Here is a 72,089-nt window from a genome sequence, read left to right on the forward strand (position 1 = left end):
GTGGCGAGCCCCGTGAGGGGACGCGTATTACTTTACATGTATTCCGCCACGCTTCGGACTCGGTGGCTCGCTGCGCTCGCCACACTTTCTATCATGAACTCCACGCCGACGTGGATAGGGGGGGTTTGAAAAGGTCGGAGGACGCGTACTGCCGCTGCTCGCCACGCTTCGGGTTGCCGTTGATCCTGGGGGTGGTGTTAACAATGGGGGGCCATTTAACATTGTAAGGACCCATCAGGGTGCTTGTACAATAAAAAATCGTATACCATTGCATCGTATGCCATTGTATGTCATACAATGCGATATTTTATTGTACAATATTGCGTTGCATCGTATACCATTGTATACCGTATTAACTGTTATTGTATAAGATGTGATGGGCGCCGTGCTAGGAAACAAGTACCGAGGCTTCTAATAAATTATAAATTACCTGCTTGTTGCCAAGGGGGTTACTGTCCGTTGCCAAGGGTGTTAATGTCCGTTGCCAAGGTGGTTAATGTCCATTGCCAGGGGTTCTTGCTTGTTGCCAAGGGGGGGTTAATGTCCTTTGCCAGGGGTTCTTGCTCGTTGCCAAGGGGTAAATATGCATTGCCAGGGGTTATTGCTTGTTGCCAACCAGTTTATATTTGTTCCCAGGGGTTAATGCTCATTGCCAAGGGGGGTTAATGTCCGTTGCCAGGGTTTCTTGCTCGTTGCCAGGGGGGGGGGGGTTAATGTCCATTGCCAGGGGTTCTTGCTCATTGCCAAGGTGTTAATGTGTGTTGCCAAGGGGTTGCTGGACAGACAGGGGAAGGCAGGGGCTGCTGTAGCTGACAGGCTGGTGGCCGGACACATGGGCTGCCGGCCAGGCACATGGGCTGCCGGTGCGGAAGCTATTGAAGTGATGACTCGGCAGACATGACAGGCCGGCAGACATGACCAGCCGGCCCGACAGAGGGTGGATTGGGCCGGCCCATTGGGATTTCTCCCGGTATCCCGGTGGCCCAATCCACCCCTGGTATGCAGGCAGTCTCTCTGACCTTCAGAGCATATACAGAGTAAAGAGAGTATATACTGAAGGCCATTGGTACATTTCAGTGGCTTGCACTATGTTGTAGCCAGAGCATTCTGAAATCAGAAACATGTAAATGTAATCATGTAACACTCTCGTTGATCTTGACACAAAGTCAAAAGCAGCAACAACAGCAGAATTTGGTCAAAGGGAAGACCTTTTGGGGCTGATTCAGGATCGCTCATTGTGACCCACTTTGGCCCCAGCCCCAATGATCAGAGTTTATGCATATGCATTTCTGCACATGTGCAAACCCCGGCAGAGAACAGCGTGTGTAACTGGCCGGGCTGTTCGCTGTAGGAAGGGAGGGCTGTGGGAGAGCAGGAGGTGGCAGTAGGGGAATGCCCAGTGTTCTTTGGGCGTCCCCCATAAAAACGCATCAACATCAGCATCACATCCCATGGCGTCACTGAGGAGGATGTGTTCTCATGCGAAACCCCTTGCATGGTACCATGGGGATTCGGCAGCAGGGGGGTCAGGCTTTTGGCCGGGAACCGGGAGGCGTTTATGTGCTAATTAGGCAGTGAACGACTGGTGCTTAGTGAGCCAACCTGAATTAGGCTCTTTGTTATATCACTTGTGCAGAAAAATTGCCATTTACAAAATATACAATTAATAATTTCTGAAGTTCTAATCTGCTGTTATAATTAGTACATTCAGACAAAGTACTTAATACAGATACTAATATTGAGTGTGTTGATTATGATAATGGGTCAGCAATTTTCTCCCTGGTCCTTGTTCCCAAGCCTGAAATTCAACCTACATTGCCTCCGTTTCCTCCAGATCCACTGATGAGTGTTGCTTGGTGTTTAATCTCTGCTCTTGCACTGCCTGTCTCCAGTGATTAAGACATTGGTAAATTTGTTAGATGGTAAATGTATTTATGGTGGAGAGGATGTCAGACTCTGTGACATAATGGTTATAGCAATGATAATGTCTTGATTGTTAAGGATGAGAATAAAGAGGATGTGATGAGCTCATTATGGAAGAAATTGAAGCTGCATTGATTGCTTTTTAAAGAACCTATGCTAAAGTAAAATAATAAAAAAAAACAACAAGAATGCATTTCCCAAAGTAAGTAAAAAAAAAAATTAAGAATGAATAGCAAAATCACAAGTTGTTATTATTTTTATTTATAAGGGTTCCGCAGCACCTTGCAAAGTACAGAATCAAGTTAGTTTTATATAAGAACACCGTGACTTACACTGCAAAAGAATTTAGGACAAGGTGATCGTAACACCCAAATAAACAGTAGGGTGGCAGCAATCAAGGGTTAGGTGCGATTGTACAGAGTATGGAGCAGATTATAGTAAAAACAAAGTAAAGGAAGAAGAAGCACACGAGGGAAGAGGGCCCTGCTTGTAAGAATTTACATTCTAATTCAATTGTGAGGATGCCAGAGTTGAGTTAGTTTCAGAAGCATTGGCAGAATTGTCTGCCTGATAATTGTTTTTAAATATAGGTTTTTATTAGTAATCTCCTGAAATTACTTAATGAAACCTAATTTCTATACCTAATACTTGTAGCCTATATTTTCACTTTGTTAAATATAACCAGTAGCAACAAAAGTTATTCACACATAGTGGCCCTCATTCTGCATTCTGGTTGTCTTGGTAAACTGCGAAGCTCGCAGCTTACCGAGTCCCAGAGAGCACGCCCTGCCACCCCACCAAATTGCTGCCCCCCCACTGCCGTATCCGCCCGCAACCATGTGAGGGGACTGCGCCAGCATTAATGGGGGGGGGGGGGCAACACAGCAGTCGCCTTGGGGGGTCTATACATTGTCAATCTGTCACCTGCTCCTCACTGGAGGCTGCTATGGCTCTACATTCTGTTTCACATGTACTGTACAAGCAAACATCGCAGAGTGGCGCCATATTAAACTCTACAGCATCATGTGACACATCACATCCATGATGCTGATGGAATGACTAAGGAGCTGCACTGTATGTGTCACAATGTGGGGTAATAGGATCCGAGGAGTAATTCCCTTTTGGGCCGGAGCGTTCTTCCTCTTCTGATTATAAGGACAGACACCAAGTTTAACTGTAATAATATTTATTAACAAAGCGTACCGGGCCACAGGTGGTCCCAATGCTTTCAATTTTAGGCACACAGGCCAACCACAATGAAATGAACAAATGGACAACACTCAGGATTTGCTTTATTATGCCGGAACGTGTATTACTCCTCACGTTTCCAATCTCTCTCCTTTGCCAGCATCAATACTCCGTCTTACCTGAGTGTCATTCATATATTTCAATAACAATATACATATTTCACTAAATAACCCTATTAACTGCTAATGTTACCTATCCGTGCACGGAAACCTACTGCCCGATTATTGCGCAATAATGTAGGTGTCTGAATTTATTAACTATACAAGCGGTTGCAGTAAATCACTAGTAGTTACTTCACTCTAGTTATACTGTCTCACTACGTACAGAACAAGTTTATATATGTACTATCCATAACATAGACAAACTATATTAAGTAACACAACAGTTTATCAGCCCGACTCGGACTAAACAATACTATACTGCAAAGTCCCTACCAGTCTCTCTAGTTACCGAGAGTTCTGTAAGTTCAGTCCTGAGACTTCTAGTGCAGAAGCACCGTTAGGATACAGTACATAAATTCTTTCCCTGCTGTTCACTTAGAAATGCTAGTATGGTAACTACTCCGTAATTCCGGCTCCCATACTCACTAACTACTAAGGATGAATATGCCGCTGGGGCTTCCCCTGGCACTTAGCCGGGTTTAACCCTCTTCTCCCGGTTAGTCTGGATGCTATGAAATAGTTTTACTTGACTCCACTATATCTGGCAGCTTGTAATATTCAACACCGACCAGTAGAGGGCGTCCCCTGATGTCTTCCCATCGGGTTTAGCCCTGTGTGCTCTGCCTATGAGACTATAGTTCCTATGCTATCGGCCGGGCGGTGATATAGTACAGGTGCAAGTGGTTACTCCCCTAAGGCCTCCCCTGACCGGATTGGTCGGGTTTCGCCCTCCCCTTAATATGGTCACTCTGAGTGACAAGGGTGGGGGTAAACTTGTGCTGATAATAGGTAGGCTGGGCGGGGTGTGATCTTCACTCACCACTTCCCCGTTATCTCCATAGACAATCGCACCGCCCCGTTCCGCCTCCAGATGACGCAGCAAGATGTCCGCCGACAGCGTTTCTGTGCCCCGCTTGCTGCTGCAGCCGGCGACAGGATCAGCCACGCCAGCCGATCGCTCCAACTCTTCAGGACACCGCACAATCTCCGCTCCGGACACCCTCTCCAGTATACAGGTAAGTCTTTTGTCCGTATTGCCGCAGCTATGTGCTTCACTGCCCTACGTGACTCCGCTCACTCCGTCTCCTCCGGAACAACTGCGCCAGCCCTGCCAACTGTCAGACCCGTTAACCCCTGTCTCTCGCGCCTGGCACCCGTTGAGTTCCTCCAGCGCGCCCCGGGCAACTTTATTAGTCCATCCTGTGCCTCACACTGTCCCGCGAGGGGTCTGACAATTTCTGGGTGTACTGCTGCCCCATAATAGTACGCAGGCTATACCAGTCATTATTTCCTACCTTAATGCACGAATTAAAGGCTCTACATATTTATACAGTGAACATATATATACATTGATAATAACATTTATAGTGACCAGGGGAGACTGTCACATTCTTCCCCTCTTAAATAGAGCATGTCCTCATGCTTCGCCTCAGGCGTTACTGGTTAAGGGGATCTATTTTTAGTCCCTGTACCTAACAGGTAAGACTCCCTTATTACTTCTTTCAGAGCGGCGGAGTTCTGGCTCCTCAGTCGGGCCGGGGTTGACAGCTAACAATTCAGCTTTCCTCTGATGGCTCTCGGAGCTTTGAGTCGGAACATCCTCCTCCACTCCGTGCACTGCCGTAGTCAACTCTGCTTCCTTGATCAAGGGAACTCCACTTCGCATCGGCCAAAACAACATCATCAGGTGATCGAACGTAGCCCATGGTCGTTGTGAGGAATCAGACATGGTCGCTGCTGAGTCTCTTGAACTTTCCACGGCGGAGAATTTGGCCCCCACCGGATTTGGACTTCCGTAATATTTTTTTAGTTGGCTGCGATGCACCCTCCAAACTCCTGGCTGACTGAGCCTGGCTATGTCGTATGTATTCACCTCCGGGAAGGGAACATTAATAACTCGGTACGGCTCTCCCTCCCAAAAGGGTTCCAATTTGGTCTGTCGCCGATTCTTTCTTTTCCAGACTAAATCCCCCAATTGTAAGGAGTCCGCTTTAGCATTGACGTTATATTGTTCCGATTGTCGCTGTTGAGCCTGTTTCATACTGTCTTGTACAGCCCGATAAGCGACTTGTAATCTCTCCTGGTGTTCCTGTACCCATGAGCTTTGGCCTATGTGGCCCATCATCATATCCCCGGGAATCTCTACCTGAAGGTCGGCTGGTAATCTTCCCTCCCGTCCGAACATGAGATAGAAGGGAGTAAACCCAGTGGAACTGTGAACAGAGTTATTATACAGGTAAGTAAGTTCTGGTAATATAGCCGGCCATCCATTTCGATCAGCCGACGGAAGTGCTCGGAGCATCCGGATGAGAGTCTGATTGGCTCGTTCGCAGAGTCCATTACATTGGGGATGATAAGTAGTGGTCCTCATCTTCTTACAATTATATAAGCTGCAAAGTTCTTGAAAGAGTCCTGATTCAAAGGCGGAACCCTGATCCGTAAGTATTCGTTCTGGGAACCCGTAGGGCCGAATGAACATTCTCCATAATGTTTCCGCGGCCACTCGTGCAGAGACGTCTTTAACGGCCGAAGCCACCATGAACTTTGAAAAGTGGTCGACTATAGTAAGGGCATATTGATGACCCGAGCTGCTGGATTCTAATTTCACATGGTCCATCGTTATTAATTCTAGGGGTCGCGTGGTTACAATGGAATGTAATGGAGCCCGCTGCTGAGAGGTTGGTGGAGCTTTCATGGCACAGCTACGACACCGCGAGCACCATTCTTCAATATCAGCCGACATGCCTATCCAGTAGAAATGTCTTTTCAAAAAGGCCTGCGTTCTCTGCACCCCAAAGTGTCCCGAATTATTATGATAGGCTTCCAGAAGACCATGTTGATGACCCCTAGGTACCACGATCTGTGTGATCGGGCTGTGAGTCTGCGGACTCGTGCTGCAACGCACTAGCAATCCTTTCTGGATCCTTAGTTTTGGTTTCTGACGGAGCAACTTAATCAGTTCAGATGGGGCTTGTGCCCGCTCCTCCTTGGTAAGTATCTTATTGGCCACTAATAAGTCTTTCAGATTGGCCATAACCGAATTTTCTGACTGAATTTGTCTCCATTTGGTTTCGGGCTCCTGTTCCACTAACTGAGTGGTTTGGCTCACCTTGTCATAAAGCACGGGTCGGCCCTGGACCTGTTCCGCCCGCCTTGTGAACATGGCCTGAAAGGCCGGCATCTCCACCTCTTCCCAATCATCGGCTTCTTCTTCACATTGTTCGTCTAGCGCTGGCCTCCTGGATAAGGCATCAGCGTTAAGATTGGTTTTTCCGCTACGGTACTTGATTTGAAAAGTAAAGTTCGCCAGCCTGGACGCCCACCGTTGCTCGAGAGCACCTAACTGCGCCGTGTCCAAGTGAGCCAACGGATTGTTGTCTGTATAAGCCACAAACGGGTGTCCCAGTAAATAGTACTTGAATCGTTCGGTGATAGCCCACACCAGTGCCAGAAATTCCAGTTTGAACGAGCTATAATTCGAGTCGTTACGTTCTGATTTCCTTAGGCTGCGGCTGGCGTAAGCAATGACCCGTTCGGTCCCTTGTTGTTGTTGAGAAAGCACTGCCCCCAAGCCTTGATAACTCGCATCTGTATACAGTATGAAAGGACAGTCATAATCTGGGTATGCCAGTATAGGGGCCTGAAGGAGGGACTGTTTCAGAATTTCAAAGGATTGTTGTTGACTCTCGGTCCATCCGATGGGTATGTTTTTTTTCATATTGGACTTGGAAATCCCTCTAAGAGTCTCATGCAATGGAGTAGCCAGTTGGGCAAAGTTCTTGATAAAACGTCTGTAATATCCGACAAAGCCTAAAAATTTCCGAATTTCAGTCACATTCGTCGGAGTAGGCCAATCTCGTACCGCCGATGTCTTTTCTGGGTCTGGGAGCACTCCTTCCGCTCCCACGATATGTCCGAGGTATTTTACTTGTGTCTTCAGGAGGTGGCATTTCGAGGGCTTAACTTTAAGCCCATAGGCGGCTAGTCTTTTGAAAACTTCGTTTAAATGTTCTAAATGCCCGTGATAAGTCTGCGAATAGACAATTATGTCATCTAGGTATAGTAGAACAATATGAAAGTTTTTATCGCCTAGACAATGCTCCATGGCACGTTGGAAAGTAGCCGGGGCGTTCGTCAACCCGAAGGGCATCCTCTCCCACTCGTACAAGCCCATCGGCGTAGTGAAAGCGGTCTTCTCCTGGTCCGCCGGATCTACCTGTACCTGCCAGTATCCACTGGTGAGGTCGAGTGTGGAGAAGTAGGTAGCCTGTCGTAACGCGGTGAGTGACTCCTCTATCCTCGGGAGGGGATAAGCATCCCGGTGTGTCACTTGGTTTAAGCGTCTGTAATCCACACAGAACCGGAGTGTGCCGTCTTTTTTTTTCACCAGCACGATGGGAGAAGCCCACGGGCTATAACTCTTCCTCACTACTCCCGCAGCTTCCATTTCCTCTAACATATCTCTGACTGGTTGGTATAAACTCGGCGCCAGTGGCCGGTACCTCTGTTTTATAGGCGGGGCGTCCCCGGTTACAATTCGGTGTTGAATCCGAGAAACTCTTCCGATATCAAGAGCTCCTTGACTGAAGGTCTCGGCATTCTCCCGTACCACCCGAAGGACTCCGGCCTTTAATTCTTCGGGGGTATCGTCCTCACCAATCTTTATATCCGCCCACCACTCCTTCTTATCAGTCCATTCTCCTTCCTTCTGTTCCCTTTGTTCGGTGCCTTCGGCTTCTCCTACTCTGCAGTTGTCATTCATAATAGGGACCCAGACTATAGTAGCTATCACCTGATTCCGATATAACGTAATGGGATATTCATGTGGGTTCATGACTCGGAGGGGAACTCGACCATTTTGGACAGTAACCAACGCACGGGCTATTAAAACATCTTTCCTCACTCGATGCATATAAGACTCGACCACAGCATCGTACGGTTTTCCTTGGATGCCACATTTGGTTTTTCCCCATATAATTATCTCTGAATTCGGGGCCACTTCAATTGGCCGGCGATCCATTACTTTTACTCTACCCACAGGTCCACGGGTATTCATCAATTGCTGTTGTCCTTGAATAACCTTGATGGTCTTGCATAAAGCACTTTGGACCATAGGGGAGTTATTAATCAGTTCGATTTTTAGAGCGGTAATCAGTTCCTCAGGGCAGTATTTTAGAATGTTCATTCCCACAATAACTGCAGGCACCAGGGGGTCATTGACAGTAGTAATCAGGCAACCCTGTCTGGGTATCTTTGCTTGCCCCACTTGCAGGTCCATATCACAATAGCCCACACATACAATGTCTTGTCCATTGCTGGCTAGCAATTTTAACCAAGCTGGAGGAGTTAAAAGAGGTTCTTTGTAGCTCCAGTAACGATTAAACAGGCCCTGTTGAATGGTGGTCACAGGCGACCCAGTGTCTAGTAAAGCAGGTACCTCTTGTCCTTCAATCGTAATGGTTATAACGGGGCAGTTCCCAATATATTGTGGAGCCCATTCTTCTGGCGCCTGACCTTGATTACCTAGTTCCCCCGAGGATCGGTCTCCGGCCTCGGGGGTCGTTGGTTTAACGTCGGCTCACTCCTGCAGAACCTCTCGACGTGCCCACACTGCCCACATCTCCGGCAGATCGGACGCCCCTGTGGGTCGAATCGGTCCGTAGAGCGACGTCCCCGTCCTGACGAACTATCCCGCCAGTCACTCCTTCCCTGTCTATCATGCATCCTTCGCCCACTTCCACCAGGGGGAGAGGAATTTCGTTGAGCCAGTCTCTGTAGATCTCTTTTAATTTGATTCACACTGACGGCCAGATCTTCCACTTGCCCCTTTAAAGTATAGTTGACCTCTGTAGCGGGCGTCTGTACCCCTTGAGCAATAGCTGGCCTTAATTGGATCTCTTCTCCTGGCAACATTCCGTCCATTTCGCTACTACTCTCCTCTGCATAACCGCTACAGTCTGCGAATGTTACTTCCTTGGTTTTGACCTTGCCCAGAACTTTAATAGCTGTTTCTTTAAACTCCTCAAAGGTCTTAGGTCCGTTCTGCAGTTTTAGCATCTTTAACTGTATCTTGATACCTTCATGATACGCTCCCTCCATAAATTGCGTAATTAAGGTGTCATCGTCTTCTGGCCTTCCCTCAACATAACTCTCTCCCTCGATGTCCCGTAAGGCTTCTTGTAGGCCGAGTGCGAAATCCCGGAGCGTCTCTCCGGCCTTCTGTTTTCTACTATAGAATCTACTTTTTCGCTCTGGCAGGGTACTAGTGTCGAATATTGTAGCTAATTTTTGAAAGATTTGATCCGCCGTCTGCTTTTGTCTGGATGGCCACGAGGCTACTTCTCTTGCAGCTGCCCCCTTTAATTGTCCCAACAATATTTCTATCTGTTGTTCACTGCCTGGTTTGTACAACTTGAACATGGATCGAATTCTCTTTCTGAAAGCCTTAAACACGCTTCCATCGCCGTCTTTTTCTTCCCCCGAATACATGGGAAGCCATGGTGCCCCGAAATAATACGGTAGAGTTATCGGGTTCGATCCCGTTTCTGCGGCTTCCGTCTGTGCACTCGAGGACACTCCGTTCCCTGGATTCTCCAGCACTTCATCTTGTTCCTCTGAAGACATAGTTGACGCTTTGTCTTGATCCTGTTCGGATGACGCCAAATGTCACAATGTGGGGTAATAGGATCCGAGGAGTAATTCCCTTTTGGGCCGGAGCGTTCTTCCTCTTCTGATTATAAGGACAGACACCAAGTTTAACTGTAATAATATTTATTAACAAAGCGTACCGGGCCACAGGTGGTCCCAATGCTTTCAATTTTAGGCACACAGGCCAACCACAATGAAATGAACAAATGGACAACACTCAGGATTTGCTTTATTATGCCGGAACGTGTATTACTCCTCACGTTTCCAATCTCTCTCCTTTGCCAGCATCAATACTCCGTCTTACCTGAGTGTCATTCATATATTTCAATAACAATATACATATTTCACTAAATAACCCTATTAACTGCTAATGTTACCTATCCGTGCACGGAAACCTACTGCCCGATTATTGCGCAATAATGTAGGTGTCTGAATTTATTAACTATACAAGCGGTTGCAGTAAATCACTAGTAGTTACTTCACTCTAGTTATACTGTCTCACTACGTACAGAACAAGTTTATATATGTACTATCCATAACATAGACAAACTATATTAAGTAACACAACAGTTTATCAGCCCGACTCGGACTAAACAATACTATACTGCAAAGTCCCTACCAGTCTCTCTAGTTACCGAGAGTTCTGTAAGTTCAGTCCTGAGACTTCTAGTGCAGAAGCACCGTTAGGATACAGTACATAAATTCTTTCCCTGCTGTTCACTTAGAAATGCTAGTATGGTAACTACTCCGTAATTCCGGCTCCCATACTCACTAACTACTAAGGATGAATATGCCGCTGGGGCTTCCCCTGGCACTTAGCCGGGTTTAACCCTCTTCTCCCGGTTAGTCTGGATGCTATGAAATAGTTTTACTTGACTCCACTATATCTGGCAGCTTGTAATATTCAACACCGACCAGTAGAGGGCGTCCCCTGATGTCTTCCCATCGGGTTTAGCCCTGTGTGCTCTGCCTATGAGACTATAGTTCCTATGCTATCGGCCGGGCGGTGATATAGTACAGGTGCAAGTGGTTACTCCCCTAAGGCCTCCCCTGACCGGATTGGTCGGGTTTCGCCCTCCCCTTAATATGGTCACTCTGAGTGACAAGGGTGGGGGTAAACTTGTGCTGATAATAGGTAGGCTGGGCGGGGTGTGATCTTCACTCACCACTTCCCCGTTATCTCCATAGACAATCGCACCGCCCCGTTCCGCCTCCAGATGACGCAGCAAGATGTCCGCCGACAGCGTTTCTGTGCCCCGCTTGCTGCTGCAGCCGGCGACAGGATCAGCCACGCCAGCCGATCGCTCCAACTCTTCAGGACACCGCACAATCTCCGCTCCGGACACCCTCTCCAGTATACAGGTAAGTCTTTTGTCCGTATTGCCGCAGCTATGTGCTTCACTGCCCTACGTGACTCCGCTCACTCCGTCTCCTCCGGAACAACTGCGCCAGCCCTGCCAACTGTCAGACCCGTTAACCCCTGTCTCTCGCGCCTGGCACCCGTTGAGTTCCTCCAGCGCGCCCCGGGCAACTTTATTAGTCCATCCTGTGCCTCACACTGTCCCGCGAGGGGTCTGACAATTTCTGGGTGTACTGCTGCCCCATAATAGTACGCAGGCTATACCAGTCATTATTTCCTACCTTAATGCACGAATTAAAGGCTCTACATATTTATACAGTGAACATATATATACATTGATAATAACATTTATAGTGACCAGGGGAGACTGTCACATATGCATTCAGAAGAACACAGGATTCTGGGAATACTATGGGAGATATTTGGGGGACCACCAAGGGAAGGGGTTTGCACTGTGTATCATACAGTTGTGGCACTGTGACCATATGAGAGGACTAGGTGAGAGGCTATTTTATTGGAGGAGGCACCCACAACTTAGGTACCCAGGTACTCCCACAAGCCTTCATCTGGCCCAGCTGTTCGAGTCATTTGAGGACATGCTAATATCTGTCTTGAGAACATGTGATGTAGACAATTTATCAAGACCTTCCCTTGACCAAATACACAAGCATCCCTAGACTCAACCAATATATTCAGGTCATATAGACCCACAGATCTTAAAAGTTGGTGTAATCTATAACTGAAGCTATTGTCTTCATAAAACCTAAATGTTTAGAAATAAATACTGCTGGATTATAAATTATGGTATACAGGTTTCCTGGAAGTTATGTAAATCATTTGGAGTTTTAAATTCATGTTCATTATTTGGTTACATCTTTAAAGGGAATGTACTACACCATCTATGTTGCATCACTGAAATAAAATAGAATGACAAGAACATGGCAAAATATGGTTGTCAACATTAAGAAAAGATATATCTCACTAGATGGTGTTGTGAGAGAGATGCAGTCTGGCAGTAGTGATGAAGAGATGATATGAGAAATAATGATAAGAGAAACGTGAGTTCAAACCGGTTGGGATAGTAGAGAAAGAATCAGAGGGCATATATATAATAGCTAAAAAGTGCTATGAGAAAATAAAGATAAATATAATACAAATGCTTGAAGGCACACAAGGTGGCAATGAGTGACTGGAGGGGTTATTTAGAGTTGATCGCTATTGTGCAATTTCACAATCCTATTGATTATCGAATGACTGTGTATGCGTATGGTTCTTAGCGTGCATGCACAAGGCAAAATAACAACAGAAATAGTGAAAATATCTCATCGCAAACCCTTTTGCAAGTTGGCGGACAGGAAGTTGCCGTTTGTGGTGGACATCTGAAATTTTCTGGAAGTGGTTGGAAAAAAGCAGGTGTACAGTATAAAGGCGTTTTCAGGGAGGTTGTGTGACATCAGTGCCGGCCTTGATCAGCCTACTGTATATCTGCTGTAGAGTTGTGGAAGGGCCAGACTTTCTCACATTAGCATAGAATGGCACAATCATTCGATGGTTAGTGAATTGCATATGGATGTGCGACAGGATAGTGGATTGCGAAATGCACTTGCACATTTGCACAGGGTGGGTTTCCTTCCTGTCTGCGCAGCGGCTAACTACTTGCAGTCAAATGCAAATTTGCAGATGAGCGATCAAGTCTGAATTAGGCCCTAGAATAGAGATGGTAGCAGATGGGAAATCATTGGAAGAAGTAAGAAACCGTAATAGTAGTAACAACATCTTAAAATATTGTAAGTGTGAATATTTAAAGGAGGTGTCTTCATTTGTGGCTGCCTATACTCAATTCATACATTAAAATATTTTAATAAATTTCACATAAAAAATTATATTATGTAAAATACAGTTTGTCCTTCTGATATAAGTAAATACAGATGAAAACATAGTCATATAGTAGATGGTAGAATTTTATAAAGCACTTGTTAATGACAAGTTCAGAAATAAGCATTTTAGTTCTCAATCTAGTTTTTTCATTGTGGTGTTTACCAAAAATGATTGGACTATACAATTGTTATCAACCACATGGACAATATGGGTGGAATCATCATACATCTTTAGGAGTCATACTAACATTTTGTTAGTTCTACTTTATTTTGACCAAAGTTCTGACCAATGAGGCAGAACCTGACATATCCCGCACTAATCCATGTGTTTGCCCACTTTCTCCTTATTCTTCAAACATGCCCTTGTCTTAGTTCTTGTCTTACTTGTTACTAAAATCAGATGACTCCAACTTTGTCTTAATTGCAGTATCTCTCAATGTCTTCAAGCTTCAAGAGCAGACTGTTTATCTCAGACATGACGCATTCCTTTCCTTCCATTCTGTTCTTGACCAACTTCAGTATGGTTTCTGTTGCCTCCACACCGCCGAAAAAACTCTTCTCTCCACACCAAGGTTACCAGTAAGTAACCTCTTCACTAAAGAATTTAATCTCTTCTCACTTGTCAGCATGTTAAATCTTTCTGTCACTTTTGACAGAGATGATCATCCTCTTCTCCTTCCAACCCTCTATTCCATCTGTCTTTTCTTAGTCAACAATATGACCATGTCAACATTTTCATGTTGTACTTATGATTGTGTAAATGTTCACTGTCTACATCCCCAAAAATTTATACTGATGCTGACCGACCAACCAACATTTGAATGTACATAAACAATGACTCACTACTGAAAATTATTCTAAGGTTTATTTATATTAATTATTTAATTACATACAACAAAATACAAACATCATTATACACTATTTAAGATCAAATATTACAAGAATATGAATTCCTTACTAGTAAAGTTCTGTGTGTCATGGTGTTTTAATCCTAACTAATCAAGATGTAATAGTGAAACGTCACAAGCAATAATGTTTTAAAGGGTCTGCATAGGTCACCTGGAATGTTACATGTTATTTCTTATGATTTTTAATGTATAACTTCAATATTACTGAAAATCTGCATGAGTTCTGAACCTAATATATTTAGCTTTGCCTCTCAAAAAATGTTTAAACACTGGAACACCAGACTTAATATTGTTCTAAAACTTTTATTTAATATAGCTACTTTAACTATTCTTCATTGTCTCAGTCTGATCCAAAAAGGCTGCTTTATTTACACAATTCATTTTTAGCTTTTAACTTTGCCTGCATATTATTAATTATAACCAATTACTAAGGTAACAACTTGTTGCTTAAATGTATGCCTAGGAAACAGTGGACTTAGTGTAATTTATTAATTAATTTATATAACAAACAACATATAAAAACTGTGCTGGGGACAGCCTTAGTATAACATTTAAAAAAAATAATAATACATAGACACACACAAAAAAACAAACATAAAAAAACGATAATTAATTGGTTCGCAACTCAGATGTTATTAAAGTGCCCTATGATAGGTGTTAGTAGTCCAATTCCTTTTACTTTGTTTTTTTTTTTAGTAAAAAGCATGCATATTAGATGTAATTAGCATGTTTTAAAAAATTAAAAAATAAAGATTTATATAACATTACCAGTCTTGACTTGTCTGGCCAGACAAATAAGGTACCTCTCTAGGTCCTGTTTAATGGCATCCCCTGGGTAATGTGATCTAGAGCAAACAGCACGACACTGCTTTTTTGGCTGGGGGAGCAAGCTTTGAATAGCTTCCTTAGTGTGTATCCAGGTACCAGTGAGAGCCTCCGTGTATTACAGATGGATGTTGGAAATAAGCTGATAAATATTAGTATTCCACGATGACGCATTTCCCCACCTCCTTTCCGGTATCAGCGGCTTCCTCAGATACTGACAATGTACCATTGTTAATTTTTTATAATTGTACTTTATTTTTTTAATTTTACTTTTGTGTGTATACAAAAATTCATCAATAAAAATTACTTGATTTAAAAAAAAATGTTCACTGGCCAGTGATTTACATACGGATAATAAGGATAATCTAAGGATTGAGCATTCCTTTTTAACAAAATGCTGCACGGGACTACTCAATTGATTGTAAGGGTAATTTTTTAAGTGCAAGTATAGTGTTATTATTTCATTAATTAATTGATGTTCATTTCTAAACTCAAAAGTAACTTTATTTTTAAAAACAGTATTAGCTAAACAAAAATACATTTTCACCAAGGTTTCACAACTCCTTTTCCAAATTTAAAAAATGTCATTGATATATCTCAGTACACTAACCACTTAACCTCATATGGTTTTCCTTTCCAAATCAGAATCAGCTTTATTGGCCAGGTATACTTGCGTATACTAGGAATTTGGATTGCTGTGCAACAGCCGGTTAGGTACAGGTAAACAGTGACAGTACAGAGATACATAACACGTCCAGGTATATACTAGATGTACCCTCGGGATTATAGAAGCAGAGACAGTACAGTTATCACTTAGGGAACACATACCTACCAACAGCGGCGTAGCTTTGTTTAGGGCGCCCCCCGCCGTTAATGGGGGGGCGCCCCCCTCCCCGCCCATCCATCCGGCCCTCCGGCCGGCCCCCGTGCCCCCTCCCCCCATTGCCGCATGCTTACCTGACGGCATGTCCCGGCTCCCCTCCTGGCTTCAATAAATTCTATGCAGACGGACCACGATAAAATGGCCGCCCCCATACCGCAGACAGTTTCAGAGAACAGTCTGCTTTATGGGGCGGCCATTTTATCGTGGTCCATCTCCAGGAGGGGAGCCGGGAGGCAGGAGGGGAGCCGGGAGGCGCGGACAGGTAAGCATGCGGGGGATGGGGGGCGGGGGGATTACTATAGCACCGCAGCCCCCCCCCCCCGGCACCCCCATATGCACAGCGCCCCCCCGCGACCGCTGGGGGCTGCGGTGCTATAGTTACGCCACTGCCTACCAAGCTGCACATCACCTAGGCAGCCATTAGCGGCGCCACTGGTTGCCACAAACAGCCAGGTAGGTAACAATAAGCAGAGACAGTAAAGTTATCACACAGGGAACATACACCCGCCAATCTGCACAAGGCCTAGGCAACCATCAGTGGCGCCACTGGTCGCCGCAACAGCCAGGTGGGTAACAATAAGCAGAGACAGTACAGTTGTCACACAGGGGACACATACCTACCAAGCTGCACAACGCCTAGGCAGCCATCAGCAGTGACACTGGTTGTTGCAGCAGCCAGGTAGGTAACAATAAGCAGAGACCGTACAGTTATGCACAGAAAAACAGATCATACAAAAAACATAAGGGGGAACATTTGGCTGAGCTGCACAGCTCCCAGGCAGCCATCAGCAGCGCCATCTTGGTTAAAGTTACTTCCAGGACCTGAACAGGCCACTTTTCCTGTGGGGAGAGCGTGTGAGACAGTGAGCGTGAGAGTTAGTCAGACCAGGGACCGGAGCCAGCACTCACTGGGCTGAGGTCCACCATTGCTGCCTCCCAATGCAGGAGCCATACCTCCTTTCTTGGGGCTCCTCCTGTGGGGGCCGCCGCTGGGCTCATCTGGAGCTAGGACTGCATGTGGGGTGGGGGGCTCTCCCAGCCCACCGGTTGTTTAATGCCGGGGCCTGCAGGCCTGGACTCTCCTCCGTTTGATTATTGCGGTGTTCCTTCAGTCCGGGGTCACCAAAAGCTACTGTCGCGGGATGCCGCCGGGTACACAGCTGCGACTCTTGCTGAATGGGATGGGTCCAGGTCAGGGGAGGCCATGGCTGAAGGTCCCGCGCCTGTCTGCTTCAGGCCGGGAGGGCACCGTGTTCAGCGCCGGGGGCACTCTGCATTCACGCTCCCTCCTCCTCCTCCAGGGGGGTCCCTTGGAGGGTCCTCTGCAACAGCACGCTGCCACTCGCCGCTCCCCCTCACCGGGGGCCGAGGATGGGACCCGGGACATTCCTCAACCCCCACCGGAAGTCAAAAATAAGAAGGTGTTCCCATGAGCTCATGCTATATTTTTGTAATGTGGGGTAAACCTATTGCCCATCACTATGCTTAACATGTGGATATCAAAATCTTATTTAAAATAGAAATAAATATTCCAAATTATAAATCACTTAGCCTTTTCACCAGAGTATGGACCTTATTCTGGTTGATTCACAAAGCTGAAAATTTTGCAACTTTGTGAGTCCACCATATGCCACCCATTTGTCCTCCCACCCCCCTCGCATGCCACATTCCCCCCCCCCCCCGCACGCATGCGAATGGATTTTTTGCATAAATATCCATTTGCCGCTTGTGTGCGTTGAGTAAATTGATTTCTACAGTGCTCACAGATGTGACACACCTCTCTGGTGTCTCCCATCTACAAGCGCCTGGTTGGAGAAGCGGGCGTGCAGCTGGCATCTGCTGGCATCAGCTGCCCACCCCCTGCACCCCTGTCACCGGTGCATTAGCATGGGAACACCCAGTGTTTTCATGGGAATGCCCATGAAACGCTGAAGGTTCTCATGGGCGCATCCCTTCACCGCCACCGCCATCCTCACTGTGAGGTGCGACGGGATGGTGGTCAAGCAGTTCGCCACACCTGCTCGCACCAAGCGGCTGCACATGCAAATAAAAGTATATGTGAATGTGCAGTCGGCAAACATGGCTCCCCTGTGCAAAACCAAAATAAGGTCCTATGGACTCATCTCAGGTACTACCTCACACCAGTGACTCTGACTTCATGATGCAGGCACAGATATCCCTTTATGGATGCATACCCATGCTCAACTCCATGAAGATGAAGATCAAGGAGATGCACCAGGCACGGTGGCCAAAAGCTCAGGGCAAAAAGCAGGAAAACCCCCTTCAAGGAACAGTAGAATATAGTTAATTTATCCAAACATCAACTGACCGCTCTATTGAAACTCGAATATTGAGCCGTGGACTTTCATTTGTGCCTACAGTTACTCACAATGGCTTATCGTGGGAGATTAAAAAATATAGATTGAATCATCAACATAAATTAAATGAATATTTTGGGGGTTCTAAAGCTGTTACTAAATTAACATTGAATGTTTCAGACATGAAAAAGTTACAGCCTAGGTGTACAATTGACCCCACATCATATAATAATTCAATTAAACTGTTTTCTAGGATGTAATTAATATGAAATATGATAGACCCAGTAGCGCTATCCCGGTACGGACACCACAGTGATATATTTGAATGAATGTTAATACTTCCCTTCCTTTTTTTTATATATTATTAGATGTGGAGCTTCTTGATTTTCTCAGGCGGTGGTTACTTAGGCTGATGGAATATCTCTCCCGGTGAATGCATATAAAAAAAGACAGGAACAATTGTTGTCTATATGCTTGTTACCTCTTCTTTTTATATTATGTGGTGAGGTTCAAATAGATGCATACCTCACTTACATAGTTAAAAGTAGAATGACACATATAAAGGTATCTTTCTCTAAAAGTGGGTAGCGTACCCGTACTCACGGTGTCACGGTGTGTTCCAATCGTATAAAGGTATCTTTTCAGTCTTGGTGTCCAAAAAAGGTTTATTGGTAAAAAAACACACAATGTAAAATAGTGAAGGGACGAGGCAGATTACTGAGGTGGCTGACACAGTGACAAAGCAGTACCTCAGTCCGGACGAGATACAGCTGTAACAGGGATCAGACACTCTGCAGTTCTTACCTTTGGTCCTCACTTACAGGGTATAAAAATGGGTATCAGGCTCTCAGACCGACATGTTTCGGGACAATATGTCCCTTTTTCAAGGTTGGAGCTTGTACCATAGTGGACTGTATTATATACCCTATCCTAATGGGACTTCCGGTTTCGGACAGTCCTACTTCCGGTGGGCTACGTTTTTGATAGCTAAAATTATGTACATTTAACTTATTGCATTGGCGTCATAATGTTACCTATATAAAATCCCACCTTATGGGATTAGTTCATTGTTTAAAACTTGAATTAAATGTCCGTAAAGTCTCTAATATGTAGCCGGAGGTGCGGCTCTGATGTTATCCGGAAGTCTTTACACGTGTGGAACGCATCGCTTGCGTTCCACGTCTCCGTCGTATAGCCCGGAAGTGCGGCTCTGATATTTTCTGAAAGTCCTCACGCGTGTGGAGCGCATCGCTTGCGTTCCATATTCCGGATGTGTCCCTCCTCGACTGTGGTTAGGCTTTCTTCAACGCCCTATGTTAGACTGGAGGCTGGAGTTGTCATGGGAACCATAGCGTTTATGTTCACTCGTCTTGTTCTTAAACAGACTTGATGGAAGTTCTCAGTTAATTAGTTTTAATCATTTTTATTCACATTTTTCCCAACTTTTGACATATACATATTAATAAAAAAATTACAATTACATTACACATTTAACAAAACATTAAACATCCAATCCTTGGCTGGATAATTACATACTTAACTTTATTTTTACTTTATCTTATTTCCCACTTTAAATACTGATGGCGAGAGATATATATGACCAGAATTAACTAAGTCTGAGCAGTCAAACTAACTATTTAGGAATTAAGGAGATGGCTCAAGTTTCCAAGGGGTGAAGAGATATTAACCAAGAGATACAATATAACAGAGGTAAAATATTCATAATTTCACAGTGCTTTATCTTATGAGTGAACCTATACTCGATATTTCTAATGGTGCCTAAATATCCATTATTTCCTACTAGTGTATAGGGAGGTATATAAAAAGAAAGAGAAAGAAAAAAAAAAAAAAAAAAAAAAAAAAAAAAAAAAAAAATTCCCCTAGTGTCTATCAGATATCTACTAAAACGTGATTACTTTCATAGTGTCTCCTATTTTTCAAATGCAATAGCTCATAATATCTCAAATTTATCATACTCTTTATTGGTGATACTGTGTAAATCTATTTCATATCTAATTTCTAAGTTTAACATTTAGTGAATATCATAATGTTTATGTGCCTAAAAAGCTTTTGTTATTATAGTATTTAGTCTTCTGCCATCCTCCCCATATATCCATAAATTTACTGATGGTGTTTCGCAAGGTACTAATTCGCCTCTCTTGTTCATATGTAAAGTTCACCAGGTTTATCCATATATTAACATTTGGGCTTTCTTTTGCCATCCATTGGCGTGCAATTATTACCTTCCCCAGGGCACAAAGATTTATAGCTAATTGTCTCTGCCCCTGGGTATACCGGGCATTTGACCATATCCCCAATATGTATAAAACAGGCGAATACTCATGTGTTGGAATTCCGCAGCTGTTCAATATATTCATGATTTGCTGCCAGAATTTTTGTATCTCTTCACACTCCCATATCAGGTGAAAAAAATTACAGTTCTGCTGCGAACATTTAGGGCATTTATTACTCCTATTGGGAGAGAATTTACATATTCTTACCGGGGTCATATACACTCTATGTAATATATTAAATTGTATTTGCTGAGTTCTCAACGAGGTTGTAGCTAACGTAGGTGCCCTTAGGGCCCATCTCCAATTCTCATCATCAATGACAACTTTATCCTTGATCCATTTTTGTTTTAATTCTTCCAAGTCTCCCTTTTGAGTAAGTTTCATCAGATATTGATAGCATTTTGATACCTTTCTACTCATACCCATTTTTTTAAGGAAAATTTTAACCCCCGAGTCACAGATGGAAAAATCAGATTCTCTGTCATATAATGACATGGCGCTTCTTAATTGTAGAAATCTAAAGAACATTGATTTCGGAAGGTTAAACTCCTCCCTTATTTTTCCAAATGTTTTAAATTGATTGTTCTCATACAGTTGACCAATAGATGAAACACCATACTGCTTCCATATTTTGGGAGTCTGAAATCGGGAAAGCATATCCAAGGACCTCAAAGAGAAAATATTCATATCCGGATCCATCCCCAAGGGTTCTTCTCTCTGACTAACCCACTTCCATATTTTCCGAGCCTGTACAATTATAGGAATCTGGATATTTCCATTGGCCTCGGCCAATAGCACTTGCATAGGTGTATATCCAGGATATGCTTTCTCAATCAGTCTCCCTAGTTCTATTGGGAAACCATCATCCTTCCTTAACCACATAGACAGATGCCCTAGTTGGGTAGCATAATAGTATAATTTAATATTTGGCACTGCCAATCCTCCTTCCCGCCGTGTTCTAGTCAATACAGACCATTTAACTCTCGGAGTTTTACTTCTCCAAATAAAAGAAGAGAGTATGCCATTTATTCTACAAAAAACTTCGTCAGTTAGATATAATGGGGACTGTTGAAACACGTATAATAATTTGGGCAGTACACACATCTTTATCAGGTTGACTCTTCCAATAAGTGTCAGGGGTAATTTTTGCCAGCTTCTACATTTACTTCTAATTTCCCCAATAATTGGCTCTACATTATCCCTAGCATATTTTCTTGAGTCAGCGGTAACCACTATCCCCAAGTATCTAAAAGATTCAACTAGGGGCGGGAAATGGTCTGGGAGACTCTCCTTTCTCACTTCCTGTCCAACGGCTAATAGATGAGATTTATTAAGGTTTATTGTTAATCCCGAGAAGTTACCATATTCCTGTATAGTTGCTAATACTTTACCCAAATCACGCTGATAGTTAGTAATTCCCACTAATAGATCATCTGCGTATAATGATATAATGTTATGGCCCGTATTCTCCAGCAGAGCTCTAATTCTACAAGCCAAAGGCTCCATTGCCAGCGCAAAAAGGTAGGGGGATAGGGGACACCCTTGTCTGGTTCCTCGAGATAGCTGAAAGGGATCTGATATATAACCATTAACCATTATTCTTGCGGTAGGGGACTGATATAACATAAACACTCTCTCAATGAAGCTGGGCCCAAAACCAAAAGCCATAAGAGTTTGACGCAAATAAGGCCACTCAACCGAGTCGAAGGCCTTATTTGCGTCAAACGATGCAATCATCGCACCGTTGCCCAGAGATAGTTCTGTTTGGATATAAGAGAATAATTTGCGAAGATTTACCGCAGTGGATTTCCCGGACATAAAGCCGGTTTGATCCGGGTGTACAACCTCATGAATCACTTTCCCTAACCTTATAGCCAATATCTTGGCATATACCTTCGCATCTACCGATATCAGCGATATTGGTCTATAGGAATCTACTTTAGTTAGGTCCTTGCCTGCTTTTGGAATCAATGTAACAATGGCTTCTTTCATTGAGTCAGAGAGTCTCCCCTCCATTTCCATACTCTTAAAGGCCCACAACATATGCTTGGCAATATTTTTCCCAAACACTTTAAATATCTCACTCGGAAGACCATCTACCCCTGATGCCTTTCCATTGGCCATGGAGTTAATGGCATACTCAACTTCTTCTATGGTGAACGGGGCTTCTAATATATTCCTTGCATCCTGAGATAACTCTGGCATTAGAGTGGCATTCAAGAAGGATGGAATTTCTCCCTCCTCCTTTCCCAATCTAGATCTATATACATCTGAAAAATGATTCACAAATACCTTGGCAATATCTGGAGCTGTATTTAATATTTCCCCATTCTGCCCATATATTTTGAGTATTATATTTGACTGGGATTCTGCCTTTACTAGATATGACATATATTTTCCGGCCCTGTCACTATTCATATATATTCGATTGTACCCTTTTAATATTCTAAAATTGGCCATAGTCTGGAGGTGCTCTAGCCATTTTTGTTGTTCACTAATCCAATTTATTCTAGTAGTTTCTGAAGCCTCTCTCAAGTATCTTTGTTCCGCCTCAACCATCATAGCCTCCAGTTCATTGGCCTTTTCCTGACATCTCCTTTTTTCTCCAGCTATCTCCTTCATTAGAATACCCCTGAAATACGCTTTAAATGATTCCCAGACGAGCGAACTTTTAGCTGATTCCACGTTATGCCCAAAAAAACCCTCAATCTCTGTCCTAATTCCCTCAGTTCTATCTAATTTAGAGGCCCAGGAGGGATGGAGCCGCCAGTATGAAAATCCTCTCTGAGGTGTAAGATCTAATTTCAAGGTTAAAGGAGAATGATCAGATATCCCCCTAGCTTCATATTCAATTGCCACTACAAATTTAGTAAGTTCGGGAGATATTAAAATTAAATCTATTCTAGAGAAAGACCTGCTAGCAACAGAATAGCACGAGTATTGCTGGGCGTTGGGATGCTTTTCTCGCCAGATGTCTCGCCATCCCAACTGTCTGACGAAATCAGCAAATCCACTTCCCTTATTTATTACTGATCCCGACATACTCATTCTATCCACCATTGCATCCAGCACATTATTGAAGTCTCCCAAACATATTATATATGCATCTCCTTTCCCTATAATAAACTCCACAGCCTTTCTTAACACCTCATATGAAAATGGTGGGGGAATGTATATCGCAATAATACAGCACCTAACAGAGCAGATTGTTCCTTCTATAAATATATATCTACCATAGGCATCCACTTGAATAGAGATACATTCGAATCCAATACCTTTTTTAATAAGTACCGACACACCCCTAGAGGAGGATGAGAACTGGGAATGGTAGGATCGTTCTATCCATGGCCTTTGCAGCGCCTTGCATTTGTCCCCATATAGATGTGTCTCTTGGAGACAGATAATATCAGCCCCGCTTTTTTTACAATAATTCATGACCAGGGATCTCTTAACTTTCTCATTAAGTCCCCGCACGTTCCATGTAACCAATCTCACCATTTCCAGATTCTGCTTCCCCCATCTATCTCACCGCCATCCATTAAAGTGGGACCATACATCATCAGCCAAGGATTGTTACAAAAACTTCTTACAGACAATTTACCATATATACATTTCATATTCCCTTCCCCCTCCCCCCACCCTGTATAACCTATCCCTTTAGGCATACCTACCCCAACCCTACCATCCACCCCACATCCACCATTATTCCCATACATCGGGGTCAAGTTACTTTTAGTCACACCTTTTACTGACGTGCTCAGCTCCCCATATTACATTATACACGTGGTACCATCTACTAATATCCAACAGCCGGCCTGATTTCACAGACCAACTTTATATACTTTTATATTACCCACGCATGAAGAAACTAAAGAATCAACCCCTCCCCCTCCCTTTCCCCCCCGCACATTACCTCACCCCATTTTACCTCTAATATATATTACCTGACAGGAAGTTACTGATCCTATAACTTTAGCGAAGATCTTATACCTTAAGAACTCTCTGGCATTAACTGTTTACCCCCTGGATACACTTTATCAAGCCACCCCGCTGCTTCCTCAGGGGAAAGAAAAAATCTTGTCTGATCATTTACTATTACCCTTAATTTGGCAGGATATTGCATCGAATATCTCAATTTTAGCTCCTGGAGCCTTAATTTGACCTCTCTGAATCTCATTCTTTCCTTTTGTATGACATATGGGAGGTCTGGGAACAATGATACTTTATGTCCATTGTAGCTTAAGTCTTCCTTGTATCTGGCAAGTTTCAGCAAGTTGTCCCGATCACGATAGTGCAATAGCTTCAAAATTAAGGTACGGGGTGGGCTCCCAGGAATTGGTGACTTAGCTGGAATCCGGTGTGCACGCTCTACCGCAAAAAAGGGGGACAAGGCCTCTTTCCCAAACATTTGGCAAAGCCATTCCTCAGTGAATTTTTCAGGATTAGGCCCCTCCACCCGTTCCTCAAGCCCCACCACCCGTATGTTCTTTCTCCTTAACCTCCCTTCCATGTCCACAACCTTATTTTGTAGGTCAACAATTTTCCCTGAGGCGGACTGCACTTGCTTCTGCAGGGGGATTATCATGTCCTCCAAGCTTGATATTCGGTTCTCTACTTCCAGGACACGGTCCCTAATTTTCTGAGCATCCTCTCTCAGAAGAGAAATATCTATCTGAACTTTCTCAATCTGTCCAGATAGCCGGGACTCACAAGAGCTGACAGCATTCAACACCTGCTGCAGAGTTACTTCATTTTGCGGTGATGTACCCCCGCTTTTCACCGGGGTTGTATGCGGTGTATTAGCTGTAGATCCACTCGCGCTTTGGGCTTGAGTACGTGCGTATTTTTCTAGCCGCGTCGCGGCTGAACTTTGGCCAGTTTTCCCCATTGTCAAAAGAGGTGTTTGTACAAACTTATTGTGTGAGGTGGGATATCTAGAAGCTTTAGGCAGAGCAGCTTTGCCTGATCTCTGGGGGTTACCACTCGGCCACTCCGTTTGGGGATACTCCCAGAGTTATTTCAGCGAGTTCTCTCCCGGGCACTTAGATTATACTGTCAGTATACAACTTTTTACCCGTGTTGTGTAGGGTGATAAATAGGGAAAGGTCATGCGGGTACTGTATCCCCAAAATAGTTCAGTCCTTGTGTATATTTTTATATTGCGTTTACCATCAAGCCATTATAGCGCATAGAAGTACCTCCATCAGTCGTGCAGATATTCGCAGCCAGATGGTCACTCCTCTTCTCAATACTCTCCACTCCAACAGGACGCACCGGCCCTGTTTCTGGATCTCAGATCAGATCTCTGTGTCGCTGGATCTAAGCTCCGCACATCATCGCCAGAACGTGGGTAGTGTATCGGATGTACTCGCCGGTACCTGGGTCTCCCCGCCAGCTCCACACTCTCTCTCACCGGCACTTCCGTGCTGCTTCTAGCGCGCTGTATCTGCGCTCGCTCTCCGATGCAGGTAGTAGCGCCGCTTATAGCTGCTGGCTGCCGCTCACCAATGATACTGCCGCTCTGGTAATAGGGCTCGCTGTTTCACCTCCGGGCTTCTGTGCGTTCTCCAACCGAGAACGCCACACATCAGCGGGTAAGGGCTAAACGGCGGGAGAGGGAGAGACGCTGGGGAGCTGAATCTCTCCTACCTCACACACTCACGCACGCCGCCGTGACTCCGCCCCCCCTGTTCTCAGTTAATTAGTAGGGACGTGCCTATGGGTTCCAATAGAATTGATTGGTATATATAAAGAATCCTTAGGGACTTTATTCTTTTTGTTCTCTTTTCCTTTTTATTCCTTTATAAAAACAATAAAACAATCTTAGACATAATATTGTGGTGTTATAAATTTTTGTATACATACTTAAAATAGATAAAAAAAAAAAAAAAAAGGAACTACATAAATGGAGAGGCTGGAGAATGAATATGTTTAAAGTGACTTGTGCTTAATGTTTCAAATGTAAACAAGATTCTTAGAGTATGCAATTAAGGTGAGGCATGGGGGTGAGGGTATTGAAGATTTTATAGGAACCATTTTAACTCGAAATCTTGGTTCAATCCACTTGGATGTAGAGTCTTTAATGTATGAATGAGTTTCATCTCAGATTTCGCTAAATTAGTTTCCACATTTCGATCCTTCCATGTGGCTACTATCTTTTTGATACCTACAAACCGTTTTATATGTTTAGTGGAACATGAGTGTATTTCTTTAAAATGATTTGAAAGATGATGAGCTTGAAAACCCCGTCTGATGTTCCTTAGGTGTTCACCTATACGAATTTTCAAAGCTCTTGTTGTACGTCCTATGTAATAAAGACCACATGAGCACTCTATGGCATATATTACGTTCGAGGTTTGACAGGTAATAAAGTCCTGTATTTTGACTTCCGTCCCATTGATGCACATGGAAGTTGTTTTAGATTCAGTGCCTGTGATCCATTTACATCCTTGGCACAGGCCACAGCGATGGAACCCCCTTGTTCTCATGATTGTCTGTCTCTCCTCAGTGAGAGTGCTTCTAACTAGGATGTCCTTTAAGTTCTTAGATTTCCTGTATATAAAGGTGGGTTTGGGGGGTAGTAATTCTTTCAATATCGGATCCTTCTGTAATATGTGCCAATTTTTTCTGAAGATACCTTCTAGTTCTTTATGGTTTTTATCAAATCTGGATATAAAGGAGAACTGATAATCCTGTTGTTGTTTCTCTTTTATTGTCTCCGGTTTTTTGCCCTCTATGAGTGTGGCCCTTTGTTTCTCGGAGACATCTCTTATGGTGTTATCGAGTGATTCTTCATTATAGCCTTTCTTAAGGAAGTTCTTCTTCATCTTCGTTATTTGTGCGGTGTATTGTGTCTGTTCGCTGCAGTTACGCCTCACTCTTAAAAATTGGCTTTTAGGGATCCCCTTTAGCCATGGTCCATAATGTTGGCTAGTGGTTGGAATATAGGTATTGACATCGGTGGGTTTGTTATAAATTTTACTGTTTATTTCATTGTTGTTAATGTATATGGTCAGGTCAAGAAAGTTTACTGTTTCTGTACTAGTATTGAATGTGAGTTCAATATTTACTTTATTGTTGTTGAGTGTAGAAATGAAACATTGTAATTCTGATTCTTCTCCTTCCCATATAATGATGACGTCATCGATATACCTCTTCCATTGGGTTAGCTCTTTTTTCCACTTATCGCTTGTATAGATGACTTCCTCTTCCCAACATGCCATGAACAAATTCGCATAAGACGGAGCAAATTTGGTACCCATTGCCGTACCTTTAATTTGAATGTAAAACTTTCCGTCAAAATAAAAATAATTATTATGTAGGATAAAAGATATCGCCTCCAGAATGAAGATTTTTCTTTGTTCTGTGTATGTAGATTTTTCTAGAAAATAAGAAACAGCTCTTAGTCCGTCTGTGTGTGCAATGCAGGTATATAGCGATGTGACGTCTCCTGTTCCTAGGATGTTTCTTGGATTCCATGATGTCTCTTTTAAAAGTCGTAGTACATCGCCTGTATCTTTCAAATATGCTAAATTCCTAGTTACTAGGGGTTGTAACAGTGTGTCTATCATTTCGGATAGATTGGATGTCATGGAGTTAGTGCCGGCGATAATTGGTCTTCCCGGGGGTTTTGAGGAATTCTTATGAACTTTAGGAAGTGTATAAATGGTAGGAGTAGTATGTTCTTCCATATTTATAAAATCAAATTCTGTGTTGTTAATGCCATTTGACAAAAGGTGTTTTTTCAATAGTGCTACCATAGCTTCCCTTATTCTGTTAGTTGGATCTGAAGTTAGTTTTTTATAAGTTTCTTTATCTCCCAATTGTCTGTGTATCTCTGAAGTGTAATCCTCTTTATTCAAGATGGCTACTCCCCCTCCTTTGTCACAAGGCTTAATGATAATTGATTTATCTTCCTTTAAACTTTTCATGGCATCACGTTCCTTCCTGGTGAGATTTTGATGAACTTTCTTTTTCTGTTGTTGTTTTGTTCCGATTTTTTCCATTTCATCGATAACAATTTTACTGAATGTGTCGATGAAATTGCCTTTTATATAAGTTGGGTAAAATTTTGATTTCTTTTTCCGCTTTTTATTATTGGTAATATTTGTTTCTGGCTCTTCATTTGTTCCGTCTATGATAGGGTTAATTGCTGTGGTTATGTTTTCTGTATTAATTTTTTCTTTTTCCTTTATTGTAAAAAATTTCTTTAGAGTTATTTTCCGTATGAATTTATGAACATCTATGAATTTTTCGAAGGTTTCCGCTGAGGATGTGGGGGCGTATTTTAAGCCTTTTTTTAGCAACGTTTCTTCTGCTTCTGTCAATTTCCTTTTGCTCAGGTTGAAGATGTTGCTACTTTCTTCCTGTTTTCTTTCTCCTTTCTCATCATTACCTTCTTCAGTTCTTGTTTCTGATTGGGTATTAAGTTCCTTTTTCTTAGTTCTAATATTGCCGCAATATTAGAACTAAGAAAAAGGAACTTAATACCCAATCAGAAACAAAAACTGAAGAAGGTAATGATGAGAAAGGAGAAAGAAAACAGGAAGAAAGTAGCAACATCTTCAACCTGAGCAAAAGGAAATTGACAGAAGCAGAAGAAACGTTGCTAAAAAAAGGCTTAAAATACGCCCCCACATCCTCAGCGGAAACCTTCGAAAAATTCATAGATGTTCATAAATTCATACGGAAAATAACTCTAAAGAAATTTTTTACAATAAAGGAAAAAGAAAAAATTAATACAGAAAACATAACCACAGCAATTAACCCTATCATAGACGGAACAAATGAAGAGCCAGAAACAAATATTACCAATAATAAAAAGCGGAAAAAGAAATCAAAATTTTACCCAACTTATATAAAAGGCAATTTCATCGACACATTCAGTAAAATTGTTATCGATGAAATGGAAAAAATCGGAACAAAACAACAACAGAAAAAGAAAGTTCATCAAAATCTCACCAGGAAGGAACGTGATGCCATGAAAAGTTTAAAGGAAGATAAATCAATTATCATTAAGCCTTGTGACAAAGGAGGGGGAGTAGCCATCTTGAATAAAGAGGATTACACTTCAGAGATACACAGACAATTGGGAGATAAAGAAACTTATAAAAAACTAACTTCAGATCCAACTAACAGAATAAGGGAAGCTATGGTAGCACTATTGAAAAAACACCTTTTGTCAAATGGCATTAACAACACAGAATTTGATTTTATAAATATGGAAGAACATACTACTCCTACCATTTATACACTTCCTAAAGTTCATAAGAATTCCTCAAAACCCCCGGGAAGACCAATTATCGCCGGCACTAACTCCATGACATCCAATCTATCCGAAATGATAGACACACTGTTACAACCCCTAGTAACTAGGAATTTAGCATATTTGAAAGATACAGGCGATGTACTACGACTTTTAAAAGAGACATCATGGAATCCAAGAAACATCCTAGGAACAGGAGACGTCACATCGCTATATACCTGCATTGCACACACAGACGGACTAAGAGCTGTTTCTTATTTTCTAGAAAAATCTACATACACAGAACAAAGAAAAATCTTCATTCTGGAGGCGATATCTTTTATCCTACATAATAATTATTTTTATTTTGACGGAAAGTTTTACATTCAAATTAAAGGTACGGCAATGGGTACCAAATTTGCTCCGTCTTATGCGAATTTGTTCATGGCATGTTGGGAAGAGGAAGTCATCTATACAAGCGATAAGTGGAAAAAAGAGCTAACCCAATGGAAGAGGTATATCGATGACGTCATCATTATATGGGAAGGAGAAGAATCAGAATTACAATGTTTCATTTCTACACTCAACAACAATAAAGTAAATATTGAACTCACATTCAATACTAGTACAGAAACAGTAAACTTTCTTGACCTGACCATATACATTAACAACAATGAAATAAACAGTAAAATTTATAACAAACCCACCGATGTCAATACCTATATTCCAACCACTAGCCAACATTATGGACCATGGCTAAAGGGGATCCCTAAAAGCCAATTTTTAAGAGTGAGGCGTAACTGCAGCGAACAGACACAATACACCGCACAAATAACGAAGATGAAGAAGAACTTCCTTAAGAAAGGCTATAATGAAGAATCACTCGATAACACCATAAGAGATGTCTCCGAGAAACAAAGGGCCACACTCATAGAGGGCAAAAAACCGGAGACAATAAAAGAGAAACAACAACAGGATTATCAGTTCTCCTTTATATCCAGATTTGATAAAAACCATAAAGAACTAGAAGGTATCTTCAGAAAAAATTGGCACATATTACAGAAGGATCCGATATTGAAAGAATTACTACCCCCCAAACCCACCTTTATATACAGGAAATCTAAGAACTTAAAGGACATCCTAGTTAGAAGCACTCTCACTGAGGAGAGACAGACAATCATGAGAACAAGGGGGTTCCATCGCTGTGGCCTGTGCCAAGGATGTAAATGGATCACAGGCACTGAATCTAAAACAACTTCCATGTGCATCAATGGGACGGAAGTCAAAATACAGGACTTTATTACCTGTCAAACCTCGAACGTAATATATGCCATAGAGTGCTCATGTGGTCTTTATTACATAGGACGTACAACAAGAGCTTTGAAAATTCGTATAGGTGAACACCTAAGGAACATCAGACGGGGTTTTCAAGCTCATCATCTTTCAAATCATTTTAAAGAAATACACTCATGTTCCACTAAACATATAAAACGGTTTGTAGGTATCAAAAAGATAGTAGCCACATGGAAGGATCGAAATGTGGAAACTAATTTAGCGAAATCTGAGATGAAACTCATTCATACATTAAAGACTCTACATCCAAGTGGATTGAACCAAGATTTCGAGTTAAAATGGTTCCTATAAAATCTTCAATACCCTCACCCCCATGCCTCACCTTAATTGCATACTCTAAGAATCTTGTTTACATTTGAAACATTAAGCACAAGTCACTTTAAACATATTCATTCTCCAGCCTCTCCATTTATGTAGTTCCTTTTTTTTTTTTTTTTATCTATTTTAAGTATGTATACAAAAATTTATAACACCACAATATTATGTCTAAGATTGTTTTATTGTTTTTATAAAGGAATAAAAAGGAAAAGAGAACAAAAAGAATAAAGTCCCTAAGGATTCTTTATATATACCAATCAATTCTATTGGAACCCATAGGCACGTCCCTACTAATTAACTGAGAACTTCCATCAAGTCTGTTTAAGAACAAGACGAGTGAACATAAACGCTATGGTTCCCATGACAACTCCAGCCTCCAGTCTAACATAGGGCGTTGAAGAAAGCCTAACCACAGTCGAGGAGGGACACATCCGGAATATGGAACGCAAGCGATGCGCTCCACACGCGTGAGGACTTTCAGAAAATATCAGAGCCGCACTTCCGGGCTATACGACGGAGACGTGGAACGCAAGCGATGCGTTCCACACGTGTAAAGACTTCCGGATAACATCAGAGCCGCACCTCCGGCTACATATTAGAGACTTTACGGACATTTAATTCAAGTTTTAAACAATGAACTAATCCCATAAGGTGGGATTTTATATAGGTAACATTATGACGCCAATGCAATAAGTTAAATGTACATAATTTTAGCTATCAAAAACGTAGCCCACCGGAAGTAGGACTGTCCGAAACCGGAAGTCCCATTAGGATAGGGTATATAATACAGTCCACTATGGTACAAGCTCCAACCTTGAAAAAGGGACATATTGTCCCGAAACATGTCGGTCTGAGAGCCTGATACCCATTTTTATACCCTGTAAGTGAGGACCAAAGGTAAGAACTGCAGAGTGTCTGATCCCTGTTACAGCTGTATCTCGTCCGGACTGAGGTACTGCTTTGTCACTGTGTCAGCCACCTCAGTAATCTGCCTCGTCCCTTCACTATTTTACATTGTGTGTTTTTTTACCAATAAACCTTTTTTGGACACCAAGACTGAAAAGATACCTTTATACGATTGGAACACACCGTGACACCGTGAGTACGGGTACGCTACCCACTTTTAGAGAAAGATACCTTTATATGTGTCATTCTACTTTTAACTATGTAAGTGAGGTATGCATCTATTTGAACCTCACCACATAATATAAAAAGAAGAGGTAACAAGCATATAGACAACAATTGTTCCTGTCTTTTTTTATATGCATTCACCGGGAGAGATATTCCATCAGCCTAAGTAACCACCGCCTGAGAAAATCAAGAAGCTCCACATCTAATAATATATAAAAAAAAGGAAGGGAAGTATTAACATTCATTCAAATATATCACTGTGGTGTCCGTACCGGGATAGCGCTACTGGGTCTATCATATTTCATATTAATTACATTCAGTCTCTTTAGGTCTTTAAAGGTTAGACCTACTGATATACCCCAGCTGCCATCCCCTAGGAGCGCCCGAGATAGAACCTAAACCCTCTTTTCCTTCAACTGTTTTCTAGGATGTTAGATCAGAAAGTGCATGATGATGTTTTATCTATACGGGCTCTCATGAAAGCTTACATGTCAAAGGAGGAATATGATGCATTGAATTCATTAGTAACATATACTGATGTCGCATCAGTGATACAGGACCTCTCAACATATAAAATAAAGCCAGCTTGCAGACATCTCAGTTTACAGAAAATTGGGTTACGACCCAACGATGTAATTCAAAAAGGAGTTTTCTTAATTTTTGTATAAAGCAGTGGAGGAAGGGTTAATCAGCAGTGAGCTCTGTGAAGCGCTAATACCTAAACACCCCATTACTCCACTGCTGTACACATTGCCTAAAATACACAAGAATGACATATTGCCCCCGGGTGCCCAATTATCTTTATTTCAGTCTGCTTCAATTTATTTGGACAGTTTGCTACAACCGTGCATTGTAAGCCACCCTAAACATATTCCTTATACCACTGTTTTTTTAAACAGATTGATTGAAATCAATGATTTACCTTCTGAAAGATTGTTGTGCAGTGTCGACATAAGAAGTCTGTATACTGTCATACCAAATTCCAAGGGTCTACATGCCACATCTAGAGTTCTTGTGAACTTCTTGCGGGTTCCCTGCATTAGCCGCGGGTTTCCCCCTGTTTGGGGGAATCCTCACCATCCTTTGACATCGAGGATTCCCCGAAATGTTAAATAGGGCTAGTGGCCGGCGAGGGGGTTGAACAGCGAGGATTGCTGGTTTTCTGCGATCCTCATTGTTTAACCCCCTCACCGGCCGTGGCGACCAGCATTGAATACCTGCCCAAGCCTTCTTTCATCCAGTGCAACTGCTTCATTGTCTCCTAGTTCTGGCTCTGGTTCCACCATTTTACATATGTCTTGTTCCTTAATCTGCCTACTACGATATAGGGATTTTTTTTTTGTAAAATGAACTATTAGAAAGAGCTCCTCAATAATAATTATATCAGTATTTCCAGTATCATACCTACAGAGGTTACAGTTATGATGAATAGGCAAATGCAGGGGGTTTATGGTTGCCTAGAAACCCCCCTCCTCTTGGCAAGTACCTTAAATTATGACAATAGCATTGGTATATAATATGATCAATAGAGCTGCCACCACATCATGCAGTGTATGGGACAGAGCAGAGCTGCTGCACATGATCAATGGTAGCAGCTTCTTCTACCACATTTACTGTGCTTATCAGTGCCCTTAAACATCACAATAGACCAGAGAGCCGCTGCCAGGAGGAAGAGACAGGAGACATACCATGAAGTGGGAGATTGTAAGCTTAGAAAGTGCAGTACTGGTTCTATTATGTTTGTGTATTTATTTATTTATTTATTTATTATATGTTTCACTTTTTTCCTGACCATTTATCTAATTTAAATGTTTGAAATAGCCTATACTATAGACCAGATGTCGTTTTACATATTAATCCTGTATTCCATTCAGTATCCAGTGTATAAAAAGAACAATTTTCAGGACTGTTACCACTCCCCCAGACTTCAATGCGCTGCAGAGTGGAAGATTTTTTGGTTACATTTGTAAACCCCCCTCTAAAAATATTGCGTTTGCCACTGTGATGGGTCTTAAAGTCTTGAGTGCTGGGTCCCAAAACTCCACAGAAGTTCAATTCTGTCTTTGACAATTTAAGGAACAGAGAAAGTTATAGCCAGGTGGTTCTCATTCTACAAGAAGGACTCTGTACTTGAATGAATATGTTTTATCAGAATTAAAGATGCTGTGTTTTGCAGGTTCATTACACCTTTACTACAGGATCTACACCCACATGTCTACCTTGGCACAGGAGGTATAAGTCAATAGAGTCTAACAGGAGACCCCTCTTCATCAGGGGCATCAAATGCCATAGCATGCTGTACGTACAACAAAGAAACCTCACCTGCCTTATCTATTGCTTACTTATATATTTGGTTACTTCAAAACTTTTTGTAATTGATTTTTTTAATCTAACAAAAGTGTAATCATGGAAGAACAAGCAAATTAGCAGCTGTAATAGAATAAGCACTTGTGTATCCTTCATCTTGGGAGACGTTGATAGGACCTTATTCTTAGCGTAAAGTATGGAATGCTAGGAACAGATAAACTCATTTAGGTACTGAACAGAAAACAGACTCCTCACTTCATCTGTTTCTTCTCCATTTCCCCATTAATGTGTGTGACCATTTTAAGAGACAAATCTACGCTGAGGTCCTTTAGACAAATGCTGCAGATGGAAATATTTGCCAGACACTGGTTTAGTTTAATGAAACAGATAAACTACGATATGTTATTATAAAACAAGGGATGAGAACGTTTTGAATTACAAAAATTACTACAGCATTTATTTATTTCACTCCAGTAAATCAATCTCGATGGAGGATTGAGTTTATGAACTGTTATTGTGTGGAGCTTATTTACATATCACGCCAGTGGATGTATCCAGCTATGTCCCCTGGAAGGCTTGGCGCCAGTACATTTTCCTCTTCAGAATCAGATGTTGTCGTTTACATGAAATAAATTAGCTTGCTCTTCTCATCAAGATTCCCTCTATTTATGCCTGCTTGATCCATGAATTCAAGAAAGATGTTTTGCATGCAAATCTAATATGTTGGAGGAAGAATACCGTTTCCCCCCCTACTTTTGGTTAGCAATTGAAAATACACCCTGAAGCAACTGTACTATCAATTCTTTATGCCCCATAATCAGTTTTTTTAACCATGTATAATAAATGAAAAAACTGATGAGATGTGCCTGCATAGACATATACAGCAAGACTGAGCACTTACTGTAGACACTGAATATAGAAACGGTACCATATAAAAGCAATGGTGACACAGACATGACTACTTAATATAGTGTTTGCAGCACAGTAGATAAAGTGATTCAATATCTTGAGGCATTAGGCCATTTCAGAGGAAAGGTACAGTGCAAATATTCTAGAGATGGTCTAAGTCTTCAAGAGAACAGTAAGGTGCGATGAGATCAGTAACTGGGGAGGTGTTGACTAGTATTAGAGTCAGATTTACACACAAACACACACACAAACACAAATACACACACTCGACAAGGTGGTGAGTTTTTACTATAAATATGAGAATAATGACTGTTTCTGAATCACAATTTTGAAACAGGCCATAGATGTCGGTTGGAACTATGTTTTGAACAAGCTGGGTTGAGGGTGAAAGGGGCGTTGACTTATACATTGTATTTTAAATTCCTGATCTTGGTCCAGCACTTACTGTGGGGTGTTCCCATCTAGGAATTTTCTGGAGCCATATAAAGAATATTTGCCATAATCTTAATTGTGAATTCACTGATGGTAGCTCATTCCTTTGAAGTTGTTGTAGATGAGTATACTCCTTGTAAGTAAAACCATAATGATAATAGTTGGAGAATTGGGTTAACTAGCCTTCCAGTATGCTTAGATCTATATAAAATGGCTCATTTGAATTTTGGTCTTAGAAAGTATTTGATTTATGATAGTACTCAATGGTCCCCAGCAATCGCAACTTTCTATTTCAAGCTACCTTACAGAAAAGGGAGACACTTACTGATTACAGAACCTTCAGCAATCCTGTTTTTTCAGGTGAGTTCTGGTACATTATTTCATAGAAAAGGAGTGCTAGTAATTAGAATAGATTTCTGTTTGGGATAGAACAGGCATTCCCTCACTGGTGAATGCAGCCACCAATTTGGCACCTTAATGCACTTGGAGGTCTCATAAAGCTCTTCTCCATACATTCGGGACGATTCTTGATAAGTAAGTTTATGCTACACAAGCCCCACAGTTCTTTAGATGCAAATACTTGAGTGATCTGGTTTATAGAAATACAGGAATAGGAATTAGTTTGAAAGAAACTGCAGTGGAGATGCTGGGATTGATCCAGCTATTCAGGATATACCATAAGGTATTAATCAGTGGAATTTAATCAGCTATTCGGAAACTGCTAAACTGACATTGGGATTGAACCTGTGAGACAGGTACTGCTAAACCGATGCTGGGATTGAGCCAGCTATTCAGCTATTCAACTATTCAGGGATTGCCACAAGGTACTGGAATTGAGTCAGCTCTTGAGGGACTGCTAGATGTAGCAGATAGTATAGGATATAACAGAGTACTCTGGAGCCCAGAAGCCTGGAGGTGGATGCTACACTGGAAGTCTTTGAGCTGTATATTCCCTGTGGAGAGATGCAGAAATGCATGCAGTAAGTCAGAAGACAACAAAGCACTGGAGACTAGTAAGTGTCCAAATACTTTATTTATACCCCTGGCTGTCTGACTATTGACTCTTGCTCTCTGCTGGAACATCCTCCGATTACCCATTGGTGGTGCAGTGATCATGTGTAGGAAGCTAAGATGGCGGCGTCCATTTCATGCTCTTTGTGGGATACTTTGGGGAACTGAGCTCAACAACTCCTGGAGTCACCAGCATGCACCCAGAAAAGGAGAAGTGGCTGGCAAGTAACATACAATGTTCTGCAGGATGGAGGGTGCTGTTGGTGGCACTTGTTAATTATCTATTTCAATTTTCACTTGTAGCTTTTTCCCTCCTCTTCGATGCCCAGCATCTCCTTACTGCCCCTATCTCTTTCCCCTACCCCTTCCATCGCTAATGCCTTACAACAGTCCTGAACTTGGGAGTACTTTGATATTCTGTCACACTTTCCTTTTATTACATTTCAAGATTCTGACATACCCAGGATTCAAACCCATTTCCATTGCAGTCAGATAATCTATTTGTGAACTATATGGCCCTGCTCAGAGAGCTAGATAATTATAACTATTTGAAGCTCACCTTATACGTCTTGAAAATGTGATCAGCATTGCAACTGTGCAGATCTATGTAGTGTGTGTCAGCAGGGGATCAGATGTGTAGTTGCACACTATATAGATCTGTTCAGTTGCAATGCTGATTATTTTTTACAAAGTACAAATAGCTTCATATAGTCAGAAATCCCATTGCTCTGATGCAGGATCAAATAGCTCAATGAGGGTGTTTATTCAGAAAGGGTTTTGTAACTGGATAACAAAGAGCCCTAAAGTTAAGTGCAAGAATGTGGCAATTTATCCCCTAGATATAAAGTACAGATAATTTAAAATGTCAGTCCCTGCACCTCCCAGGGTATTACATAAGGGTATATGCCATCTGGTAACAGCACACTGCTGCTTTGTCTGTAAATACAGTAAAATTAAAGACTACACCAAAATAAATTTTTAAGTTCACTGCTTAACGAAAATTCCAAGTTAGCAATTTTGTAGCACTTTCATTATCTGCACAGTTAAATTGATTATAGCAGTCGTTTTTATGAAAGCAGCTGAGAAAGACATTCCTCATTATCACAAATATACTATTATGCCACATGGGAATACTGTGTCTGCAACAATATAACTCTAAACTTTTGCACTGATTATTTTTCTAATTCAATTTAGTTTCATGTGGATAATTTCTTTTTTTGTACCACAGAGTGGTGCAATAAACCATTATCTTGCAAATTAAACTAGAAGTCATCGCCATTTGCGAAAAAACCTCGCCATGAAACAATGACACAGGCAAAAGAAACAAAGCACATTTTTATTTTACACAGTTCTATAAAAACAAGGTACAAGGCATGTTTTTTTCTTGTCTGTAAATGCCCCTTTAAAAACATCCGAGTTCGGCCGGCATCCCGCAACGGAACTCGGGTGGTTTTACATTCCACCCATAAACTCAATACTAGTTCCAGTAAGGTTCTAGGCCAGTGGTTCCCAAACTTTTTAAAATCATGGTGCCCCAGAGTATCAGGATTATTTTTACAGGATCCCCAGTCCAAAAATTTGTCGTTGAAAAAGTCATATAAAATATTAAGTTGAGTAAAATGTGTATATATCTCATATTTGTGGTAATTTATGCTGTAATGGATGGTATTCACTTCTGTTAGGTTACATTTTACCTATTACATTGGCTATAAAAAAAAAATTCATTGGTCATGGAGCACCAATCCACGGCACCCCTTCAAGTGCTTCAAGGCACCCCAGGGTGCCACGGCACACAGTTTGGGAACCACTGTTCTAGGCTATGCTTCCAACTTCAGTGCACCACACATACTGTATATACTACTATTAAATGTAGTGGTAGATTTACAAAGAAGTAGCTTGTCAAAGCCGCCTACTAATGACAGATGTGATCTAAAGCTTTTAAGCAGCAATAACAATAAGTGCTAAACCAAGCCTTTTTGGTTTTTAGCTCTAATGCTTTTTTAACCATTTATCTGGAATGGTGGCACTAGATGCAACTGCAGCCAGCTGAGCTGTCACTGACACAGTTGCATACGATGCTACCTTGCCATCTGTGTCCATACCCTTGCTATTGCCTGACTAGATGTTGACTGCATGCAGTCAAAATCTAGTCATTGCCAATGTTCACACTGGCCCACACGAATCACTCAGTACACATCGCTGGTGCATTGCGAGTGTGTAGCTTAAGCACTTTGCACAGCACAGGCTCTCCCATTGCCCTGTGTGTACAGGCAGGGCCAGATTACGGGGCAGGGGGGGAGCCCAGGGGGTCAGTACCCCTGGGCCCCCCTCTATCTAGGGGCCCCTTATGGTTAGCATGTAATTTAAAAAATATATATATATATATTTTTTAAGCTAACGGTTTTGTGCATGGGAGTGGGGAAATGCTGCAACTTCACCTATCTGCCAATGTGACAATGATTAATGGTGCTGAGCACCGGGAGCCAAAGCACACTGACTGCACAAGTGTGCAGTGCATTACTGGGAGTGGACTAAGTTCCATGAGATTTTGCACAAGAAGTCAGAGGCTGAGTGGCTTGTGCTGAGCTCTGCTTGGTGGAGCTCATCATATGCTTCTCAGGCCCATGGAGGACAGCAGCAGCAGTGGCCTCATCATGGGATGGTTTTTAATCAGAGGCAGTGCTGAACATGTCAGGGCTCCTACAGAGTAAGCTACAGAGGGACAAACACAGGCATTTCATGTGGTATTTATATATATATACCCATTGACCAAGTTTATACTGCCTTTACTGTGTATTGATAGTGTAATATTCTGGAAGGAGATGGGTTGGGTTGATATCTGCACACAAAAAATATATATATGACCCTAATTGGTACGGGTCTGATCCGCTTAATTGTAATTAATATTCTTATAGCGGGGGTGCTATCCTGTAAACTAAATATATTCAGAACAAGAAGAAAGGAGACGGGAAAGCTAGTTCCTTGGATGCACACCAGAAAATAATTAGTATAAGCCACCAATTATTGGGGGTGGTTTATGGGAGTGGATTCTCAAAAAGTGGAGTATCCCCTATAATCTTTATTCATATCCGGATATGGGATACACCACCAATAAATGCGAAATACAAGAGGTTAAAATGTATACGGACTTACAACATACATTTATACATTAAGGTGAAAAAGATTAGAAAATATAATGTGAGATAAATTAAAAATTGTAGGCAGGGGGGGCTGGGTTGAGTAGTATCAATGAGACACTGGGATTGTGTCCTCAGTCTCTAAGATTGTTCTGTAAATATATCAATATAATTCTGCCTATATTGGCTATTTTTGATATATATTGGCAGGGTATATCTCTTGGGGTTAGTGTAGGCTTATATGACCCTCTATATTTGTGGGTTCATATGATTTAGTTGTATATTGGTACACTATTATTCCCAGTTTACCTTCTCGGGCAGTATATTGGGGGATGATCGTATCCTTAATTCTCAAGTAGTGATGAGGGGATAGTTCACTTTGGTGTATATGCGGTTCTCCAATTTCACGGGAACTAGCATATGTCACCTGTACCAAATATAAATTCTAGGTACAGTGATGGAAAGGTGGTTAACCTTTTCTGTTGCTCTGCAATTATATATGGGCTTATGTACACCCCTTATACCTTTTGTTATATTGGCTTTTTTAATAGCCTATGCACACCATTATATTTATACAGTTCATTTGTAATTCGTCTTAGGCTTATTTAGTGTTGTGTACACATTTGGCCTTGTCGATCAAAATTTACAGTCAAAGAATGAAAAAGTCCTATGATGGCTTATTTAGTGATCTATAGTAATACACATTTCGCCATACAGATTAATTTGGACATATAGATGTATATTTATAGAACTTTATGATTCTGTGTCCAGAGTGTGAGTAGACGTTGGCTTGTTTAGTGTTTTATTACACAATTTGCCATTTAAATTGGTCAATTGATTCACTGGTTGTATAAGGTTTTATGTTATGGGTACATATAACAGGTGTTTACAAAGGTGTGTACAGTATTGCCGAGTTGAATTATGTGTTGTAAATGCACTTGACAGCTAGCTGGTCTTAGCTGTATTCAGAGCTCCCTCATACAATGGCTATTGAGAGATTGGATACACTTTCTATATTGCCAAATAATCTGGCATGCTGCCCGGAGGTGTGGTAGTTACACTGTTGCAGAATGTATTACTGAGCTGTGAGTAATAATTCCTCACTAGTGTTCTACTGACACCTAGTGGTATATCTAGTGCTATTATCGAGGGAGATTTCCCAAGTTCAAACTCCTGAACTTGCACTATAAGTCGGTGCTGCTCAGTCTGCACAGTAGAGATCTATGCACATATAAATACACTCCTGCTATTGGACTGATTGACTACTCAGTAGGATTAATGAAGCATATTTATAGATAATACATTATTCTTCTGCCTATATCCCCAGCCCCCTAACTGGCACTACACTGACAGTTAGGACACGTGTTTCGCAGTTTTTGCTTCTTCAAGCTAACCCTTGAAGCTTGAAGAAGCAAAAACTGCGAAACACGTGTCCTAACTGTCAGTGTAGTGCCAGTTAGGGGGCTGGGGATATAGGCAGAAGAATAATGTATTATCTATAAATATGCTTCATTAATCCTACTGAGTAGTCAATCAGTCCAATAGCAGGAGTGTATTTATATGTGCATAGATCTCTACTGTGCAGACTGAGCAGCACCGACTTATAGTGCAAGTTCAGGAGTTTGAACTTGGGAAATCTCCCTCGATAATAGCACTAGATATACCACTAGGTGTCAGTAGAACACTAGTGAGGAATTATTACTCACAGCTCAGTAATACATTCTGCAACAGTGTAACTACCACACCTCCGGGCAGCATGCCAGATTATTTGGCAATATAGAAAGTGTATCCAATCTCTCAATAGCCATTGTATGAGGGAGCTCTGAATACAGCTAAGACCAGCTAGCTGTCAAGTGCATTTACAACACATAATTCAACTCGGCAATACTGTACACACCTTTGTAAACACCTGTTATATGTACCCATAACATAAAACCTTATACAACCAGTGAATCAATTGACCAATTTAAATGGCAAATTGTGTAATAAAACACTAAACAAGCCAACGTCTACTCACACTCTGGACACAGAATCATAAAGTTCTATAAATATACATCTATATGTCCAAATTAATCTGTATGGCGAAATGTGTATTACTATAGATCACTAAATAAGCCATCATAGGACTTTTTCATTCTTTGACTGTAAATTTTGATCGACAAGGCCAAATGTGTACACAACACTAAATAAGCCTAAGACGAATTACAAATGAACTGTATAAATATAATGGTGTGCATAGGCTATTAAAAAAGCCAATATAACAAAAGGTATAAGGGGTGTACATAAGCCCATATATAATTGCAGAGCAACAGAAAAGGTTAACCACCTTTCCATCACTGTACCTAGAATTTATATTTGGTACAGGTGACATATGCTAGTTCCCGTGAAATTGGAGAACCGCATATACACCAAAGTGAACTATCCCCTCATCACTACTTGAGAATTAAGGATACGATCATCCCCCAATATACTGCCCGAGAAGGTAAACTGGGAATAATAGTGTACCAATATACAACTAAATCATATGAACCCACAAATATAGAGGGTCATATAAGCCTACACTAACCCCAAGAGATATACCCTGCCAATATATATCAAAAATAGCCAATATAGGCAGAATTATATTGATATATTTACAGAACAATCTTAGAGACTGAGGACACAATCCCAGTGTCTCATTGATACTACTCAACCCAGCCCCCCCTGCCTACAATTTTTAATTTATCTCACATTATATTTTCTAATCTTTTTCACCTTAATGTATAAATGTATGTTGTAAGTCCGTATACATTTTAACCTCTTGTATTTCGCATTTATTGGTGGTGTATCCCATATCCGGATATGAATAAAGATTATAGGGGATACTCCACTTTTTGAGAATCCACTCCCATAAACCACCCCCAATAATTGGTGGCTTATACTAATTATTTTCTGGTGTGCATCCAAGGAACTAGCTTTCCCGTCTCCTTTCTGCTTAGTGTAATATTCTCCCATGCAGTTTGCAGCCAGTAATGACATGTGGGAGGGGACCCCCTATCTGAAGTGACCCGGGCCCCCCGAAGGCTTAATCCGGCCCTGTGTACAGGGCTTTAGATTTTTTGTTTCTATGCAGAGTAAATACTGTCTACTTTATTTTTACACTGCAATTTACATTTCAGTTCCAACACACCCCACCCAAATCTAACTCTCTATGCAAAAGCAGTGCACATGGTTTTGCCCATTTTGAGAATAAATTTGTACTGCAATAGGCCCTTAATTCCCAGTTAACACTGTCCGGCTACACGATCTGCAGGATGGGTGATGGAGGGGAGTATTGCCACAAGGGGGTGGGTAATGCCACCTGGGGGATTAATCTTTTGGCACTGGGAAAGGGGGTAATGCCCCACATAAGAAAGAAAAATAGCCATTAACACTACTGGTCATTAAAATCGACACTATATGCTGCTCAAAAAAATAATATTGGTCAAATTAAGAAGATTTCACTCAATATAAATCAAGAAGTAGGGATTTGAACCAGAATTCTTGACGGTACACTATTAATTTCGAATGGTTTGAAAATGGCATAAGATGTATAAAACAGAAAATATGGTTTTCTCAATGAAAATGAGGCTGTTATTCTATTCTGTGGGGCCTAGTTACTGAAGGGGCATGGGCAAATGTGGTTGGTGTGGTCATGCCCCCTTCTTAAAAATAAAGCAATGAAAAATTGACAAATATTAGTTACATAGACACATAGAATTTGACAGCAGATAAGAACCATTTGGCCCATCTAGTCTGCCCCTTTTTTATCCTTCAGGTAATCTCAACCCTTTTTGATCCTTATTTCTTTGTAAGGATATTCATATGCTTATCCCAAGCATGTTTAAATTGTTCTACTGTTTGGGGATCAGCGGCGGGCCTGGATCCCCACTTGATCTCCAACAGGACTGGACTCAGATAATTTGTACAAGTAATATAGAGTTATCTGCACTGGCTGAAAAAAATCTTATAAAAGATAGTTTCTTTGTAAAATGTGACATATATAAAATCCTATGACAAATGATTATCACATCTATAACATATATAAAAATTAGCATAATATAGCCACTATTGTATTTTACACAGGTAAAAATACATATAATTGCATATCCTCCCCTAGGACTGGGGTTTTCCTCCAAAACGTTCATGTGCAGCAGCTAATTACCAGATCCTTTTCACAGTCCTTTTGATGTCACAAGCATGTAATTCTCTATCGGTACTTCAAGGGTTAGCACTCCCTGTTGTAGAATGAGGAGCCCTGTGGTTCTTTGAAGATCCAGAAGATTGTTTCTGCTGCAGTCTGCTGTAGATGGTAATAAGGAGTAAAGTCCCAAATCAAGTCCAGTATTTCGGGGGAACCAACATGAAGTGGTGAGTGGCAATTTAAACAGCCCAACGTGTTTCCCTGGGCAGGTATCTCCCAGCTTCCTCAGGAGCCGAGGCACATAACCTCCATCTCACCAGTATGTGCCACTATGGTCAAAGCCAGGGTCAGTGCTGGAGGCAGGAAGCTGGACCTCTCTACCTGGCAAGTGTATCCTTGTATCTTGTATCTTGTATCCTAACAACTTGTATCTTGTATCCTAACAACTTTTTTTGATTTGATCATTTCAGGGTTTTTTATTAGCTTTGTGGCGTCCAGTGTCTTTTCTCCACTCTGAGTGCATTTGATTCTATACATCTGCTAGGAATCAAATTTTGATGTTATCTGTATTTAAATTGTGTCCATAAAGTATAATACTTTCACATTCTGTTTTTTTAAGTCTAAAAAATATAAAAGAAAAAACTATAGTCATGAAATATGAAATGTATATTTGGTGTACAATAAGGGCAACATTTACTATCAAACACAAATCACCGCACTGCCAATATAGTGGCATACAATTCATGCAATGCGATTTTTCATTGTAAAGACCCGATTTTTAATTTTATAGTCACCCATGGGTGATTTCATACCCCCACTATCCAACTACGCATGGAGTTGATTTTATATAGTGTGGCGAGCGCAGCGAGCCACCGAGCATGAAGTGTGGCGAGCGGACGCAGAATACATGTAAAGTAATCCACGGCCCCTCGCGGGGCTCGCTGTGCTCACCGCGCTTCAGGCTCGGTGGCTTGCTGCGCTCGCCACACAATATAAAATCAACTCCGTTGGATAGTGGGGGTATGAAATCACCCATGGGTGACTATACAATTAAAAATCGGGTCTTTACAATGAAAAATCGCATCGCATGCCTTAAGTAGTGGCATGAGATGAAAAAATTGGGTGCCCAGATAATACACAAGTACTGTAAATTCATATACACATACAGAAGGTGGCCTATATGCAGGATTGGAGGCTCCTACACACTCATTCATGGGATCCAATAAAATAAACATTTACCTCCTGCGGTCCCCACGGGTTTCCATACAGTGAATGTCTGTCAGCACTCTTATTGGGGGATAGCTCAAACCATCCACCAGTCAGCATGCTGACAATCAATCACTGCCTGGTTGCAGGTGTGGATGAATGTAGAGAATGTTGCCTTACCAGTTCGATTATGTGACCACCACCCACCTCAGCCCATTGACCCATAGAATTTGATGGCCTTGGGTACTTTATTATTATTATTATAATTTTATTTATCTGCCTAGTGTGCCTATATGTTAAGATGGCCCTGCCTATATGTACCTACAATGTAAATTTAGACTTGGCTGTGGATTCATTGTAGTACATTTTGCTAATGAGGTGGCGATTATTACTATTGTACCTATTGTATTCTTTTTGCAATGATTTACATATAATTAACTACATGGATTTATAAAAGTGGTCCTGATAAAATTGGGTTACAATTTGATGTTTATTTAAACTTCATATACATATTATTAATAGAGACAGACATACGTAAGATAAATAATGCTATTAGCAACAGTGCATATAGAACAGGGGTGGCCAACCGGTCCGAGGTAAAGAGCCGAAAAATATCGGCAATCAAGCCAAAGAGCCGACATCATGCGCGCTGCAAAAAGGGGTGTGGTCAGGGGCGTGGTCAGGGGAGTAGTCATATGACACAAAGGGAGTGGCTACATGACAAAACTTTATGCCCCCAGTGCCAGATTTGCCCCCCACACTGCTAGGTATGCCCCCCAGTGCTACACATATATGCCCCACGGTGCCAGATATGCCCCCAGTGCCACACATATATGCCCCACGGTGCCAGATATGCCCCCAGTGCCACACATATATGCCCCACGGTGCCATACATATGCCCCCACAGTGCTAGTTATGCGCCCAGTGCCATATATACCCCCACAATGCCACACATATGCACCCACAGTGCTAGTTATGTGCCCAGTGCCAGATATGTTACCACAATGCCACACATATGCCCCCACAGTACTAGTTATGTGCCCAGTGCCAGGTATGTCCCCACAATGCCACACATATGCCCCCACAGTGCAAGTTATGTGCCCAGTGCCAGATATGTAACCACAATGCCACATATGCCCCCCACAGTGCTAGTTATGCCCCCGTGATAATTTCCCAGCAGCAGCACTCACCGTTGTTGCTGCTGCTGCCGGGCGGGGAGAGGACAGTCTGGCGTCCCCCTGCAGTCCGACTCCTGAATGTCACGGAGGGGAGGAGAGCACAGCACAGCGCACGTCTCCTTCCCCCCTCACTTCCCTGTGACTGGTCCATCCACGAATCAAAGCTTGCGGGCCGGCTCCTGATGCACAATGATGCACACTAAGGGGTAAGAGAGATGCGCAATGCGCGCACTCCTCCCCTCAAGGAGATGGATTCGGGTCGGGGAACCGGCAGCGGGGGGATGGGGACGGAGGGCAGCAGGAGCCGCACTTAGCAAGGGGGAGAGCCACATGCGGCTCGAGAGCCGCGGGTTGGCCACCCCTGATATGGAACATAATTAGCAACTAAGCTTAAAAGAAGGAGGTGTATCTTATTTGTGTTTAGTAGGCAGTAGAGGAACCACCGATGCTTTTTGTCCTAAGACTTCATCATGGGCTAATGATCATGACATTGAGCTTATATTTCTACTTATAAGATTCAACAATTAACTGTGACATCACTTCCTGCTAAATCTGTGTGTAATTTGAGGGCTTCAAAAAAGGGAACCAAGAAATACTTAAAATCCATTTTGAGTCATAAGAGTAAATATAGGGGATTATTCTGGTAAATTTGCAGCCTTACGAGTCCACCAAGCCCCGCCTTGCGAATGGTGGCCTGGCCGCCACCCATTCGCAAGGGCGATTCAGGGCCTGCGAATGGATGTTACACATCAACATCCATTCACAGCCTAGTAGTAGTACGTTTATTTATAAGGCGCCGCAAAGTGTCCGCAGCGCCGTACATAGCAAACAAAAAACAAATTACAAGGTAACGTACAGGGTGTGTTGAAAAATACAGTATAAATAGGGGTATAGCTGGTAGAACTAAAATCAGCATCAGTTCAGAAGTAGGTGTAGAAATTGTCGAGGAGACTGAAGATGAAGTAGAGGAAGGGAAGAGCAGGACAGGAGCACAGGTGAGGTAAAGAGGTAGGGTGAGTACGTGAGGAAGGAGGACCCTACTCATAAGAGTTAACATACTAAAAATAGGTGGGTGGACGAACGAAAAACAATAGGATAAGTAGGAACGGAGGCAGGATAGGAGGATCAAAAGAGGTTAGGAGGAGGGATAGGCTAGTCGAAAAAAGTGGGTTTTGAGGGAGCACTTGAAGGAGGTAAGGGAATCAGAAAGCCTGATGGGTGGCGGGAGGTTGTTGCAGTGCAGTGGGGCAGCGCGAGAGAAGTCTTGGACACGGGAGTGGGAGGAGGTGATTAGGTGAGATCCACCCACATCATTTGATGGTCGTTGACCATCGAATGATGGTGAAGGTGCACACATATAAAAGAGACTTTTGCCCAGTTTTAGAACAAATTTGTACTGCGATCATATCTGAATAAGGGTCAAAATCATGTGTACTGCAGGTGGGGCTAATATAAGTTACGTAACATGTACAGAGAGCGTTAGATGTGGGTGTTATTTTGATTCTGTGCAGGGTAAATACTGGCTGCTTTATTTTTATACTGCAATAGAGATATCAGTTTGAAGTACAAACCCCACCCAAATCTAACTCTTTCTGCACATTTTCTCCATCAGAGAGAGAATTTGCTTTTGCAAGTGAACCAGAATCAGAAAATTAGTGACTTACCATCACTATCTCCTAAGTGGCTAGCTGACACTCATAAAAAAGGGGCATGTATATTCATTTCAAATCTAGAAGTTGTGACCTCACCAATGGTGCTACACCACTCCCTTTTTGCTAATATATAGATATAAATATGTGCCTAACTCTGTATCTATATTTATCTATATCGTTTTCAAACTTGTTCTTAATTTTGTTGAAGTGCAGCAGTATTCTATAGAATACCAGCTGTCTGTTTCATTGCTTGCCTTAAGTGCAAAAGTGTGGCAAAACGTTGATAAATCAGCACTCCTGTCCACATAAAAATAACATTTCATTGTTCTAAGTGAGAAGGCTTGGAATGTTTTTCTCACACATGCATGAAAGCTTTCGTAATCCCTCACAAAAACGGAAGTTTAACTTGTTGGAAGCTGGTGAGGAGTATAACTCAAGGGAAGGATTACTAGCTCTGTGCAGTATACCCCACTCTCAGACACTAAACTAGTTAAAAGGTTGCTGGTATTTCTGGTGAACAGGATAAGGGGCATCCATAACCCCTCTTGGGAATAGCAATTCTCCTCATCCCTGAGGTGTGATAGGAAGATTTCTTATGGGCCTCATAGTCAAAAGCTTCAAGCTTTTCCTTCCATGTTACAAGTGCTGACAGTTAAAAAATATATTGGTTTCCTGTCAGCGACCCGTTGCACTATTTATTGAAATAATAACCTTAGGTGAATGTACATTGTAATATACTATAATTTACCTGGGGACCTTTGTTCACTCAATGCAAAAGTTTTTCAACCTTTAAACAATAAAAACTATTGAAAGTAAATAAAAATAAAAATGTAAGTGCTTAAAAATAATGTGTATTTGATTGTTTTTGTCTTGTCAGTTATACATATAAAGCTAAAAATAGACATTGCTAATCAATCCTTAATCTACAGATGTGAGAAATCTAAACATTAAAGGTATAACATTCTTCATTTAATAAAGCTAACTCGCTCTTTGCTGTTAATTGTAATCAGTGGAACAGAAATGACGACCGTTATATTCCTAGCCAACATAAAGAAACGCAGCGGAACTAACAGAAATAATGAGCCCTGGCGCTACACAAAGATATTTTTAGCCCTCTCTTTAGCTTGGCTATGTACTATGGTTTTAAATGATTTTAGCTCATTATATATGCAAAGCTACTCCTTAGGTTTTTATACCACAATAAACACACAGAATGATATGTGGCAGTGACCAGCCAGTCGTGGTACCACACGTGGACAAAATTCAATCAAATTAATTCATGGAACTTCATTTCCATGAGTTGTGCTGGTATTTTGAAACTCTTTATCCAGCACCGCTTTGAATACCACGGAGAAACAATTCTGTTTTCCAATTCTGGCGTCAAATCAAGCACATTTAGAAAACACAGCACAAATCTCTCACAGACAGTTAGGTAACTAAGCCACCATTTTTAAAATGGACAATATCAAGTCCAATGGTGGGTGAAGTTACACAAGATGGCTGCAGTTTTGGAAACATCTGGTAGCAATTCAGTCCAATACTCTTTCTACATTTTGAAGAACATTTAAGAAACACACGGTGATATGTGAAACATTTTTTAGAATTTTTACCGACAAAATGATGATTCTGCAAATGGCAGTTGATCTCCACTGAAAATCTGAAAAATGTTTTATCCTGGTTAATATGGGGAGAATAAAGTGTAGAGATTACAAAGCAACCCATCAGCTTCTAACTGTCATTTTTCATGCTGTTTTGGGAAAATAACCATTATAAGCTAATTGGTTTGTACTTTCTCACTCCTCACTTTATCTCTCTTCAAGATTTAAGAAATCTCCCCCAAAAGAGAGGGAAAAGTATGAGACTATTTAACTCAATCTACAAGCCATGACTTAAACTACATGTGTGGCCTTAGATGACTGTGTAGATCTTTTAGAGTGTATAGAGCTAATTGGACATTTGTAGTCAATACTCTGGGCCCAGCATTAATGTGTTGAAGCCAGGCGAATGTGATGCCTTGATTGTATTTATTTAAGTGGAGGGTAGACAGTTCTGTCACTTTTTTTTTTTAATAACTATGCAACTAAATAGTTTTTTAATACCGAAACATATATTCTAAATAAAGATACCCAAGTACAAAATTAGCTATGTATTAACATTAAACTGTGTGTGTGTGTGTGTGTGGGGGGGGGGGGGGACCTAAAATATATTCTAATTAAGTATACAAAATCAAGTCAATCTGAACTCATCCTATCTATCTATCTATCTATCTATCTATCTATCTATCTATCTATCTATACAGTTTTCTGGAAAACATCAAGACATTAATGGTGCGTTTATAATTCAGCATGTACATTACTTTGGTGACACACAAAGTAGCCATTATATCTAAAAAATTCTGTTCAGATTATGGCAGGAACAAAATCAGATGAAAAATAGGATTTGTACGACTATATAAATAACAAAAATCTCATATACTGCATGGGATCTGCATAGTTATTAAAATCAATAAATAATAAATACCATGGGAGAAAAATGGAATTACCAGCGGCAGTGTCTCCAAGACATTGCAAAAACCTAAAGCATTAACCAAATAAATACAGAGAAAAAATACAGACAGATGTCTGGCATAGTTCACTTCTTCCCCTTACAGCCCTCCCAATCTATTACCATAGTAGGAAATTATTCAGTGAACTAGACATCAATTTCTAAATGGAAGGATTAATTCACTCTTCTACCAATGATCCTCGTGCTCTCATAGATTGTTGTAAACGAGGGCACCAAGTGCAGAAATAATTTACGTGTAAAGGTGCCCATACACGTTACAATTATTGTATACAATATTGTATACAATACCGCATCTCATCGCATCTCGGTTTTGTGATGAGATTAAATAAGATGAGATCCAGGGCCGGTGCCAGGTACGGCAGCGCCCCAGGTAGGGGGGGAGCACCGCGCCGCTCACCTGCTCCGGGCGGGGGGGTGTGTGATGTGGCCGCTGAGTCGGTGGGGGGGAGGAGAGTTGCGGCGGAGGAGGGCAAAAGGGAGGAGATGGGGCCGCCGCTGCCGGGGCGCTCCACAAGGGGCAGGGTGTGGGAAAGGTGCGGGCGCCGCTGCGCTCACCAGACTCCATGGGGGTTGGGGACGGTGCGGGCACCGCTACGCTCACCCGGCTCCAAGGGGGTTGGGGACGGTGCTGGCACCGCTGCACTCACGTGGCTCCAGGGGGGGTGAGGATGGTGCGGGCGCCGTTGTGGCACTACCTCTCAACTGGCTCCATTGGCTAACATTTATTATATTTATTGGCTAAATGCCGCCACGCATGCACAATGAGAATGCTGCACGTATGCAGTTACTCGATAATTGAACGGATTGTGAATTCTCTCATTAGTGATCCATGCTGAATTACGGTAGGTCCATGGTGTCAATTAAACCCATGAACTCAGTGCTGTGGAGCAGTAACACTATTACCACCTCATCAATGCTGCTAAGTAAAGCCAGCCATACATCTACAGATCGATTGTCAGATTGGGCTGCTTGGAACAAAATCCTGGGAATGGATGAGAGCAAACAGTTGACCATTTGCTTTGAAATGCTGGAAAACTGCCAAAAGCTGTCATTCAGATATTACCAGGTTTTTGTTCCAATCAGCCCGATCTGACAATCGATCTGTAGATGTATGGGCCCCATTACTTATATTAATGACTTCACCGAGTATGAGAATATACATTTTACATTTAGATGTTTGCCATATGTCATTGGTGTAATGTAATAAACTCATAATATTATATAATGTGTTCTGCAATTGCATCTTTTAGCTTTGAAGTCTGCTGATTTATTTAGAAAAGCGTGATAAAATTAATGAACAAAACATAATGGAAATGTGGGAATAAATCAGAAAAAAACAGAATACTAATTTAATTTGTGTATTTTAACAACCAGATAAAATCTATGTAATATAAACATGAACTTTTTTGAGAACTTAACTCTAGATTAATTGGCATAAGCAGCTGATACATATTGTGTAGTAAACCTCTTCCATATACAATACTATATGCTGTGTATTTTACAGCCGGTGTATTTTTAATATATTATTTTTAATTAGCTAGTTAAATACTAGCTTAGAAAGCAACATGAAGGTGAAAAATGGCATTTTCGTCTTGTTCTTCATGGACCTCAAAATGTGTCTTGATAATTTGGACAATGGGCCTTAGTCAGGACCGGTCGCAGTTTTGCCTGCGCTCATGCGTATGTGCATACGCAGGGTGCATGCACCCACAGCGAATATTCTGTTATCAGCCTTGTGAGTAACCCCCAATGTCTTTGAATGAGCGATGTGTTCAATATTCAATAATGTTTCCTAGCACGGCCATAATCGCGGGCATCGTGTACCTTAAAGTTAAGGTACACGATGCCCGCGATGGACCCGATTTCCTTTCAAATCAGGTCCATTTTGCCGGCAAAGGCGAAATCGCAGGCATCGCGTCGGTCGCGACCATTAACATTGTCCCCGACGCGGCCGACGCGATGCCCGCTATTTTTCCATAGGCTTCAATGTTAAAATAATTTTTGAAACCGGGAGCATCGCGTCGGTCTTGTGCCATTATAATGGCACAAGATGAGATGGACTTGATTAAGTCCATCTCACATAGGAAACAATGTGAAATGGGCCAATATGACCCATTTCACATTATATATGGCCCCGTCGTCACCCCACGATTGACGCGAACTCGAAGCGTGGCGAGCGCAGCGAGTCCGCGAGGGGTGGCGGTGCGCGTCCTCCGACCTTTTCATTCCCCTACTATCCACGTCGACGTGGAGTCCGAGTTGAGAATATAAAGTGTGGCAAGCGCAGCGAGCCACCGAGCCCGAAGCGTGGCGAGCGCAGCGAGGGGACGCGTATACCTGTGAAGTTATACACGTCCGCTCGCCACGCTTCAGGCTCGGTGCCTCTCTGCGCTCGCCACACTTTATATCCTCAACTCCACGCCGACTTGGATAGTAGGGGAATGAAAAGGTCAGAGGACGCGCACCGCCACCCCTCGCGGGCTCGCTGCGCTCGCCACGCTTCGGGTTGGCGTCAATCGTGGCGTGGGGTTCAGGGTGTAAAATTGGGGGTCTAGGGAATATTTTACATTGAATCCAATGTAAAATCAGGTCCCAGGGACCCTATTCACATTTGATTCAATTTAAAAATCGGGTCGGTCGCATCGCATGCGATTTGGTTGCATGCGATGCGACCGACGCGATTTTTCCGACACGACCACCCCGATGGAAATCGGTGTGGCTGTGCTAGGAAACAAGTACCAAATAAATAAATAATAATGAATAATAGTACTGAAAAGGCCAAATAATGGTGTAAGCATTAATTGCTATTCATTTCTTAATGCTAATCTCCCATTAAAAACTTTCTTTCGTAAAAGATGTCACTGGTGATCATTGCCCCATATACTCTCTCTGCTTCCAGGCACATCAGATACCCCACCCACCCTCTCTGCTGCCAGATACCCAACTGCTACACACCCTTACCCTGCTTCTAGACAACACATCTGCCACACTCCTGTCCCTGCTCTACACGCCCCATCTGGCACACACCCTTTCTCCACTTCTAGATACCCCATCTGCCACACTCTTTCCCTGCTTCTAGAGAACCCATCTGACAAACAACTGTTTCCCTGATTCCATCTGACCCATTTTTCTTACTCCCTTTCCTTGCACTATACACCCCATCTGCCATACCCTTTTTCCCTTCTTCGCATCACCCCATCTTCCACAATCATTTTCCCTACTTCTAGACACCCATCTGCCACACTCCCCTTCCTGATGCCAGATAAACCAACTGCCATACTTCAGTTCCTGATTCCAGATAACTCAACAACCACACTTCCCTTCCTGGTGTCAGATAACTCAACTGCCATAGTGCACTTCCTGATACCAGATGCCTCAACTATTAAAACTCCTTCCTGATACCAGATAACCCAAGTGTCACGCTACCCTACAGGATGCCAGATAACCCAACTGCCACACTGCACCTCCTTATTCCAATAAAGCCAACTGTCTCATGCCCCTTCCTGGTTCCAATTTACCTAACTGCCATACTTCCCTTCTTGGTACCAGATAACCCAACTGCCACTCTTCCCTTCCTGATTCCAGATAAACAAAATGCTACACTTCCCTTCCTGACTCCAGATAACTCAACAACCACACTTCCCTTCCTGGTGTCAGATAACCCAACTGCCATAGTGCACTTCCTGATACCAGATGCCTCAACTATTAAAACTCCTTCCTGATACCAGATAACCCAAGCGCCACACTACCCTACCCGATGCCAGATAACCCAACTGCCACACTGCACCGCCTTATTCCAATAATGCCAACTGTCTTATGCCCCTTCCTGATTCCATTTCACCAAACTGCCATACTTCCCTTCTTGATACCAGATAACCCAACTGCCACACTTCCCTTCCTGACTCCAGATAACTCAACAACCGCATTTCCCTTCCTGTTGTCAGATAACTCAACTACCACACTGCACTTCCTGATGCCAGATAGCCCAACTGTCCCATCCCACTCCGGATTCCATTTAACCCAACAGCCAAACTTCCCTTCTTGATACCAGATAATCCAACTAACCCAACTGCTGCTCTTCTCTTCCTAATGCTAGATAAACCAACTGCCATTTAAGAAAGCGCAGAATAGGAGCAGAGCTGCAGTACTGGTTGGCTAAAATGGCATCCATGTAACTGAAAATTACTGGGTTTTTTTTGTATAGCAAATAAAGAGCATAACACAATATTGCATTAAATAATGGTTTATCCTCAGTAGTTCTTAATCCATGATGCCAAGATGGCTATTAGAACAAGATATTTTCTCTCTTATTACATCACAAATAGACTCATTGAATAAGTGTTTTTAAAGGCGGTAAACAAAATTGGGCTCTGACTGTAAACCAATATTTCAAACACTACAATCCATAGCTTAACTGATAAATCATGGTACTAACTAATATTATAGATTCAAAGCCCATGGATCATATGAAGTCTACGTGACCATTTTTGTGGCCTGCAGAAAGTAGGATATAGTAGTTCAAAGCTGAGGATGGAATACTGCAGGTTTTTTGCATGTCCCTCATCCCTGTCCCTGCCTGCATTAAGCAGAAAAATGGAGAGGGGGCAGGGTGGAAGTCTATAAAGATTATTGACATTATACCCACACAGGGGGCCACCCGTCAAATAACAGTACGTCCTTGTCCTGTGCGACTGACCACCCAACACCATACCTGCCTGCATTACACTGCACTGGTTCTTGTTGACACTCAATCAGAGTATGGCAATGGATCAGCTGTACTCTGATCACTGCCATACTGTCATTGTATTGCCGAACTTTAGATCACAAGTAATACCTGGTTACCGAGGTTTTTATACTTTTTAAGTTTAATTTTAGCCCGATTACAGTTGTGCAATCTCAGTGGGCATAGGCACTCCATGCAGTTATAGAACCATAAAAGTTTATCGCAAAATATCTGCCTATGTTGCACAAGTGACTCGCTGCAGAATTTGTCCTTTGGCACTTGTTAATGTGTATCTGTTGCTGTGTGGGGCGCATGTATGCATGGGCACTATCTATTTTTACCACATTCCAATTAGACAGTCACTACTGTGGATGTACAGGTTAAAAATAAATTAGATTTACCCCAATTTCTCTAATACTTGAAAGTCCTTATCTATAAAACTGTTAGTCTTGGAACAAGACATTTCCATCCTATCACAATGACTCCAACAAAATCATATCTGTAATTTAATTCCATCAAACACTCATGAAAGTTATGCCTGAGAGATTGCTTGCCCTCACATCATAGCAGAGAAGAATACATTGTTTTGTCATATTTGGTCATGGAAGAACAAGACAATTTACTACTTTGTATATATATAGTATGATGGGACACCAACTGTTGCATCTAGGTCAGGAACACCTTGGTTGGTGTCAAGAACACTGGGCAGATGAAAAGGGATAGCATTGTGCATACAATTAATAAGTCAGTGCAGATGTATACGACCAACAAATAGATACATCGATCTGGCCAGAAAGGAACATTGCTTATGACAGTCTTTGGGTTCTCTCCTTGTTATCAAGAAAGACCAAACATGTCTTCTGGACCTGGTATTCATTGACTGCATGCTAACATTCAACAGAAAGGGCCATGGTACTTAACATGACAAAGACTATGAGGTCTATATACTAAGCTTTGGAGAGAGATAGTGGACTGAGATAAAGTACCAGCCACCCAGCTCCTATCTACAATATTATAGGCTATGTTCGAAAAATGACAGGAGCTGGTTGGTTAGTACTTTATCTCTCTCCAAGGCTTAAAACATAAACCCCTATGTATTTAAAGTAATACATTGGTGGATGGTTTATGAACTAGGAGATATCTCCCAACTGGACAAAGCTTTGGATATATCACAATTAACAGCTGCCATTATTTCTAAGGCTAGTTCGGAACCCTAAGGACTGCAACATGGTTGTGTAGGTTTACCTGAGTGGTAGGCGATGGTATCCTATTGTGTGGGACCTTTTTAATTATTCGTTTGAGAGAATAAATCTACATTTTACAACTGGACAATGTGGCTGCTACACCCACTTTCCAGTACTAAACCCATATTGGATTGTATTCGGAACCAACCCTCCAGGATTCCTGATTTCCATAATTTCCACAAATTCTGTAATTGGGGAACTACAGACAACAACAGCTACCGATCTTCGGGTGTTTTATTCGAAAACCAAGGAGTCATCATCATATTGTCCTTTAAGATCTTTCCAGTCGATATCAGTGATTTTTGCCAACATTGGGCCGACCACCGGGATACTCAGTGGACATTCCTTCCTGCCAACACAGCTAGGGTTAGTCAGGGCAGCCGAGAGGGGGGGGAGCGGGTACTAATTACCCGGGCCCAGGCTTGCTGGAGGGGCCCCGTAGGGGCCCTGGTCCGACCCCTCCCTTCCCCCTCCGTCCCTCCCGGGTAGCAACAGCAGCATACACTTCTACAGCATGTGTTGTGCTGACAGCAGGCTCAGCATGAGTGTCTCACTGACAGCGTGAAAGGTCATGCTGAGCCTGCCTTCAGCACAGCACATGCTGTAGATGTGTGCTGCTGCTGAGATTACAGTTTTTAGGCTTTTCTCTCACCCTCCTTTAAACATTTTGGGGCGTGGCCTAAGTGCGGGAGGTGCCCTCACCTCCCACACTTAGGCCACGCCCCAAAATTTTTACTGGGGCCCAGCATTCCTCTCGGCTGCCCTGGGGGCAGTAACTATCTCATTAACTATATCATAGTAACTATCTCATTAATATCTGTCATCCTGTCTAGGTCTAAATAGAAATGGACTCTCCACTGCTAAATTGTGGAAGTGGGTGCTTGCAGGGCCGGCGCCACCACTAGGCAGCTTTAGGCAATTGCCTGGGGCGCCGGCCACTGGAGGGCGGCATGAAGTGTGATCATCCTCACACCAGCACGCCCTGATTTACCAACAACCCCTGCACAGTTTGTGCATGTCAACGGCGCCCGCATTACCCCATCCCAGTGGCGCTGGTGCAGCAACAACAACTACCCCCCCTCCCCGGACCAGACGCTGGAGCAGGTGAGAGCCGGGTCTGCTCTGGAGCACGTCCCACCCCCCGTGGAGCAGGTGAAAGGTGCCGGCATCCGTCCCACACGCTGGAGCAGATGAACGGCGCACACCGATGCACGCACCCCCACCCTCCGTGGAGCAGCCAGCAGGTGAAAGGTGCCAGTATCCGTCCCACACACTGGAGCAGATGAACGGCGCACACTGGCGCGTGCACCCCCCACCCCGTGGAGCAATTGAGCAGCCTGGCGCCCCCCGCCTGCGGTGGACCGGGCGCTGAAGCGGGTGGGTGGTGGGTCAGCCGCACCCCCACTCCCAGGTGAGCGTCACCCACAATCTCCCCCCCCCCATTTTGCCTGGGGCGGTGAAATGGCTGGCACCGGCACTGGGTGCTTGTTGTATTATAATGTTCATTTACCTTACCATGGTCTTTTATTAAGTGTTGTTATTTTATTTCTTATTAAATGATTGTGTAAAAATCATCCAATTTATTACCTATTTTTATTGAGGACAATTTAGCTCTGCTTGTTTTGTTCTTTCTTTGGACAATATTCCTGTCTGATCTATATACAGATAATTATTGAAATGCCAGAAAGGAGAAAGTACAGGGCCATCTTTTCGTATGGGCTTAATGGGCACTTGCCCAGGGGCTCCAGGTGATAGCTAAGGATCCCCTTTTTCCAGATATACCAGAATTTTGAAAATCGGCCATGGGGAACTGGAGATATCCAACTTCAAAGCAGCAGTCCACATCCAACCTGTTAATTTTAATTCCCAGTCATATTTCTGAGGTTCTCTCTGACTTTTTTTCTGAGAGTAAATTCCAAAAGCTGGGACTCTCCCCTTTCTGTCAACACTAGCAGCTTGTCTCTACCATTTTTGTCAATGGATTGCTCTGGCTCCTGATCTCTGATCCCCAAGTTCCCAGCACCTCCTGAAAGTTGGGACTCTAGGTTTTATATTATTGAAGGCTAAGAAATCTATTTCCAGATAATGGCGATATCTGCTGTCAAACAAGCTGCCCTTCCACCGGAAAATGACGAATATTTAGCTCACTCCATTATCCAACCCTCCCCTGCGTATAAAACACCCCCTACCTCCCTGGAAGTAATTTACAAGGGATCCTTCATTCAGCTCAGTGCCCCCTTCCACACGTTAGTGTTCTCCCTCCCACCACCTGTGCAGTAAAGGAGTAATTAGCGGAAGTTACTGCTCCAGGTCCTACATGTTGAATGGAAGATAGAGCACCCCCTGCCACCCGTGAGACATCAAAGCTGCTGCTGATAGTACCACCCCGACCCCTAGGAGGGGAGAATGGGTAAGGGCATTGCTTTGCCCAGGGGCCCACACTGATCTCAAGATGGCTCTGAGAAAGTACATTTTGTTTACAGCTTATCTCATTCGTAAAAGTATAAATGTAATATAGGAAACTCTGGTTGTTCTATAGACCATACAATATCACACTATTTAGTGTTTTTCTTTACAAATATATCTGCAAAGTATGCAGTGTAAGCAGTGTCGGGCCCCTGAACTGCTGTTACCAAGCTCCTGTGTTCTGTTTACTTCTGGGGCTCCGCCCGACCGGAACTTAGGCCTAAGTCCCGGTCAGGGGGCGGAGCCCCAGAAGTAAACAGAACACCGAAGCTTGGTAACAGCGGTGCAGGGGTCCCAGAGAAGCCCTGAAGACATCAGGTGAGTATGTTTTATCTCCACAGATACCTCACTATGGATTCTATTGGAGAAGGGGACCGATCTTCTATCAAGTCAGGTGAGTTGGAATGTATGGGCTCCGTGTGTAATAAAGAAATACTTTAAGTGTGTCTGTGTGGTTTTTTTAAACTATTTCTACTGCTGGGGCACTAATAGTCCCAGTGGGCCCTTTATTGCCCCGCATGCTGGGACTTGTGGTTCTCCAAGTCCCTGCATGCAGTGCTGGCTTGCTGGGAATTTTTGTGCCACAGCAATACACAATGGTTTATTCTTTTTTTTACACTATAATCAGCTCGATGCCCACCGCCCAGGGGCATAGAGGACAGCCCGGTGCTGGTTCTTGAAATACGGGGGACCCCTACTCATTTTGTCCCCCGTATTTTGGGAACCAGGACCGGCCGTGAGCCTGGTGCTGGTTTTATAAAATCCTGGGGACCCCTATTTGTTTTGCCCCGTGATTTTATGAAACCAGGACCGGCTCTTTGAGCCCGGGGCTGCTTATGCTCAGGAGGGGGGAGCCCACGCCAATTTTTTTTTCTTTTTTATTTAACTCTTTATTTACACCAGAACCATGCACAGATCACAAACATGTCTCTAACAAATACGCCCATCAGAACCTCAAAAATGTGAATTCCATTTGCGCATGCCATTAAATAAGCGATGTCTATACTTTAGAATGGGAAAACATCTGGATGCGATAAAAATGCGACTTTTCAAATTAGAAAGTGCGAGTTATCGCACAAAATGGGATCTGCCACTCTTATATGGGATCTGCCACTCTTATAAGCTATGTGCAGGTCAATTATTATTGCCTTAAGTAGGTGCGCTTATATACATAAATAATCTTTGTAGGTCAGTGCACTTTGTGCTTTCGGTACTTGTTTCCTAGCAAGGCGCCCACGATAATTATGTTATGGCATCGTATCGATCAGATCGCATCACATCGCATGCGACCCGATCGCATGCGATGCGATCCGATCAGATTTTTAATTGTACAGCCACCCTGATGGGTGATTAATATCTTAAATGCACCCCCATTGTTAACGCCACCCTCACTATCAACACCAACCTGAAGCGTGGTGAGCGCAGCGGTACGCGTCCTACGACCTTTTCATACCCCCACTATCTACATCGGCATGGAGCTGGTTTTATATAGTGTGGCGAGCGCAGCGAGCCACTGAGCCCGAAGTGCTGCGCAATGAGCCCTGTGAGGGGACGCGCATTACTTCACATGTATTCCGCGGAGCTCGCTGCGCTCGCCACGCTTCGGGCTCGGTGGCTCACTGCGCTCGCCGCACTATCTACAATCAACTCCACACCAACGTGGATAGTGGGGGTATGAAAAGGTCAGAGGGATGCGTACCACCGCCCCTCGCGGGCTCGCTGCGCTCGCCATGCTTCAGGTTGGCATTGATAGTGGGGGTGGAGTTAACAATGGGGGTGCATTTAACATAGTAATCACCCATCAGGATGCTTGTACAATTAAAAATTGCATCGCATCGATGCGATATTTTATTGTACATTGCGGGTGTTTCGACCCGAAATTCGGGTCTCATCGCATCCCATCGCATACCTTAATTAATGATATGCGATTGCATACAATGGGCGCCGTGCTAGGAAACAAGTACCGTGCTTTCTAACATTCTTATCTGGAAAAATTATATGCATAGAGTATTCTTCCCCTGGAAAGATTATATGCATGCAGTATTTATATATGTGTACAACATTAAAGCATTTATGACAAAATAGATGCTTTGAACAAATTTTTTGTAAATATCTGCCAACTTACCCATTGTAGCAAAAATTATAAGCTAGCAAATGTATCCAGATGTGTCCTCATCAGTGGTGTCTCTATTTTTTCATGTACTTGGTGCGGTGTCTTAGGAGTGTGCATGGCAGAGCAGTGTACTGGGAAAAGGGTGACGTCTCATAGGTCAAGGTATGGCCTCGTGTGTTGGGGGTGTGGCCTTATGGCCTGTACCCCATTTTAGTCACTGCAGGGGCCCAGCGAAATGTGAGCTGCCACTGAAAAGGGCCTAGTCTTCAATGCTGGCTTGCTCCTACACATGGACAGGAGGCCGGTTTGCCCAATTTTCTTCAGAAAAAAGGATGTTTTTGATCACTGAGTTCAATTGCGGGTGTTTTCGCCCCCTTTTTAAGTCCTTTTTTTACCAATGCAGTTTTGTTTTCTTGGACAAAACTGTATCGGCGAAACTGATCATAAACTGGGCAAAAATTTCCACACTTTTGCAGAAAACACATGGGCCCTTATTCTGATCTGTGCGGAAATTCCCGCATTCTTACGGAGCGGTCCGCACGGCACGGCGTTTTGCCGCATGCGGCCATCGTCCGTAGAAACGCCCACGTGTCCTCCGCATTCGGACGGACTCACTCTTTAAGAACAGGGCGTGTTTACGGACGACATACAAAGCATGCGTGTGCGGGAGAAACACTCCGATTCGGCACGGTATTACAGAGTATTACAGAGTATGCTCGGGAATACCGCATCCGAACGGGAGCCAAGCGGTGCTACCGCCCGTAAGCGGAGTATTTACGCCAAACAACCCACTATTAAGTATCTTCTGCAAGACATCACATGACCCACTTATTCAATTACCTATCCTCATAAAAAACTGCTAATTTGAAATTGGAATAAATTAGATGCCAATATATCCTTACAAGCATGCCTAACACATGCATTGCACGCATTAACCCTTACAGCAATTGAAGCAGCAATGGTTTCAATTAAAGCACTGACAAGCGTCCTATTAGTGAGTAATGAGTAAAGGAGTAGATTCTATTGGGTTCAGGTGTTAATGGTTGTAGTCATTAGGCGTACGTTCGCCTACCGCATGAACGAGTGGTGTCCGCAAAGCAATAGTACACTTGTGGACACCGCACATTTCTGCCCTTTTTGATCGCGTGCATTCGGAGTGGTTTCCGAATGTACGCCCCCCAACATAAGTGTACTCCCCCGTGTCCGCCCATGTTTCCGCCCCGTTTTGCCCACTTTGAAACTACGCCCATGTGTCATTCCGCATGACGCCCATAATACGCCCCTATTTCCCGAATGATAGCGGTGAACAGTTTTGGACGGGATTTGGCCGAACTGGTACCGAGTCAAGGCGTGGCACATGCGCGTAGCGTTCTCCACGCATGCGCAGACGCCATAAAGACGCGATCCGTAAGTACGCGGTAAAGTCCGCGTCAATCAGAATAAGGGCCATGGTTTGGTGAGTAATTCGATGATCCATGTGGTTTTTTTTCGACGGTGTCAAATTTTTCACCCAGGCAAAAAATTGCCACTTTAACTGAATAGGTTGAGTTAAAATTTGAACTAAAAAAAAAATCGATATGTGTTAATTTTCTCCTAGGTGAAAAATATAAGACCAATGGCATATCTTCCTTAATGCAGTTCCTGGCTTCTGTAACTAAGGGGGAGTCTGCACGTAAGAGGATGACACCAGAGGCATAAATTCATCAGATTAGCCTGGAGGCAAGTTGGAATTTATTGCCCCTTCCCCGACAGCGATCGGTTGGTCATGTTAGACTCACAATTCAGCAGTCTGCAGCATGAATCAGCAACCCATCTCACAGACCAGCAGAAGTAGCATGTGCACCATTGCTTTCTGCAGCTCAGGCTGGTGGTACCAGGCAGGAACCATTCTCTCCTCTATATCATGTGTTCAAAGAGCTCCTAGGCAGAGCCAATTAACTCTGCAGCAGCAGAGGGTGCGCCACAGATCTAAATATGCAGGTGCCCCTTTAGGGCTTGGAGCCCAGAGGCAGGTGACTCCATTGCCTCTGGAAGTTATGCCTCTAGGTGACAGTTAGGTGTGGCCCGCACACTCTGCACCCTGTAATGGTGCCAATGGTCCTCATCCACATAGGTACTGATAGATACAGAGTAGGGACTTTTCCCTTAAAATATGCATTGCGGATACGGCGCACAGCTGCTCACAGTGTTCTAGAAAAGCTGTATTGTCACTTTAACCACACAGAGAATTGTTTTAAACATCCAAAGTTGCAGTTGAAGCACAATGGACCGTGGCCTGTGAAAAAGACCCTGCATCATAGCCAATCTTATACAGATTCAGACTCATTCGCTGTACAAATGTCACATATCAAATTGATGAATGTAATGTAGCAAAGTCGTTTTAATTCTTCGAGTTGTTTTACTTTTGAGACTAGATGCACATTTTTAAGCAAACAAGATGCAAGTAGAATGACACAGGACCAGTACATGTTAACTATGTATAAATTATAAGTCACAGTAATAAAAGCACAGTTACATAAGAGAACGTTTGGATTTTTTTCTAAGAGAAAATGCTTTGCTGTTGACAACCAGATATTTTACTTTTATGCCATTTTAGCTAATCATGATGTTTGCCCTGTCTCAGATTGGAGATGCTAAAAAGATTCACAACGAGGAAGATTAGGTTAATAAAAAGTGGAAAGGCCTGATTCAGATGTGGTTGGAGATGCTATCGTTGCTGCTTACATAGAAACCGCAGCGATAGTACTGACATGGCAATGCGACTGAGGGCATCACGCCTCCTGCTGCAATACTGGTCTGAACAGCATCCTAGGATGCAATATCCCATCATCTCCAGCACCATCAGCTGGTGGCAGGACCCATGAGGCCATGCAGGAGCTACCGAAATGCCAGGAAATTAGAAATCATGGCCTTATCCCTCACCCCAATGGTGGCAACAAGCCTTAACCTTGAGAAATGAAGGTCATTGACACCTCCTCTCCACTCTCCAAATGGCAGCAGACTGTCAATTACTGACAGTCTGCTGCCATCCTGCTGTGTCACACAACCCTTCCGCACACGTGTAGAACGGGTCCTGTGTGTGCACAAAGTACTGACTATCGATTGTTTGCTGTGCAGAACTGCACTCCTTTCAACATCGGAATCAGGCTGTACAATCCTCTGACAGTAAATTATTACATAAAGCAAATATATTAAATTGAGCTATGATACCAGCAACCATGGAAACATTTATAAAGTTATGCAAAGTTTCTAAGTCACTTGTTTAGTGTATTTAACACAAAGACAGTTGGAGAACACAGCAGCCATATTGAATTGTATGATAAACTGAAGCAAGACAATAAATAGTGATAGCAGTTAAAAGTTCTTATAGTGGGTACACACGGTGCTATTTTGCTTGTGATTTGATCCTGATTCGATTGGGATTGAATGTTACGCAAAATGCTTTTGATTTGGCTATGTAGTACAGATCTGTACTATATAGTCTTTCCTGCCAAGACTATTTTTCTATTAGCTTTACACTATACGGGAGTGCGCATTGGGATCGAATCTGAATCAAATGTAGAAAAATCATTCGATGCCCATTCGATTTTACTTCTATAAGCAAAATCGAATAGAAAAATAGTGCATATCTCATCGTGTGTACCCTCTATTAAACAAAAGTAATTGCCATAACATTGTATGAAAAATGGTCATTAACTAAAATGTATATATTTTATGGTTTTCTAAGAGAGTTTCTCATACATACAGTATGTACGTTGTGGATGTACATGCAGATTTGAAGGTGAATCACTGTATGTGTGTCTCAAACTGTGTGTGCAAAAGAACTGTATAGAGTTTATTTATTTATTTCTTGACAGTTTCTTACATAGCGCAGCAGATTCCATTGTGCTTTACAATAGAGTTGTACATATCTGTATGCAGTTTCCTCTATGTGTTTGCTGGCCATGTCTATAAGTCATCATCATGAGTGTAGTTTAAAGGCAGTACGGATGGTGTAATGGTTAGCATTACTGCCCCACAGCGCTGAGGTTATGGGTTCGATTCCCACCATGGCCCTAACTGTGTGGAGTTTGTATATTCTCTCCGTACTTGTGTGGGTTTTCCTCCAAAAATATACTGGTAGGCTAATTGGCTCCCAACAAATTAACCATAGAATGTCTGTGTGTGCATGTATATGTGGTAGGGAATATATATTATAAACTCCACTGGGGCAGGGATCTTATAATCTATGTAGAGCAAAATATGTGTGTGCTATATAAGAAACCATTAATAAATTAATGTAGACAATTATTGTATATCAGGTGCACGAGATGTCTGTGGAAATAGACACATTTTCATCCAGATCTGCAGTTTACCCATATGTTGTTGTTTTTTTGTAAATCAAAGACTTTACAGATGGTGATTTTCCGCCCAGTGATCTTCCCCAACATCGTTGTCTATACACACTGGGCAAAATCCACCAGTGTGTACGGACCTTCAGACAGCAAGAGCTCTACATTTTGCATGCAGGTAAAGAAAGAAAACTGATACCCCCTAGCCTACAGGTTTAATTACAATTGAACCTAATTTCCATGCACCCTGGGAGGTTGAATCTCTACCACTGCCCTTGTTACAGCCCTGAAATAGGTTGCAGAAGACTATAAGCCATTATTATTCACTTGTTCATAGATGAGCATAAATTGCTATAACTAATATTGGATATAGTAAAATGAAGACAAATCAGGCCAGTAACTTACTACGGCTAGGTGAAAATTAGCAGATGATGTTTATAACAGATATATGTAATATTCTACGCCTAGAACAGAGGAACATTTGCGCTAATAAACTCATAAATGATATACTACTAAAGAGATCAAAGAAGGAAAATAATATACTGTAGGAATAGTAGATAGCAAGCTGAATAATAGTATTTACTGCCAAGCTGCTGCCACCAGTACTAAACAATGGTGGTATGAAATGAATAAAGAATTAAATAACTGCATAAAATCCCAACATAGATTTAATGTTGTATAAGTTACATCTTAAATATAGTATATAGCGCTAGGTGCATGTCCGCATGAGGTAAGAAGAAAAAAGATCCAAAGGCAGCCTTTCTTAATAACGAATAAGAATCCAGAAGTTCTAGTATTACAATGAATAAGCCTTAGACATAAGACCATTTTGGTGGTGCTCTATCAGTAGAGATAGCTGAGAACAAATGAAAACAATCGAAATATCAATCATTTCCAACTGACAAAACAGTCTGCCATTGACCACTACATGACCAAGGTGATCAGCTGACCACTAATGAATCTCAAAGGTTTTTACTGCTAGACAGTAGAATCTGCCCAATTTGACCATCTCTAATACCCCTATCACATTGCAGCTTTAACACGGTATATTGCTCTTTTTTTACCGTTTTAAAACGGGAACAGCTGCAGTGTGAAAGCTCCATTGTTAATTTACAGGTTACAGAATACAGGTATTTTGAAACATGTTAAAAGCAGGATCCTACACGTTTCTGAATGGTATTTGCTACAAATGATAACCACACAAGGGTGATAGGTTATCTCCCTGCATGATCCCCGCCCAAAAGCAGGAAATAAACATTTAAAATGACACTGTATGGCTTTCTAAGGGTGAAATGGGTTGAATCTGAAAGGTACAAAAACGCTATTGAAACAGCAATATACCGTTTACAACATGCAATATGAAAGGGGTTTAACTGGCTTTTGACCCGTTTTAAGACACGTTTACAAAAACAGGTTGAAAGCAGGTTTGCAATGTGAAACCAGTATAAATGTGGCCACAGTAGATACACCTCCATTAAACTGATAGCATGGTTCTTAAAGTGCATGAATACCATTGGATGTGACCTAATTAATATGTATAATATGAGGGTGTTAACTCCTTTGGATCAAAACAGCTAGAATTAGGAAAGGACGATTTTGACAGACTTGTGTCTTTTTTCAGCAGCTCTAGGATCCTGAGTTCAAATCCTTTACTGTGGAGTTTGTATATTTTCCTCGTGGTTGTGTGAGTGTCCTACCACAATCCACAAATATACTGGTAGGTTAATTGTCTCCAAGCAAATATTAACCCAAGTGTGTGCATATACATTTGTTTAGGGCAGACTAGATGGGCCAAGCGGCCAAGCGGTTCTCCAATGCTGTCACAATTCTATGATTCTATGAGATAGAGACTCCAGATGACCTTTCTCCTTGCTACTACAACTTAATCAATAAATAATTTTTTTCCTTGGTTGTCAATCTAATTTAATGCCAATTTTACAAAACAAATTTATGTACAAGGGTCGACTTATTATGTCTATTCAGTAACTTTGCTCCTCCCCCTACAGTGAAAACACTCCCCCACATCCTCAGACACACACAAAGAACCTAAGGAGCACAGAAAGTGATCTATAGTCTATAAACGCAAACTAAAGTATAGTACATGCAACATTTTTGAATAGTATTTTTATGGTGAAAAAGCATGTGTGTAGCCCATAGGATACGGGTTATATATAAGGGTGCCTGAATATTAGTGGTTATTTATTCAGTACATATCACAAGTACAATGACTGGATTAAATAATTCAATAAATTGAATTTCTAGATCCATGTTTCTGTTTGGAATATTGGAAATGACTGACACATTTTATTGAAAATGTATATATAAAGCTGGTAAAATGTTTAGTGCTGTATAAAATAAATAATAATAATTAGTTATCATGGTAACATGATTTTTTTATACAACTCATTTAAAAAATATATATATTATGACTGATTATAGATACAGTATACTCTTAGTTTCACAAATAATATTTTTTCCTTAACTGCATTTCATTTTTATCATGAGTTGTTTGCTGTTTATCTTTTTATATTGCACTGTTTATCCTTCCAAAATCTGTAGAACATTCTACTGTAGCTATGTTTATGTACCCTGTACTAGTTCTCGATTATGTCCTCTCTACTAGTCCTTTATTATGTACCCTCTACTAGTCCTCTATTGTATTCAACTGTAAGTCACTGTTTTGCTTATTTTTTTATGTACTCTGTAATTAGGCGCTGCAGAGCCCTTTTGACGCCATATAAATAAAGGAGAATAATAATAAAAATAAAAATAATAATAATACTGTATATTATATAAAAATTATATATATATATATATATTCATATATATATATATATATATATATATATATATATATATACTATGACTTGGGACATCAGATATATATGTGCATATATATATGTGTGTGTGTGTGTGTGTGTGTGTGTGTGTGTCCTATGGTTAAAGTATTTTAAACAAGATTATACAATGTTTTTATTACATATAAGATAAAAAAATGTGGGGAAAATTCTATTTGAATTCCATTTTATGTTTAGCTTTTGTTTTTTTTAAGAAGCACTAAGTACAGTAGCCATGCATATTTTACATTACAGTTTATATGACCATAATACAGATGTATATACAAAAACAAGTAATTATTTATTAAACTTTATTCATATTGTGTCAGCAATTTCCATTGTGCATTACAATTGAATCCCATTTTTTTTTACAAAAAATTATGTTATACTGTCGTTATTCCAGGTTATTAGATTTTTTCTTTAAACATAACAAAACAGCGAGGATAACCTGTCGTCTTTAGAGTTCCAAAGTAAGGTTTTTTGAAAACTTGTGGTTGTCATGGAAACAATGGTAGTAACAAGTTAAAATATATCTGTACTTATCTGATTTTAATTTAAATCCCCCAGTCATTTACATTACCTGGCAATAACCAAGCCATTTTTATTAGTTCAATACAGTAGCTGTGTGAGATAGTCCTTTTAATCAAATCTAATTCATCACATATTTAATGCAAATCGTCATTAATAGTCACTATTCAAATCTGGTCACAGAATTCAAAATTGGAATTATCTTCTACCTTTATTTACTAAAAATATACTTAGAACTACTTTATTTGATGGGAAATAGTGATCCTTTTTTTTATTTATTTTTTAATCTGCAAGAATTTTTAACCAGATATATTAATCGAATAATCAGATGTACTATTTATGAGATCAAAATTGAAGAAGCTCTTGTGGATAAGGTATCTAGACGTCACTGGTTACAATATCTAACCTAAGAGTGGACCAAATTAAGCTGCAGCTACACATATAAGCAAGATAGTTCATTGATAATATAATGTAGCGAAATCAGTGAATTTGGTTACTTTCGTTCTAGTGCTTATGCGGAAAAGAATTTGAGAAAAGAATTTATAGATATAGCCAAAAGATTAGAAAAAGGTCTGAATATTGGCTTCGCCAAATTACTGAAAGTACAAAGTAACAGTGTTCTGCTGAAACACCGACATAAAAGGACATAAAAAGTTAAAACATTATTTACAAAGGTTTAATATAATCAAAACATAAACAAATAAAAATAAATTAAAAAACAAACAAAAACAAATAAAAAATGATAGGCTAATATATTAAATGAATACCAATGTTCTCAAATGATGGGTGTATGAAGCATTTAAAAGCATTTGCTATATACCAGGATTATCTAAACACCTATCACTTTCCATTAAAATCTTTCCACATAACAATAATCCACTAATTGGCCCTTATTGCGTTCCCTGTGTTCAGCAATATTTAGCGTTTATTCAAAGATCACTTTTCTAGTTTCAATAGTTTCTACGAAATCCCGAACAATGACTTGGGGTGAGCAAAATCCTTAAATCTATGCACCGTGCCAAATATGTAATATACCATAAAGTATATAAATGATTTATAAAGCCATCAATTGCGATCTGTTTAAAAGCATATACAAAATAAATATCCCAAATAAGTGAATCTTTAGAAAATAAGGCATGTAACTAGTAAAATAAACACTGTCTTGCACTGCCATCAAAAAACCAATAAGATTCCAGAAAGCAGCCTAAAACAATGGCGGTTATGTGTCATTGTTATGACTTAGCGTCTGCTGCAAATGTGAAAATATCCTTACATGACCTTTTAGCTTTGTCTATGTAACCCGTTCTAGTAAAAACATTACAGGATGAAACGTGACTTCTGCATTATACTGATCCAACAACTCTTGGTCTTCATACAACGCTATTATAGTAACCACAATTAGATATATTAACAAACAAAAAAAGTAGGACTGTACTATACACCAGGTTACTAGTCACACAGTATTATACATTATTTCACCAGCCATACTGTACTATACACCAGCTCACCAGTCACAATGTACTATACACCAGCTCACCAGTCACAATGTACTATACACCAGCTCACCAGTCACAATGTACTATACATAATGTATCCAACCACCACGTACTATACACCAGGTGACCAATATCAGGTCACCAGCCACCGCCTACTATACTCTAGGTCCCCAGCGATCACGTTCTATACAGCAGTTTAGCCGCCACCATGTACTAAACACCAGATTACCAGCCACCACATAAACACTACATCACCAGCAACCACGCACAATACACCAGGTCACCAGCTACCATGTACTTTGCACTACATCACTAGCTCCCCCTCCACACAGACAAACACGTACTTTACACCAGGTCCCCAGGTACCACTTACAGTACTATACAGCAGGTAACCGCCATGTACTACATACCAGGTCACCAACTACCATTTACTACACATCAGGTCACCAGCCACCAACTACTACACACCAGGTCACCAGCCACTATTTACTACACACCAGGTCACCAGCCACCATGTACTACTCACCAGGTCTTCATCCACCATGTACTACACACCAGGTCACCAACCACCAACTACTAGACACCAGGTCACCAGCCACCATGTACTACACACCAGGTTACCAGCCCCCATGTACTACACACCAGGCCAGCAGCACCCATGTATTTCACACCAGTTCACCAGCCCCCATGTACTACACACCAGGTCCCCAGCCCCCATGTACTACACACCAGGTCACCAGTCACCATGTGCTACACACCAGGTCACCAGTCACCATGTGCTACACACCAGTTCACCAGCCCCCATGTACTACACACCAGTTCACAAACCACCATCTACCACACACCAGGTCATCACCCACCATGTACTACAAACCAGGTCACCAACCACCATGTACTACACACCAGGTCACCAACCACCATGTACTAGACACCAGGTCACCAACCACCATGTACTACACACCAGGTCACCAGCCACCATGTACTAGACACCAGGTCACCAACCACCATGTACTACACACCAGGTCACCAACCACCATGTACTACACACCAGGTCACCAACCACCATGTACTACTCACCAGGTCACCAGCCACCATGTACTAGACACCAGGTCGCCAACCACCATGTACTAAACAACAGGTTGCCAACCACCATGTACTACACACCAGGTCACCAACCACCATGTACTAGACACCAGGTCACCAACCACCATGTACTACACACCAGGCCAGTAACCACCATGTACTACACACCAGGTCACCAACCACCACGTACTACACACCGGGTTACCAGCTTTTTTATA

This window comes from Crinia signifera, chromosome 5 (assembly GCF_055691185.1).
Source record: "Crinia signifera chromosome 5, ASM5569118v1, whole genome shotgun sequence".
Classification (NCBI taxonomy): Eukaryota; Metazoa; Chordata; class Amphibia; order Anura; family Myobatrachidae; genus Crinia; species Crinia signifera.